General features: G+C 40.8%; 7 protein-coding genes, 2 long non-coding RNA genes and 1 pseudogene across 13 annotated transcripts; 8 read left to right on the top strand and 2 right to left on the bottom strand.

Annotated features, from left to right (window-relative positions):
• The first annotated feature begins 1,444 nt into the window (after positions 1 to 1,444).
• On the top strand, positions 1,445 to 5,267 carry LOC139783616 (uncharacterized). The gene is made up of 2 exons (XM_071722770.1): positions 1,445 to 2,586; positions 2,678 to 5,267. The coding sequence occupies exons 1-2, from the start codon at positions 1,445 to 1,447 to the stop codon at positions 5,265 to 5,267; spliced, it is 3,732 nt and encodes a 1,243-aa protein (XP_071578871.1).
• A 7,065-nt stretch (positions 5,268 to 12,332) lies between these two features.
• LOC139783615 (uncharacterized) lies at positions 12,333 to 12,980 on the top strand. Its single transcript, XM_071722769.1, has one exon. The coding sequence runs from the start codon at positions 12,333 to 12,335 to the stop codon at positions 12,978 to 12,980; it is 648 nt and encodes a 215-aa protein (XP_071578870.1).
• A 3-nt stretch (positions 12,981 to 12,983) lies between these two features.
• Positions 12,984 to 13,598, top strand: LOC139783614 (uncharacterized). The gene has a single exon (XM_071722768.1). It carries the CDS (start codon positions 12,984 to 12,986, stop codon positions 13,596 to 13,598), a length of 615 nt encoding a protein of 204 aa, XP_071578869.1.
• A 4,428-nt stretch (positions 13,599 to 18,026) lies between these two features.
• Positions 18,027 to 19,664, top strand: LOC139783613 (stromelysin-1-like). Its single transcript, XM_071722767.1, has one exon. The coding sequence runs from the start codon at positions 18,027 to 18,029 to the stop codon at positions 19,662 to 19,664; it is 1,638 nt and encodes a 545-aa protein (XP_071578868.1).
• A 4,995-nt stretch (positions 19,665 to 24,659) lies between these two features.
• LOC139783622 (bifunctional polynucleotide phosphatase/kinase-like) lies at positions 24,660 to 29,083 on the top strand. Of its 3 annotated transcripts, XM_071722774.1 has the most exons (6): positions 24,660 to 24,856; positions 24,976 to 25,134; positions 27,500 to 27,781; positions 27,875 to 27,936; positions 28,027 to 28,172; positions 28,254 to 29,083. In XM_071722774.1, exons 2-5 carry the CDS (start codon positions 25,069 to 25,071, stop codon positions 28,028 to 28,030), a joined length of 414 nt encoding a protein of 137 aa, XP_071578875.1. In that variant the 5' UTR covers positions 24,660 to 24,856; positions 24,976 to 25,068; the 3' UTR covers positions 28,031 to 28,172; positions 28,254 to 29,083. The 3 variants fall into 3 exon arrangements, with proteins under 3 accessions (XP_071578875.1, XP_071578874.1, XP_071578876.1); XM_071722773.1 differs by having other exon boundaries at positions 24,660 to 25,134; XM_071722775.1 differs by having other exon boundaries at positions 24,660 to 25,134; positions 27,486 to 27,781.
• Positions 29,084 to 43,752: 14,669 nt separating this feature from the next.
• On the top strand, positions 43,753 to 45,148 carry LOC139783611 (putative nuclease HARBI1). The gene is made up of 4 exons (XM_071722764.1): positions 43,753 to 44,058; positions 44,153 to 44,449; positions 44,550 to 44,758; positions 44,854 to 45,148. Exons 1-4 carry the CDS (start codon positions 43,753 to 43,755, stop codon positions 45,146 to 45,148), a joined length of 1,107 nt encoding a protein of 368 aa, XP_071578865.1.
• Positions 45,149 to 45,362: 214 nt separating this feature from the next.
• On the bottom strand, positions 45,363 to 46,053 carry LOC139783612 (myb/SANT-like DNA-binding domain-containing protein 3; the record flags this gene model as incomplete). The annotated part of the gene is made up of 3 exons (XM_071722765.1): positions 45,847 to 46,053; positions 45,548 to 45,761; positions 45,363 to 45,448 (listed from the first exon to the last, which is right to left on the bottom strand). Coding segments are annotated over exons 1-3 (507 nt in total), but the record flags the coding sequence as incomplete, so codon positions are not given.
• A 506-nt stretch (positions 46,054 to 46,559) lies between these two features.
• Positions 46,560 to 54,995, top strand: LOC139783618 (uncharacterized; annotated as a pseudogene).
• LOC139783620 (uncharacterized) lies at positions 47,960 to 49,656 on the top strand. 2 transcript variants are annotated; one of them, XR_011721329.1, is made up of 3 exons: positions 47,960 to 48,300; positions 48,372 to 48,721; positions 48,790 to 49,656. It is a non-coding gene; the product is annotated as an uncharacterized lncRNA (long non-coding RNA). The 2 variants fall into 2 exon arrangements; XR_011721328.1 differs by having other exon boundaries at positions 48,372 to 49,656.
• LOC139783619 (uncharacterized) lies at positions 52,759 to 54,455 on the bottom strand. Of its 2 annotated transcripts, XR_011721327.1 has the most exons (3): positions 54,115 to 54,455; positions 53,694 to 54,043; positions 52,759 to 53,625 (listed from the first exon to the last, which is right to left on the bottom strand). It is a non-coding gene; the product is annotated as an uncharacterized lncRNA (long non-coding RNA). The 2 variants fall into 2 exon arrangements; XR_011721326.1 differs by having other exon boundaries at positions 52,759 to 54,043.
• Positions 54,996 to 71,602: the final 16,607 nt, after the last annotated feature.

Here is a 71,602-nt window from a genome sequence, read left to right as displayed (position 1 = left end):
GGGGGGTGGGGGGGATCGTCGTTCCCGGACGCTCCGAGAGGGCGCTCGGATCGGCGTCATCGACCGCGTTATCGACCGCGTTATCGGCCGCGTTATCGGCCGCGAGCGGAAATCCGCCCCGATTCGCGCGTCATCGCAAATAATGTTATCATCGCGCACGTTCGAACTCGTTCGAGGTCGCTCTTGTCAGTTCCTCCTTTTGTTTTTTTCGCAGGATGCGGCGAGCGGATGTCCCCTTCCCGGAAGGGTGTATCCTGTAGGTACATCCTCCGTTGAGATAACAGCGGATGTCCCCTTCCCGGAAGGGTGTATCCCGTAGATACAACGAGTATAAAATGAATTGGCGCGACGGCGTAAAGCGCATCGGAACGGATAAACGTGGTATTAGCGACGAGTACGTAGAACTTTGCAAACCGGTGCGCGTGAAAATCGGGAAACCGATCGCGAAAATCAACGACCCGTTCGCGAGGAAGTGTTGCGGATCGGATTTGTGGAGAGTCAACGTAACGAGATATCTGATCGATCGCGAAATCGGAATTCCCGATCGTCGATCGAACCGGAGGTCTCTTCAATACCAAATAGTTTGGAGAAGAGTGGCGGAGAATGGAATCTGTTACTATTGACTGAGACGCGTTAGCGGCGCTATTGCAGCATTATCTAGAGAGAGTGGTGCGACGTAAAGCGCACCGGGACTGGGATAAGTTACTGTTGTTTTTCTCTAAAATGAGGTATGAGTGACGAGTACGCAGAACTTTGCAAACCGGTGTCCAATTCTAAAATCGGAAAACCGATCGTAAAAGTTAGCGAACCGTTCGGGAGGAATGGGGATCCGCGGCGCGTCGACGTAACGAGATATCTGATCCGTCGCGAAACCGGAATCGTCGATCACCGATCGCACCGTACGTATCTCTATAACGAGATACTTGATGAAAGACTAGACATACGCGACGATGCCGGGGATGTAGTTGGTTTTAATTTCGACGTGTTAGCGTTGCTGATGTAACATTAGCGATGCGTACTCGCGAATGTACGATCGCCGTTATCCCTCGTCCGAGGAATCGGACGGCGAACTGTGCTGTTACGAGTCCATGCCCAGGTTCTCGTCCGATTCGGACGACGAATCGGCGAGAGTCGACGCGTCGTTGCCGTCAAACGTATGCGCGTCGGTGGCGAAGGAGGACGCGCGATGGAATCTAGCGACTCATCATCTGCGAAGGGAGACCGGGGCGCGAACTGCGCGCGAGCGAGCGTGGATAGAGACGACAATGGCAAACTCCGTTAGGGCGAAGGATTATATGCGTTGCCTGCCGCTCGAGTATTATTTTTACTATCAGACGGTGGACGGAGGAGAGAAGATACGTAGGATTCACACCTACAAGTCTCGTCGTCTGTTCGATCGAGTGAAATTCAGCGTTCCCGAGGGTGAAAGGCCCTTCTGGATGGGATGTGGGAACAGTGCGACGAGTTGCTCGCCGCGGACGTCCGCGACGCGGACGGGTACCGCGCGTGGGGACGACGATGCGACGAGTGTCTCCGGCTCTTGCGGGAGAGTTGTCGAGTCAGACAATCTGGGGGGCGAGGAAACACTGGAGCCGTGAACGCTCTGGTGGCTCGAATAGCGCGATTAGAAGGTTCGAGGGAGGATCTGCGCCGACGATTCGAGCGCGTCGTAGGTGCCGGTTTGGACGGTGGTAGCAGCAGCGGCGGATTTTCGTGGGTCGAGATCGATACAGCGTTCCAAAGTCGCGTACTCACCGGCGCTGTGACGAACTCTACGTACATCGAACCAGCGCGATTTCTCGAGGATGCGAAGGGCACCGTGCTCGAAAAAGTGCAGGATAATTTGAACAGACACGTGTGTCTGAAGGTTAATGTCATATTCAATGGGGAATTCGTAGCGGACGTTAAGACCGATGTGAAGAGTATCGCTACGCGGAACGAACAGCTCCTCCAAGGGTCCGATCTGGGCGAGTGGTACGAAAAGCACGTGCGCGACGCGATTCTAGCGGCGTTGGACGAATTTCAGGAACGCGACAGCGGATGGGCGTTGTCGCGAATACTCAACCTAACGGTGAACGTGAACAAGTGTAATCCCATGCGTGTGGGATGTTGGATGAAGATACCGCTAGGTATAAGACTTAAACAGGCGGTGGTCAACGTGCTGTCGGAGAACGACACGTGTTTCGCGCGCGCGGTGGTCGCGGCTCTGTATCCCGCCAAGTGGCACGCGGAACGATGCGGCTCGTATCCCGATTACGCGACGGTGCTGAATCTCGACGGGATCAAGTTTCCCATAGATTTGAAACAGATCGGAAAGTTCGAACGTCAAAACGACGTATCGATCAACGTATTTACAACTCGGGAAGGAATCGAAAAAAAAGATAAGTTCGGACGGGGCGCCGACCACAACGCGATCGTGCCTCTGCGGTTAACCGACGATAAGAGGGATAGACATGTAAATCTCCTGTATCTGCGCGATACGCTACGCGGCGTCAACAGGGGCCATTTCGCTTGGATAAAGAATCTGTCGCGATTGGTGAATTCGCAATTGACCGTGAAACGGTGCGCGAAGCACGTTTGCGATCGGTAAGTAAAAAAAAACCTGAGGAATAAGGAAACGACGCGGTGTTATTTTATGTACGCATAGTAATTGCACGCATGTTATTGTACTTCGCAGATGTCTACACTATTTCTATACGCGCGAAAAGTTGGCCGCTCACAGCGTCGACTGCGGTCGAATGAACGACTGCGCCATCGTTCTTCCGAACGAGGACGATAAGTGGCTGTCGTTCGACAATCACGACAGAAAGGAGCGACTCCCCTTCGTGGTGTACGCGGATCTGGAGTGTCTTCTCGAACAGCGGGAGAGGGAGAATGCCGAAGGAGGCGCGAGAACGAAAAGATACGCTTATCAGCGTCACGTACCGTTCAGCCTGGGCTACTATCTGTGCTGCACCTACGACGATACCGTATCCACGTACAGATATCGTCGCGGCGACGACTGCGTTTCGTGGTTCGTGAACGAGCTTCGCGTTCTCGCACGTCACGCAAAGAATAAATTCTCCACCAACATATCGATGGTAGAACTTACTGAGGACGAGAAACTCGAATTTTGGCGCGCGACGCATTGTCACGTGTGTCGGAAAGCGTTCCAACCGGAGGACAAGCGCGTGCGAGATCACTGTCATCTAAACGGACGGTACAGAGGTCCGGCGCATTCTCGTTGCAATCTGAATTACAGAAACGTGTACGTGATTCCCGTGTTCTTCCACAATCTGTCGGGTTACGACGCGCACTTTATCATCGAGAAAATCGCGAACGATTTCGAGGGTGGGGTCGAACTCCTGCCGCTTACGAAGGAAAATTACATATCTTTCTCGAAGACCGTTAAGGAGACGCAAACGGATGGGATGTGGAATCGACTCGTGAAGCTTCGATTCGTAGACTCGTACAAATTTTTAGCCGCGAGTCTCGTAACCCTGGCGTCCTATCTGGACAAGGACAAGCTGAGAATAACGCGCTCGGAGAACGCGGAATTGAGCACGGAGGATCTCGATCTGCTCACTCGCAAGGGAGTATTTCCGTACGAGTACGTCGACAGCGAAGACAAACTGCGGGAGACCGAGCTTCCGCCGCGCGAGGTCTTTTACAGCTCCCTGACCGACGAGACCGCGAGCGAGAGCGATTACGAGCACGCGACGAGGGTCTGGCGACGTTTTCGCGTGCGGGATCTCGGCGAGTACAGCGATCTGTATCTCAAGACCGACGTGCTTCTTCTGGCGGATATCTTTGAAAATTTTCGGGACACGTGTTTAGCGAGTTATGGGCTGGATCCCGCGTATTATTATACATTGCCGGGGTACACGTGGGACGCCATGTTGAGGTATACCGGCGTGCGTTTCGAGCTGCTTACCGACATCGACATGGCGATGTTCGTGGAACGCGGAATACGCGGTGGCCTCAGTCAATGTTCGCTCAGGTACGCGCGAGCCAACAACAGGCACGTACCGACGTACGACTCGTCCCAGCCCACTACGTATCTCATGTATTACGACGTGAACAATCTGTACGGTTGGGCTATGGGCGAATCACTGCCGTACGCGAATTTCCAGTGGCTCGACGACCCCGAGAATTTCGACGTGACGACCGTGCCGACGGACAGCGAGGTCGGTTACATTCTGGAGGTGGATCTCGAGTATCCGCCGGAACTGCACGACGCCCACGCGGACCTGCCGTTGTGCCCGACGCGCGATAAACCGCCCGGTAAGCGGCAGGAGAAACTGCTCGCTACTCTCTACGACAAATCGCGCTACGTGACGCACTATCGAAACCTGCAGCAATGTCTGCGACTCGGTTTGCGGCTGACGCGCGTTCGTCGAGTGCTGCGATTCGCCCAGTCACCGTGGCTTCGCGGCTACATCGAGCTGAACACGACGTTCAGGACGCGCGCGAGCAACGAGTTCGAACGGAACATGTACAAACTGATGAACAATGCCGTCTTCGGCAAAACGATGGAGAACGTGCGCGCTCACGTGGACGTGCGTCTCGTGACGCGATGGGACGGGAGATACGGCGCGGAGGCGTTGATCGCCAGGCCGAACTTTCACAGCAGAAGCGTCTTCTCGGAGAATCTGGTCGCGATCGAGCTGCGGAAGCTCGAGGTAAAATTCAACAAGCCGGTCTACGTGGGTATGTGCATTCTCGAGATATCCAAGACGCGTCTCTACGAGTTTCACTACGACTACATGGCGCCGCTCTATCGCGACCGGTGTCGAATTCTTTACACGGATACCGATAGTCTGATCTATTCGCTGGAGTGCGAAGACGCGTACGAGCGTATGAGACGCGACATAGACAGGTTCGACACGAGCGATTACGCGGAGAATAACGCGCACGGTATGCCGCGCGTCAACAAGAAGGTGCCCGGTCTGATGAAGGACGAGAACAACGGCGCGATCATGACGGAGTTTGTGGGCCTCAGGGCGAAGATGTACACCTACAGGGTACTCGGACACGACGACACCAAGAGAATAAAGGGTGTTAAAAGAAACGTAGTCGCTAAGAGGATCACGTTCGAGGATTACGTGGCGTGCCTGCGGGACGCGCGCGAGCTGAGGACGCGCCAGTCGTGCATACGCTCGACGTTGCACGAGGTTTACACCGTGTCGGAGCAAAAACTAGCTCTCAGTCCGCACGACGATAAGCGATACGTGACGTTGGACAGCGAGGAAACGCTTCCGTGGGGACATTACGGAATACAGTTGTAAAAAAGAAACAATATCATGCGCTTTCTAAAATTGTTTTATCGTAGAAAAATTAATAGTACGTAAGAAACAAACCAATAAATGTGTAAATTTTTTATTAACAATAAAATACACGTTGCGCGTATTTACGAATGTCTAATTATTTGTGTTACACTACAGACGCCTTATCTATCCAGGAATTGTGCGAACTGTCCATCCCCAGCCACTTCACGTACGCTCGATTGCCGCGCTTACGCAGGACTTTTTCCACGAGATAGACGTCGGGATCGGAGACGCGCAGCAACTCGTGTTCGTAGAATCCTCCGGCTATCGCTTCTCCGCGAACGTCTTTCAGCAGATACGTAACGGGATTGGTCTTTTGTACTTTGGCTACGCGAAATATCTCGGTGGTCCAATTGGGAGTGTAGCCCTTTTTGAAGATCGTTTTGAATTTGCTCACGCGCACCGGATCGTCGACTCGAAATCTCGCCGGCGCGGCGATCTTCGCGCGACTGTACACCGTGCGCAACAGTTTTTCGGCGACGGTGGGCGTCACGTCCGCCGGACGCATTCCGATCGTTCTGTGTCTGCGACGATTGTAATTCGACAAGAGGCGCGGCAGCGAGTCTATCCATCTGTACGATCCCTGGAGCGTGAAGAGCTTCCACATGTCGTTTTTCAACGTGCGATTGAATCTCTCCACCACCGACGCTTTCATCACCGAATACGTGGAGTAGTGATTCACCTTGCGCGCGTCGAAGATTTTGCGCGCGTCGGCGTTGTAGAATTCCTTTCCTTTGTCCGTTTGCAGATTCCTAGGGTGTCGCGCGTCCTCGCGAAAGATCTTTTCGAGAGCCGTCGCGACCTCCTTTCCGCTCTTAGTCTTGAGCGGGATCGCCCAGGCGTACTTGCTCAGCACATCGATGACCGTCAGAATGTAATTGTGACCCGCGTTTTCGCGCGAATAGGGACGCATCTCGACCACGTCGGCCTGCCACAGGTCGTCGTAACCGCGCACCACGACGCGGCGGCGAGGAAAGTTTTTTCGCGCCGGCGCGTGCAATTCCTCCACGAGTCTCCGTTTTTCCACACTCATTGCTCAAGAAGGTTCAATATACTCAGAATTCTGGCGATCTGGATTTCGTGCTTATCCATGGTATTCCTCACAGTTACGAACTGGCTTCTAAATTCTCTTATCAGATCTTTGAAGTTCTTTCTGAGCTCCGCGATCGCTCCCTCGACGTAGCCCATGTTCGTCGCGTCGGTGCCGACCTCCGGCGCGGCCACGCGTCGTATCTTGCGCTCCGACGCGTCGTACGAATCTTCGCGCAAGAGAAGCGCGTCGTTTCGAAACCTCGCGATTTCGTCTCTCAAACCCTGGTTCGCGTTTGTCACGATGACGCCCGTGAACTCTCGATCGACGGTGTTCTTCTTCTCGATCTCTTCGATCACGGCGCTCTTGAACCGTTCGATCGCGTCCTCCACGTAACTCCTGTTCGTCGCGTCGGTGTCGAACTCCGGCGCGGCCACGCGTCGTATCTTGCGCTCCGACGCGTCGTAGGAATCCTCGTTCAAACGGAGCGCGTCGTTCTTCAGCGTCGCGATTCCGCCTCTCAATTCTTCCGTCGCGTCGTTCTTCTTGATCTCTTCGATCACGACGCTCTTGAGTCGCCCGATCGCGCCCTCTACGTAGCTCTTGTTCGTCGCGTCGGTGTCGACCTCCGGCGCGGCTACTCCTCGTATCTTGCGCTCTCTCGCGTGGTAAGAGCCCTGACTCAAGCGGAGCGCGTCGTTCCTCAGCGTCGCGTCGTTCTTCTTGATCTCTTCGATCACGACGCTCTTGAGCCGCCCGATCGCGCCCTCTACGTAGCTCTTGTTCGTCGCGTCGGTGCCGACCTCCGGCGCGGCTACCCGCCGTATCTTGCGATCCCGCGCGTCGTAAGAGTTTCGATTCGAGAGAAGCGCGTCGTTCCTCACCGCCGCTATTTCGCCTGTCAATTCTTCGGTCGCGCCTCTCTTCGATCGTCCGATCGCGTCCTCGACGTAGCTCTTGTTCGTCGCGTCGGTGTCGATCTCCGGCGCGGCTACCCGCCGTATCTTGCGCTCCCTCGCGTCGTAGGAACCCTCGCTCATAAAGAGCGCGTTGTTGCGCGTGTAGTTACGCAGGGATTCGATCGAGGAGCGTAATCGCACCGTGGACGCACCGTCGATTCCGTCACCGTTGCTCCGATTTGTCAGAGACATGCCGAATTTGTTCACGGACATCGCGCGCGCGCGGGGGAGGCGCTGGAGAGCGCGCGATACGTACTGCCGTCGCGATCGACGCGACCGATCAATTTACGACGAAACCGGCCTCGCGAAGTTCCTCGATTATCGACAGAATTTCGTTGTCGTGAGCGTTGTTGCCGGCCCGACGAGAAGCGTCTAGCAGTCGAAGTCGATCGACCAGCTCGTTGGGATCGTCCCAGTGAACGTAATCGATCGCGTTGTCGGTCAGTCGCATGGCCGACGGTAGTCCGGCGCCCTTCGTAGTCCCAACTGTGTGAGACGGGTGTACGAGCGGCGCTATTATTTTTGTGTACTTGTGTCCCCTGTTACCCTTGACGGGCATGCCGGCGCTGCGACCGCGTTTGTGAGCGCTGGTGGCGAAAAGTATACTCCTGTACGTTCGTTTGTCCTTCTCCGTGTAGACGCGAGCGTTGGGAATTCGCATGAAGATCAACTCGTACAGACCGCGCGTGCCCTTGTACCGTACACCGTCGATGATCACGGAGTCATCCGGGGCCACGTCAAATCGCTTGTTACCCAGCATCGTGCCGTGCTCGCCGAGATACACTCCGTAGACGTGGTCGATCTCCTTTTTACTGTCGCCGCTCAGAAGAGCGCCCACGTACTCCCGCCCTAACGGTCCTAGTTGGCTATTCAGAGCGTCGCGACCTTCCGCCGTGCTCAAAGACTCCCTGACGGACGTCTCTAGCGCGGGGGGTGGAGTCGTAGTCTCCGAGACGATCTCGTGTTCTCTGGGTAAAAACCGGACCGAATCGGCGTGGATCGGCATGGAGCTCGCGATAGTCGTCGTCGTCGCGGGAGCCGAACTCAACCGTGCTGGACGCGACTCTCCTTTTTTTCCCGCGGTCGTCGTTGTCCTTATTGGCGTGAATACGTCGTCGTCCTCCCCGTAATCGCGCTCAAGGTCGGCGCCTGCATCGTCGTCGTCATCACCGTAGTCACTATCCTTCTTTGCTCTCTTCGTCGTTTTCATCTTTCTCGCGAGCGTAAAGCTGCCGTCGTCGTCGTCGTCGTCGTCGTCGTCAATTTTGCCCGGTCCTTTACCCCTGCGGTCCGCGTCATCGGCGAGCCGTTTCAGAGGTTTGACGATGGGCTCGTACCTCTTTTCCAGAGCGATCTCGCTCTCCATTTTTCCGACCCTGAGAGCTGCGTACTTCCTGCGAATCGAGGCGCGCGTTTTGGCTATCTCTCGCGCGGTCCTCTCTTCCGCGATCGCGCTCATACTCGCGTCGTTCGGCGAAGCGCACTGATCGGCTCTACAGCACGGCGAAGTCGTGGAACCCCCGTCTGTACCGTCCGCCTCGCAACGCGCTGTCCTTGTCTATCACGGCGAAACCGTAGGTGCGTCGCCAACACTCGCGACAGAAGGCGCGAAACTCGTCGTACGACATGTCGATGTTCACGTGATCGTCGTACACGTGCCGCAGATTGGTGCCGTCCTGCCTGAACAGGATCAACAAATTTGCGTTATCGCGCACGAGATGTTTCGGTATTTTGGCGTACGTCTGACAGAGATAGAAGCAATCGATATTCGAATGTCGACCCATAGAAAAGTACTCCCTCATTCTGTCCTGCTTGTCGCAGGCCACGTCGTCGAAGACGAAGACCGAGTCGGGAAGCGCCTCGTCGGGCGGAACGACGTCGCGATTGTCGGAGAACGCGCGATAGCTGATCTCCTCCATAGGCTCGAACAATCGTTCGAGATATCGATACTTCGGTTGTTGCAGAGATTTCGAGTACACGTATACGTTCTCGAAACGAAGACCGTGCGCTTGTTCCAGCAGACTCACCAGAACGTTCGTCTTACCGCAGTTAGAGGGACCGCAGATGATGCAACGTACGACGTTCGGCAGGAGAGGACCGTGTCTGCGCGATTCTCCGTTTCCTCCCTCGGTCGCGCCCGAGCCTGCCTGCGTTTTGCGATCCACATTCGAGACTCCTATCGTCACCGACTGTCGCACGAATCGCATTGCGCCCTCTCTCTTTCGCTCTCTCTCTCGGTCTTTTCTGCAAGCGCGCGCTCGTTCGCGCGACGAACGCGCCCGAGCGCCGGGGCGGGGAGGGCAGCACGGACGTCGTTTTGTTTCGTCGCGCGTGCGCAAACGCCTCGCGCGCAAGTATAAGTAGCGCAAGCGCGTCGTCGTATCCGTAGAAATTCGATCTCAAAAGCAACGAATCGTTTGCGCGCGCGTCGGTGATCGAGATGTTTCCCATCCTACTGACGGACTGGCGCGATATTCTCGATCTAACGGCCGAGGAGCTGGAATTCGTTCCGAAGATCGTTCTGTTGCGTAAATTTGAAAAATACGTGCAACTGCTGTGGGACCGTTTGCCCGAACATATAAAAGCGGATCCCGAGGTGCAGAGATATCGCTCGTGTATGGAACATTACAATCGTCCGTGGCAGCGAACGCACATAGACGGTCCACCGCCGCTCGTCAAGGACTGCTACGAGTGCAACCGCGCGCTCGCTCTGAACGGTGAGTCGTCGAAACGTTTCCGTTCGAATTGAGAAGAAGAAAAAACCCTCCCGCAACCGCGACCGAATGCGCGGCGCCGGTCTACTCGATCGCGCGATAAACGCTCTTCCCTTCGAGCTGCATATACCCGGCTATCAGTTTTGCGGACCGGTACGCGTCTAGCGAAGAGACTAGCGCGCGGCGACAAAGGCATCAATCCGTTGGACGCGGCGTGTCGCGAGCACGACATAGCGTATTCGCGAAGCGGCGAGCTCGCCGAACGACACGTCGCCGATCGACTGCTCGCCGAGAGGGCGCGCGAGCGCGTCACCGCGAAGGACTCGCCGGTCAGTGAGAGACTCGCCGCGGCGGCCGTATGGGCGGCTATGAAAGCGAAGACGAAACTGGGCATGGGTATGGAAAGGAAAAAAGGAAGAAAGAGGAAAGGAACGGGGAGAAACGCAAAGACGAGGAGGAAGAGGCGGAGGATACTTCCGACGGCGAAACGCGGCGGCTTCTTGCCTTTTCTACCGATGTTGGGTGCGCTCGGTTCCTTGATCGGTGGCGCGGCCGGCGTGGCCAAGGCGGTGAGCGCCGGCAAAGCGGCGCGACGGGAACTCGAGGAACTGCAGCGACACAATCGCGCGATGGAGGGTCGCGGGCTGTACCTCACGCCGTATAAGAAGCGCGGAGGTGGCGCGAGGAGAATCGCCGAAAAAAAAAAAATTTCGCGGAAGAAGGCGACGTTAGCGGCGACGTCGGATCTGCCGCCGTACGGCGTCACGACGAACGAGCAGCTCGATCGATCGGCGCGTCGCCTACGCATACCGTTCTTCCGTGGGGTGTTCATGCGCGACGCTCTGCCGACGAGGGTGCGACACGCGGAGTGCGGCATCGTGAATCTCGACGACGCGGCGGGTCCGGGCACGCATTGGGTCGCTTACGCGAAGAAAGGGAACGCGGCGATCTACTTCGACGCGTTCGGAAATCTCCGTCCGCCGAGGGATCTCGCGCGATATCTCGGCGGTGGCGGCGAGAGCGCGATCGTGACGTACAATCGTCGCGCGTTCCAGACGTTCGAGCAGAGAATCTGCGGACAGCTGTGCCTGCGATTTCTTCGCGAGATCGATTGGGGGAGCGGTGGCTAACGATCGACGTTCTCCCGCGATGTCGCTGACGCTCACGTTGACCGGAACCAGCAGCGTTCTCACGGCGAGTCGCTTTCCCGCTTTGGATCTGAGCGACGGCGTGTACGAGCTGGGTTTGGCGACTTTTGAGACGTACAATTCGATACCGAACGTTACGCCGGCGAACAATCGATTCTACTTCGGCGAGGACGACCGGAAGATCGTCGTTCCGGAAGGGTCGTACGAGCTGCAAGCCGTGAGCAGATATCTGCGCGCCGCTCTTCTTCATCGCGAACGGCGCGCCCGCGAGAGAGAGAAAGAGAAAGAGAAGAGAGAAAAACTGCAGGCCGATGGCGCTGGACGGGTAAAAGAAAATAAACGAACGGAGAAGAACGACGACGACGATAACGACGACGCTTATCGCATATACGAGGACGAAGACGACGACGACGGTTATGGCATATACGGGGACAACGACGGCAAGAACGACGACGATGACGGCGGCGATAGAACGATACTCGCTCTTCGCGCCAACGAGAATACCATGAGGAGCGAGATAAAGTGCGCCTACAGAGTGAATTTTACAAAACCGAACAACATCGTTCTCTTTTGGGTTTCTCGCGCGATCGTATCCTAAAACCGAACAAATGGTACGTTTCCGACGGACCCGTTGACGTCATGAGCGTGAACATAATTCGCATCGAATGCAGCATCACCACGGGAGCGTACAGCAACGGACGCTCGGTGCACGCGATACACGAATTCGCGCCGAAAGTTCCACCGGGATATAAACTGTCGGAGACTCCGACGCAGATCATTTACCTCCAGATCGTCGCGCGAAACGTCACCGATATCACGGTGCGAATCGTGGACCAGAACGATCGATTGATCGACTTTCGCGGCGAGGAGATAACGATTAGACTGCACGTACGTCGTCGCCGCAGTTAGTGTGTGTGTGTGCGCGCGTATCTCAGCGACCTGAAGAGAGAGAGAGCGAGAGGGATGCTCGTTCTGAACGGATCGAGCGCGGATTGTACGAACGAGCGAGCTAGCCCGTTCTACGACGTAATCGAAAGCGTAAGGAAGATAAGAGGTGGCGGTGGTGGTGGTCGAGGAGGAAAGAGAACCGTTCTCAGCAACGCCAACGTCAGGTTCCTACGATCGCTGGGTCTCGCCGTGAGAAACGCGTCGTTTCTACTTTGAAAGGAAAGACCATGGCCGACATCCTGAGTATCGGCGGTGAGCCGATCTTCGACGAGCGCATCGTCGGAATCGAGACTCACACGTATAACCCGTACGTGAACACGACGTTCGGGCACAACGACGAGATACGAATACCCATACAGCAACAGGATCTGTATACGCTGCCGTGCGACAGTTTTCTGTACGTCGAGGGACGACTCTATGACGACGGCGTGGGCGCGACGACGTCGGAAGCGACGGATGCTCAAAGGCAATACGCGAAATTGGTCAACAACTGCGTGGCGTTTATGTTCGACGAGATTCGATACGAACTCGACGGCGTGGAGATCGACCGGTGTAGAAACGTCGGCATAACCAGCACGATAAAGAACTACGCGTCGCTGACCGCCGAACGAGCCAGGAGACTGCAGAACGCCGGATGGAGTTATCCGACGAACGAATCGAATCTGAACGACGCGTCCCATCAATTCAACTTTTGCGTACCTTTGAATATTTTTTTGGGTTTCTGCGAGGACTACAGACGCGTGGTGATAAACGCGCGACACGAACTTATCCTGATACGCGCTCGGAACGACGTCAACTGCGTCGTAGATCTGAAAAAAACCGTGCCGAGAGATCCCGCCAAGGATCCTAAAATTACGCTACTGAAGGTGCAATGACGTATGCCGCACGTGGCGTTAAACGACGTGACTAAATTGTCGCTTTTGCGAACGTTGGAGAGCGGACGATTTTTGAGCGTGGGCTTTCGCTCTTGGGACTTGTACGAATTTCCTCTGCTGCAGAGCACGACCAAGCATTCGTGGGCCGTGAAAGCCGCGCCGCAGTTGGAGAATCCGCGATACGTCATATTCGCGCTGCAGACCGGACGGCGAAACGAATTCACGGAGGACTCCTCGAGGTTCGATCATTGCGCGCTCGCCAACGTGAAATTGTATCTCAACTCGGAATTCTATCCCTACGACGACGTGAACGCGGATTTCGAAAGCGACAAGTTCGCCGTGCTGTACGAGATGTACGCGAAATTTCGAGGAGCGTACTACGGGGAAAGTCGCGACGACGCGCTCTTTTCCCCGCGCGACTTCGCGCGAGTAGCGCCGCTCGTGGTGATCGATTGTTCCCGGCAGAACGAAGCGGTGAAGAGCGCCACCGTGGACGTGCGCATCGAATTCGAATGCAAGGAAAACGTTCCGCCGAAGACCACCGTCTTTTGTCTCATTGTTCACGATCGCGTCATCGAGTACGGTCCGCTGACCAATGTGGTGCGCAAAATCATCTAGCGGAAATGGCGATTGTAGGATACCACACCCCGGAAACGGGAGATATATATATAAAGACGGAGATCCTTCGATCGTTCCTCAGATCCCGTTAAGAACGAGCAGTTTGAGCGTGAATTGTTCGACGCGCACCGACTCGATGGCCGCAGCGGCAACGACGATCTTCGTCGACCTGCAAGGATTCGTGGTGAGCGACAGATTCGTCGCGAAGGAGGTGGCCGTGCTCCGAAGCGAGACGCGCGAACTCGCGCATCACGTGTTTCGCGCGCCGATGAAGTGGGACCTGCTCACGAACGCCGAAAAAGCAAGGGCCAACTGGCTGATGGCGAACCATCACGGCCTCCGTTGGAAAGACGGGGACGTGGACTATCGCCTAGCCAGGTCGATTATTCGACGCGCGGTGTGCGACGACCTGGGCGAGGGAGAAGAGACGCCCGGCGCGCGAATATACGTGAAAGGCCTCGAGAAGAAGAGGTGGCTGGAGGAGATTCTCGGCGACGTCGACGCGACGATCGAGACCATCGACGCCGAGTACGACGACATCGATCGGCTGGAGTTTCTTCGCGTCGATCGCACGTTTCGCTGCGGACGCCATCAACGGTGCTGCGCGATGGTGAACGTGATGAAGTTGCGCGACTGATGGAACGAGCGACGCGAGTGTCTCTCCAGCATCGACTCCACGGATCAAATATAAATGTGTATCCATCCATCCATCTATATATGTATATATTGTAATCATTAACAAAAAGATCTATCTATCTATCTATACTTTATTCAATAAAAAAAGATCTATCTATCTATCTATATTTTATTCAATAAAAAAACTGATGCAAAATCAACGAGGAAAGTTATTCATTATTCGCATACCTACACCATACGTATAATCGTACTCGATAACGCCGAGCGCGATAGCGTCGAGCGCGCGAGCGACGAGCGTGATGCGTAAGCGAACGAGAGCGTCGAACTCCGAAGAAGAACGGTAACGATAACGCCGAGCGCGCGAAACTGTCAATGAGCGCGGAGTCGGGAGCGTCGAGCGGAAGCGCGATATCGGCGGCGGGAGCGTCTAATCTCGTTGCTGTTCACGCGTATTTATCTTTATATAATAGTTATTTAATATTATATTCATCCAATATTATATTTATTCTTGTATATTATATACTACTTATTTACTACTTTATACTTATTGCTTCCTCATAGAGGAGGTTTTGTTTTCGTAAATTCGTATATGAATCTTTGATTGCGTATAAAGTTTGCTCTATTCAACCGAATTAAAAAAAATTATATATATATAAAATAGGAGTAGAAGAAACCAAAGAAAGGATATTTGACATATAGTGTTGTAACATAATCTTTTTCTATCTATAATAATATAAATGACATTAAAATCTTTATTGTTTGATATAATTATATACATAACAATATAATTTTATCCAATTTATTATGAAGAGAGCTAACCCCTTTATATTATGTTATATTTTTATTTTATAGTAGGGGAGACCGGGGCTAAAAGGTCAACGGGGTTGAAGTGTCAAATCAAATATCTCGGAACCTGTATATTGTGCGAACTCGCTATTAACATTGTAAACGCTGCTTATGGTACCCATGTGACCAACGGAGTTTTGGCAGGTTACCTGCCGTATTATGATTTTTACGAGGGCAAACGTGTTTTCGGAAGGTGAAAGTGAAATTTTCTGCGCGTGGAAATTTTGTAATATCTGCAATAATATTTGCTCTCCAAATCTCGAGGTACGTGATTATAAAGAGTAATGCATGCTGAACACGATCCAGTGTATTTCATTATCGTGATGTCTAATATTTCGTGGGCGATCAAACCTGAAACTTGTGTTTGGGGCTAATCAGTTCAGTAAGCACCCGGGGCTGGTCAGTCACTGTGGCGCGCCGGGCGCACGACTTCAGCTCACGGCGAATTCGCCAATTTCAGGTTAGGTTTCCTTGAGCGTGATTCTGTCTTCCCTTGCACGTGCGTCAGTTGTATAGGAGGGAATAGTACGCACGTATCGTCGCAAAACGGGTGTTTGGCCGACCGAAAAGATGGCGGACCGTTGTTTTTGAGATCGCTCAGCAGCTCACGGCACGTCGGCGAGGTACGGCGAGGCACGGCACGGCTCTGAGATCCCGCGATTTCCGCGCGAGAGTTGACATGCCGCGCGCGCGGTAGATCGTCGTTGTTGGTCGTTGTGTCAGTGACAGTCGCGCGTGCGACCGCATCGGTCCAGCGGTTCGCCGCATCGTCTCGGCGTCATTGTCGCCGGCGTTGTAGTGGTGGTGGTGTCGGTGGTGGTCATCGTCGTCGTCGTCGTCGTCGTCGTGGTGGTCATCGTCGTCGTCGTCGTCGTCGTCGTCGTCGTCGTCGTCATCGTCGTCGTCGTCGTGGTGGTCGTGGCCGTCGTCGTCGTCGTCGTCGTCGTCGGCGCGTCGAGGAATCGGCGCGCGGACGCCGTCGAGTCGGTAAATGGTCGCGCTCCCCGCTAGCTTTTTCTAACCCCCTGTCGCTATTTATCGCTCCCCGCGAGAAACGCGGCTTGGTTAGGTTGCTCGAGGGTCCGCGCTGATCCTATGGCACCGGAACTCCGTCACGCGTGTTCCCCGTGGTTGCCCGCGTTGACAATATGACGTGCCGTTGGGGAGTTTACGATTTGGTTAACCTCTGTATTCACGTGCCTAAATTGTTTTATGGAATAGGTAAAACAATTATTTTTTAATGTTTCGCATAAAAATTTTAAATAAATTTTTATATTTTTCTCTTAAAAAACAATTATTAAAATGTATCCTATCATTTTTCAGGATTAGCTGTACGTATATGTATTGAAAATGCAGTGTGACTGATCAGCCCCGGGGGGGTGACGCTTAAACCCCGGCATTTTTGAGATTTCAATTTTTGCACCGTTGTCGTTTTTGCTCTATACCGGTTAAACAAAGCGACGTAGATAAAAATTTCCTTAATAAATTTTGTAGCTAAAGGTTCACTCTTTACAGTGGTATACCACATTTAACTTCAATTATTTATTTTGTTGTTAAAAATCGGCTCCGAAAAAAAACTGACCTTTTAGCCCCGGTCTCCCCTATATTATGTTATATTATATTATGTTATATTATATTATAGTATATTATGTTATATTATATACTACTTATTTACTATTTTTTATTTTTTTACATATTATTTCTTGTTAGAAACGGAGGGCCAGCCCTCGACGACGTCGTCCTCGAAGTCGACGTCAATCAAGTTGATATCAATATTGCCGCGACCGCTCTCATCCTCCTCGTCGTCGTCGTCGTCGTCGTTGTTGTCTTCGTTGTCGTTGTCATCGTTGCCGTCGCAGCACGTATCGGGACGCTTCGCCGATGAATCGAGTCGCGCCGCGTCCCGATACATGCTGCGAATCCTCGCAGCGTACAAACGCATGTGGTTCCTGGATTTTTTTAACACCGCTCCGATGAGTCCTCTTCACAAAAAATACATATTATTAAAATTATATATAAATGAATATATATAAGTGAATTTATAAATAAATATATAACTGAATATATAAGTAAATTTATAAATAAATAAATAAATATATAAATGAATATATAACAATATAATTTTACATTTGCATACTCACATTCGATCGAACATCCGTGCGTCCTCGTCGACGCGGATCGTGACTTGCAGACAGGGCGGCGCTCCATCGACGATATTTCTAAGGCGATGCTGCAGCTGCAGCACCGCCTCGTGTAAGTCGTCCGTAGCCCTAGCTACGGACGTTGCCTGGATTTGCGCCAATTCGCACACTCCTTTCAGTTTGGATATTTTGTCCATTACGTGTTCTTAGGAATAATTCACGTCACTAGCTCGAAAAACTGTAAACGAACTACACCCGAGTCTAGCCTCGAGTCCTTATATATATCGAGGATGCGCAATCGAAGAAGGATGCGGAATCAAAGAAGGGATGCGCAATCATAAAGGATATTGCGTGTGTAATTAAAACTATGTAAAAAATTGACCTTTTGCACACAGGAAGAGATGCATTTTTCTAATCAAACCGACTCATCCACCGGAATCGTCAACGCATTTCTTCCACCCCGAGACCCCCGCCGCCACCTGTCCGCGCTATCGGTAGCGAGCATGCCCGTGTAAGTCGCTCGTATCGCGACGCATCGTCATCGTCCATAAAAAAAGCAGGATATTGTGCAATAAAAAAACTATTTTTAGAAACTTTGCACAGAGGAAAAAATGCATTTTTTTAATCAAACCGGACTCATCCGCCGGAATCGACGCATTTTTTCTACCGCGAGACCCCGCCGCCACCTGTCCGCGCTATCGGCAACGAGCGTCACCGCGTAAACCGCGCGTCGCGATCGCGCTCATATCGCGAAACGCCGTTATCGCAGTTCCGCCGTTTCTCTCGCTCTCTCTCGCCCTCGACGATGTGGCTCTCGCGCGTAATCGCGTTAACCGCGTGTTTTATCGCCGCGAGGTGCGTCAATCCCACGGATGAGAATTACGCACATACGATCGATTACCTGCGGAAATACGGATATCTGACCGAAGATGTGGACGCGTTTCCGGCTCAGAGACGAAACGACGTTCTTCGTAACGCCATCGAGGAATTTCAACGATACTACGGTCTACCCGGCGATGGAACGCTCGACGACGAAACGCTGCAATTTATGCGTAAACCGCGATGTGGTTTCCAAGATATCCTGAAGCACGGAACGGCGGCGAGTCTATCCAAATGGCCGAGGACTCACCTGACGTGGGATTTTTACGTAGCCGCCAAAGAGGAGCTGAATACCGCGCGGGCCGCGTTCGACCTGTGGTCGCAACATTCGGCGTTGACGTTCGAACGCTCCGAAACGAATCCTGACATTATAATATCTTGGCGAACCCGACGTCACGGTAACACGAATATCAACGTAAACGGCCCAAATTGCTCGGCCAAATTCGACGGTCCCGGTAACGTGCTGGCCCACGCGTATCTCCCGACGAACGAAGCGGGATTCGTCTCCGAGGTGCACGTCGACGGGGACGAGCCGTGGCATATTCACGTCGGTAAAAATCCCCCGAGTACGTTTTCTCTGCATTTCACGCTGACGCACGAGATCGGTCACTCTCTCGGATTGGGGCACAATGAGCGCAAGACTTCGGTGATGTTCGCGTACTCGCCCGACAAGCAGTATCCGGTTAAGCTCGACAGATTCGACATTCTCGACATTCAACGTTTGTACGGTGAAAAACGGACGAACGCGCCCTCACAGACGCCGCCGCCGCCGCCGCCGCCACCGCCGCCGCCACCGCGGTCACGGCCGCCGCAACCATCGCCGGACCTGTGCGCCCTTGGTCGCGTAAACGCGATATTGGTTTTGGAAAATCGAATGTACATCTCGTACGGGCGTTACGTTTGGTCGATCGATCTGGACGGTAGGACGTACAATGGACCGTTAGCCCTGTCGAATCACATGAGCTTTCTTCACGACAATTACACGCGCATAGCTGCCGCCTATCAATCTCCGTCCGGTGATCTCATGGTGTTCGTAGATAATTTGGTATACATGGTTCAATATCCGGAATTTTCTCTGAGGCCAAATTGGCCGAAGACCTTGCGAGAACTCGGATTTCCCGCAGATGCGAAACTCAACGGAGCGGTAAACACCCATAGAGGCCGTTCCTTCGTGATGTACAACGGTAACTCGGTGGGCGAGATAGACGAATGTACGAAGAAAGTCGTCAGACGTACGCCTCTCGAGGCGACGTTTCCCGGAATACCGACCGGAGTGACGTCGATCTTCCGATACGTCGACGGCAATCTGTACTTCACCACTCGGACGCAGTTCTACAGATTCAACGAATTTACGAAAACCGTCACGGCCGCCGGTAAATTCGATCTACGGATGCTGAATATCGTCTGCCCTAAGACCGAACTGTTGCAGCAGTTGCGCGATCTTCTCGATCGAATCGTACGCGTCGGCGATTTAACGTCACCGGCGAGCGATTCGGACGACGACGACGACGACGACGGCGGCGGCGTTCAGCTTTACGATCGTCGTGTCCGCCGAAGGAAGTAGAGGACTGCGCAAATCCCCACACCACACCGCACATCGCGCGATATAAGTGAGAACTTTTCTACTTATACCGATGTGTTCCCGCCAAAGCATCAGTATCGCATCGTCAGCTGAATACGACGCGTCGAAACAGAAATCAGAAACGAACGATACTGCAACGCGCGTGCGAAATGTTCTCGACGTTGGCCGATCGACCCGCGCTGAGGGATCTTTCCCCTCGCGAGACGGATTCGGAGGTGAACGACAACGGCAAAAGACGAAGGATCGAATCGACGGACGATCATCATCAGCATCATCATCGGGAATCGCGTTCCAGCTCTCATCCCCCCAACGTTCGCAACCCCGTCGTCGCGCCTGCGGTGCGCATCCTGGCGACCCGTTATCCGCTGACGACGACTGGCTACAAATACCTAGCCATCGGTGTCACGGTTAAGTCACCGTGGTACGGTATACCCGCACCTTCGTACGTGGATATCGCCCTGGGAGATAAGCAAGGCAAGGAGATCTCTCTGACGCTCGATATGTGGAAAGGACTACTCGAGCGCAAACACGACATATTGGCGTGTCTGCGATCCAACCTCGTCGATGGAACCCGTCCCCCCTCGCCGATATCGATCGGAGACCTGACGCTGCGATTCGGATTGATCAACAACCTGTCGATCTTGCGTATGGAACTACCCAACGCGGCTCGCCTGGCAATGTCGCTCCCCACCCTGCTCTCGCTGTACGATTTCCAATTTTGCGTCGATCGCATCGTCTCGGCGCTGAGCGCGGTCATCGAGGAAGTCGACGCGAAGTATTCGCGCTATCAGGAGATAGCCGCCAACGCGATTAAGACGGGAACTTCGGCCAAGACTGCGATACTGAAAAGCGAGTTTTTCGATCCTAACAAGATCGTCGACTGTGAGATTACCGCGCTTTGTTTCAAATCCTGAACGGCACGACGCACGTTTACATATTTATATATATATATATATATTTATACACACAGAAACAATGTAAACGAGTATCGACGTATGTAAATACATATTTTATTTTTCAAAATAAAAAACTAACGCTCGTACGCGGATATCTCATATATGTGTTCTCTCTCTTTCTTTTCCGTATCTATCTCGATACGATCCCGCGCTCCGTAGGTCCCCCGACTCCGCTTACTCCACGATCGCCGCGATTGCGTCATCTACGATGCGTAGGGAAGGATCGAAACAACTTTCGAACCGAGACGAACAAGAACGAAGAACGGTTATCGGGACCCGCGAAAAAAGAACGGCCTTGAACACGTTCGAACGTGTTTTTGCGCGCTCACCAATCCCACCGCGCGGGGACGTCGAGAAGAGCGACCTTGAACAAGTTGCAACGAGTTTGGACGCGTTCGAACGCGCGCGATGAAAAAAAATTATTCGCGATGACGCGCGAATCGGGGCGGATTTCCGCTCGCGGCCGATAACGCGGTCGATAACGCCGATCCGAGCGCCCTCTCGGAGCGTCCGGGAACGACGATCCCCCCCACCCCCCGGTGGCAACCCTGCGGCGCGAAATTCCCCATCACCCGCCTAGGGAATTTACGTCTTTCAGGTTACCGCAAGGTGGCAACACTGCGGTGCGAACTTCCCCATCACCCCACCTAGGGACAGGTGTTCCCACAGAATACTCGCATCTGATTGGACAGCCTCGAGTCTTCGTACCGCGATCTGATTGGACAGCGATACACCTTTGTCCAGTTCCAGGGGAATGTTTGTCCGGTTACAGGGGAAATTCCCCCCGCACACCTGTCCCCCTCACCCCCCCCTGTTACCCCTTGCACCTGTCCACCCTTCGCCCCCCCTCGCCCATCCCCACCCCATGCTCCCCCCTCGTCCCCCTCGCCCATCTCTTATGGCGTTCCCCCCGCGTGCGCGCGTCCCCCCCCGCTTCCCCTCGGTTGTACCCGGCAGTGGAGGGTACTGTTATTGGTCTACTTCAGCGAACCGCGCATGAGAAATTGTTGCAGATTGAAATTGTGGAGAGTCGACGTAGCGCGATATTTGATCCGTCGCGAATTGGGAATCGCCGATCTCCGATCGAACCGAAAGTTTTTCAACAGCGAATTTGATTGGAAAAGAAACTTCGGATATTTTCCAAAGTTTATATTTTAGCGCGTGAGTGGAACAGAGTGTATATAAAATGGATTTCGAAGAATTGCAGTTTAAAGGAGAAGAAAGAATGGAAGTTGAAGCAAACGATGAAGAAATGGAAGTGCCTGAAGAAATAGAAGTGAATGAAGAGGAAGGAATGGAAGTTGATGATGATGCTATATTGTCAGACGATTCATGTTATGATAGTGAAATGGCTGATGAGGATATTCCGGATGAAATTTTCAGAGTGTTGAATCAAGCTGAAATTAATGCGTTAAATCCTCTGACAAAGATGTGCTGCACATACTGTTATTTCACTCCAGGACAGGTGAAGTTTTGTGCGTCATGCATTGTGAGAATCAGTGGATTATTCTCAATGCTGTACGTTTATCGTAAACATGACACCAGGCCTTATATACTAATGGACTGTCTCTTCTGTTCGTCATGTGGAGACCCATTATATTTAATTTTACCATGTAATCTGTGTCCTATGTGTGTTTTTGTGTAAATTTTAACTGCTTTGAAATAGTATTTTTTAACTATTTTAAGTGTATATATTATTGTCTAAAATTAAGAGACTATGGCCTATACTGCTAAGAGACTCTACTGCTAACAATAACTGTAACATATATAGACAATACAAAACGTATTCATCAATATTGTGTCACACAGTGCGGGATGTGACTGACTCACGAGCCGGGGGTTTCTGATTCAAATCCAGCGGTGGTAAGCAAATTTTCTATGTATAATATAAATTTATTTAATTCCACGTACCGGCGCGGCGAAAACGCGAACGCGGCCGCCCCTCTCCGCGGCGCGGCGAAAACGCGAACGCGGTCGCCCCTCACCCCGCGGCGCGGCGAAAACGCGGTTCCCCCTCCCCCTCCTCGCGGCGCGGCGAAAACGCGAACGCGATCGCCCCTCGCCCCGCGAACCCCTCTCCCGCGGCGCCCGAAAACGCGAACGCGGGTCCCCTCACCCCGCGGACCCCTCTCCCGCGGCGCCCGAAAACGCGGTTCCCCCCTCCCCCGCCCGCGGCGCGGCAAACAACGCGGTTCCCCCCTCCCCCTCCTTGCGGCGCCCAAAAACGCGGTACCCCCTCCCCCGCCCGCGGCGCGGCAGACAACGCGGTTCCCCCCTCCCCCTCCTCGCGGCGCCCGAAAACGCGGTACCCCCCTCCCCCGCCCGCGGCGCGGCAGACAACGCGTTTCCCCCTTCCCCCTCCTCGCGGCGCCCGAAAACGCGGTACCCCCCCCCCCCGCCCCTCACCCCCCTCGCTCACATTTTATTTAGAATCGGCCTAGCTTACCTACTGTTCATCAAAGCGCATAAGGATGACCTCCCCAAAACCAAGCATAGCAACATCGTGTATAGAATTAACTGCAATAATTGTGACGCCTCATATGTAGGCCAAACAGGTAGACAGTTGCAAACTAGAATAAAAGAACATGAGAGCCATATCAGACGGAAAGCGGCGGGCCATTCTGTTATTACGGATCAAGAGACACGGTAGTGTCTCGCGCCAAGTACACGCGGAGCGAGACCGATCGTGACTCTTTTACGCGACGCGACGAGTTGCGAGTACTCGAGATGTTGAGATCTCGATAACGAGTGAACGGATCAAGTTCTAAGTAGGCTTGATCGATAGCTTGGGGTCGAATTAGTGGGGGGTTTCTCTTATAATATTTCCGCTACGTGCCCTACGAGCGGAGATATAGCGACGCAAAGTCCAAATGTGAAAATTTATTTTTAAGATACTTCTACTTCTACTTCTACGTCGACCGTCTCTCATGCCATGCCATCATTTCATTGGCTGGAGTCGCGTCACTTTCACTTTTTCGACACTGGCGGTGCTGCTAGTATCGCCAGTTTCGATGTATACGTGTGTGTACTGCGCGCAGTGCAGATAGTGCGTTTAGCGCGCTGTCACACAGTCAGTTAACCTATAACACGGTAGTGTCCCACGTCAAATACGCGCGGAGCGAGACCGATCGTGACTCTTTACGCGACGCGACGTTAATATTTGTTCTGATTCAAGGTAATTGCTTTATTTACATGTAATTATCCTATTATTATACGACGCGAAGCGAAACCGCACCGTGACTCTTTTACGCGACTAAGTGCATGTGACAGGAATTATAATAGTTTACGTTTACGTGAGTATTTACTTCTGTAGTAACTTATACGAACGATTTCTCATCGTAGTTACTATAAAATCTCCCGTTTATGCGGAGGAATTATCGTATCGTTCGTAAGTTACTACAGAATTAAGTAACGTTCGCGTAAACGTAGTATAGGTTAGATTACCGATTTCTTACAAAATTTTACATAAAACGCGAGATTCACTTATGGGAGCTTTCCAGCAAGCGACACAAGTCGACACAGGTATCGTTTTGTCTTTGTTACTCATTGCCAAAAAAGAAAGATAGAACGACGTTTGTGTCGGCTTGTGTCACTTGCTGGAAAGCTCCCTATGTATGCAAGTTTAACGCCTATTGAGTTAATATGAAATAATTTTCCTAAATGTAATAAAAATAACACGATGTTATATATGTTGTTTGCCGTGAATATGATTCGATCAATCCTAGTATTCCGGTTTATTCGCAGATCGATTCGCAGATCGTTAGCAGCATTTTTTACTCGTACCTCCTCATTACTTCAATTTTTAACAATATTAAACGAATTTTGTTAGGTTTTGCCCAGTGCTCTGAATGTCATCTAGTCATACATATCATGCTTTGATACAAGGAACGTGAAAAAGAGCAGGAAAAGAAAAGAACAAACAGAAGAGACAGATTCAAGCTTTGTCTTTTAATCTGGACGAAGACAATGCCGAAAAATCCCCGCAGTCAGAAAATGAGCAATCTGATGGTTTCGCGATTAAGAAGATTAAGAAAAATCCAGATGTAGATACAAGTTTATTGCCAGATAGGGAAAGGGAGGAGGAGGAAAATAAACTTAAGGAAGAATTGAGGCAAGAATGGGCTAGAAAGCAGAACGCGTTGAAGGAAGAAGAAATTGAGATCACATTCAGTTATTGGGATGGATCTGGCTATCGTCGGAGTGTTATAATGAAGAAAGGTGAATGTCTCAGTAATTTAGAGAATTTTTAAGTTATTAAAATACTCCAGTGTCACTTTTGGAGTAACATTGGCGTGATATATAATGTTCTACTGCATAAATTAAATTTTCACATACAGGTAATTCTATCTATCAGCTTCTTCAGAGATGTTTAGAAGTTCTGAAGCGTGAATTCAACAAGCTTAAAACAGTAATGGCAGATCAGTTAATGTATGTCAAGAAGGATCTTTCTTATATTACCGCACCATTATACGTTTTACGATTTTATTGTAACTAAGGTAAAGATACTAAATGATAAAACTTATGAAGCAATATCACAATGTTGGCATGTTATTTTAATGTATGTAATATTGCAATTAGGCACGAGGAAAAAGCGAACCTCTGTTCACATTTGACGTTCACGGTGATATTCGTGTTATGCACGATGCTTCTGTCGAAACCGAGGAATCACATGCCGAAAAAATTTTACTTAGGTATTTATCATTAAAAGAATACTTTGTACTAGGTGCGCAACTAAGTTTCCGGGTTTCACACATAGATGGCACCAATAACACATGTACTCGACTTACATGTCTGAAGTTGTCTGAAGTTATAGCTTGGACATCTGTTAACAATAACCAGTCGTTATATAAACACATATCGCAACGCAAAAATATTTTTTCTAACAACGGAGATGTCGAGTTTTGTGCCAAATAAACAGCATTTGCGGGAAGCTTTGCTTTTCTGCTTTAACTTGAAAAAAAATGCAGCTGAAGCACGTCGTTTGCTTGAGGAGGCCTACGGCGAACATGCACCATCGAAAACTACCTGTGAAGATTGGTTTAAACGCTTCAGAAGTGGCGATTTCGACACTGAGGACAAGGAGCGCTCCGGAAGACCAAAAACAATTGAGGACGCCGATCTGCAAGCGTTATTGGATGAAGATGATACGCAAACACAAGATCAACTTGCGGAGGCATTAAACATGACTCACCAAGGTATTTCCAAACGTTTACATGCCATGGGAAAAATTCAAAAGGAAGGAAAATGGGTGCCGCATAAGTTGACTGAGAGACAGATGGAAAATCGAAGAGCCACTTCCGAAATTTTGCTTTTGCGGCATGAAAGAAAGAGTTTTCTTCATCGAATTGTTACTGGCGATGAGAAGTGGATATATTTAGAGAATCCCAAACGCAAAAAATCGTGGCTTTCACCTGGTGAAGAATCAACATCGACGGCACGGCCAAATCGTTTTGGAAAGAAGACAATGCTCTGCGTTTGGTGGGACCAGAAAGGAATCGTGTACTATGAGCTGCTGAAACCGGGAGAAACTGTCAATGGGCATCGCTACCGACAACAACTGATCAATTTAAACCATACATTGCTCGAAAAACGGCCAGAATGGGACACGAGACACGAACGAGTGATATTGCAGCACGACAACGCTCCGTGCCATCGCAGTTCCATCGTCCAGGACACCATCAAAACGCTGAAATGGGATCTGCTACCGCACCCGCCGTATTCGCCAGACCTGGCGCCTTCCGATTATCACTTGTTCCGGTCGATGGCGCATGGCTTGGCTGGGCTACACTTGACCAATTTCGAAGAAGTGCAAAATTGGTTGGATGAATGGTTTCGGTCCAAAGACGCGTCGTTTTATTGTCGCGGTATTCATGTATTGCCAGAGAGATGGCGAAAATGTATAGCTAGCGAGGGACAATACTTTGAATAAACCATTTTTTGTATTTTTCTTGAAATTTTCCATTTTTTATTGATCAAAAAAACCCGGAAACTTAGTTGCGCACCTAGTATAATTCTCTTTTATGTTATTTCTCATTAGATCATGGTACGAGAGGAACAAACACATTTTTCCAGCGAGTAGATGGGAACCTTTTGATCCAACGAAAAGTTTTGACAAGTATACAGTGTCGGATAAAAATGGGAAGAAAGATAAAATCTGATAAACTTAGATTCAACGAATTGTCCAATTTCGTTTAAAGGATTCAGATTCAAAGGACTGTAATTTAGTAGAGCTACATAATCGAGTAAATGAATTAAATATTATCACATAACTGAATGAATTAAAATCACAGTCCTTAAAAATACAATGTAGCTACAATATATATACATATATATATATATATATATATATATATATATATATATATATTATAATATATATACATATATATATATGTATATATATTGTAATATATTACAATCTGTTGTATAATGAATCAATTGTACGATGAAACAAAGTTATTTATCTGGTTATAATATTTACAGTCCTTTGAATCTGAATCCTTTAAACGAATTTGGACAATTCGTTGAATCTAAGTTTATCAGATTTTATCTTTCTTCCTATTTTTATCCGACACTGTATACTTGTCGTAACTTTTCGTTGGATCAAAAGGTTCCCATCTACTCGCTGGAAAAATGTGCTCGTTCCTCTTGTACCATGATCTAATGAGAAAAAATAAAAAAATAACATAAAAGAGAATTATACAAAGTATTCTTTTAATGATAAATACCTAAGTAAAACTTTGCCGGCATGTCATTCCTCGATTTCGACAGAAGCATCGTGCATAACACGAATATCATCGTGAACGTCAAATGTGAACAGAGGCCCGCTCTTTCCTCGTGCTTATAGATATCCATTAACAGGTGGTACTTATGGTCGGCAGTCCAGACTCCGGAAAATCGCATTTTGCAAAGAATTATCTGAAGGAATACGGATACGTCAACAGAGACACTTTAGGCAGCTGGCAGAAGTGCATTGCCGCAGTCCAACAATACTTGAATCAAAGAAAAAGTATACGTATAGACAATACCAATCCCGATCCAGCTTCGAGAAAGAGATACATTGAGGTAGCCAAGAAGCGCAATGTCTCGGTCAGATGTTTCGTCATGACGACAAGTATAGAAAACGCGAAACATAATAATAAGGTAATCGGAAATTAACATTAACCGTCATCGTGTGAAAGAATCGTATGAAGTGATGTATCCGAAAATTCTAATCGATTTATTATTACATTACAGTTTCGCGAGTTGACTGATCCAAGCCACATTCCAATCAACGAGATTATTATCAACTCCTACGTGTAAGTAGATTTTAGATATATACATCTCTACTCAAAATTATTAGTCTTTGGATATGTATGTAATTATACTTTGATGTTACTCTTTTGCAGGTAAATGGTCGACAGAAGCTTACAATGTGGTACAAAATTGTTCCTCAAAGGGAGTTGCTGCCCAAACTCAGATTGAAGGTCGCATTCAAACTAATATTTATGAAAATATTTATGAAAATATTTATTTTATGATATAAAATTATGAGGTAAGTAGTTATTATTATTTAATCTTCGAGAATCTCTTTGCAGATGCGCAAATTAATTGAAATTAATTGATTTTTTTAAAGCTAATTTTTTTTACTAAAGAACTGGTAATGAACGGACATGCTGAACAAGTAGCATGGGACCAGATGAATGAAGCCAGAAACACTTGAATCCATTTGTACATAAGAGTTGTCAAGAAACTCTACAATTTTCACGCATAATCCGCGATTCTTAGTATGGACTAGAGTTTAATACAATCGCCATTGATGATCCCCTTTAATCGCGTCAAAATTGATTATTTCGCTTTTTGACTTCGTTCTTTACTCATGTTGTAAAATAGTTTTCCGATTGTGTAGAACATTTTTATTTAGAAAGAAAGAAATTAATAAAGATTGCTATATTGATCGTAGAGTAGAGAAAACAATAAAACTTAACATTTTACAAAGTAGTGTCACATTTAAACTAGAACATTGTATCGAATAACTCAGACGAATTAGGAAATTCGTTTTTACGTGACATATCTATTTCTGATTGGGGACGATTCGAGAACTCATTGAAAAAATTTAATTTCTTTTCACGTTTAAATTTAGGTCACCGTAGATTAAACTTGTTACCTTAGAAGTTATTGTTAAATGGCGCATTTTATTTAATATTCCGCACTTTACTGTTGTGGCATAAAATTATTTTATGTTTCAAAAGATGGAGACTAAGCTTTCGGATTAATCCAGATGTACGCATATATACTGTATATATTTAATTAATTGTTTACTTAGATATTGATGATTCTTGCGCGATATGTTAATACATTTTTTTCTATGCAAGATTTCAATACAGCAGAAACTAGTTAACTGAGAAAAAGAGTCTATAAATGATTCGTAACTCGTGCAATTGCACTCAATTGGAAACGTTTGGCAGTTATGAAATGTTAATATTTAATATTGTTGTTAAACATAATATAGAAATATTAAGGTTACAATCATTAAATCGCTCACAGTGCTCACGTACATAACTGTGTCGCGCGCTGCGATTAACTCAATTTATTATAACTTATTATAATTTTTTAACAAAGCGAAAATATAGCGATAATATGGCGCAATGAACATCGTTACGTAATAATCATTCGTAATTCATTTTCGTGTATATAATATGTAGCTGACCGCAATCTTTGACTCTATTCAAATTTTGTACAACACTTCATTTAGCATTGTATTAATCATTAAGTAGCTTTGAGTACATTTAGTAGGTTTTGTATATTCGTCAGTTTAATCCTTGAAGTTATTAAGACTTGCATCAATTTTTACCGCAAGTCCTCTTACATCTTTTATACGCCTTCTGTAAAATATATAAAAATATATCATAACTGAATTAACTCGCATATCTTGGTCTGTCTTTTTTTTCTCCATTGTTTAACTTCTATTCGCCTCCCGACTTGACGTACGTATATGCTACTATACTCGTCCAAGACGTTATTCGCGACATTTACAAGCTCTCTGTCTTTCTCTTCAATCGCTCTAAAAAAATGTGTCGTCTTGAAGTGATTGATCTTCCTAAAGGATTTAAAAGTTACGCTTTGCGAAGACATAAGATATACGTTAGCTGGAAAATTGATTCACAAAGGGATTAGAAAAAGACGGAATGTTATGCGGTCGGTTCTTCAACAGTATAACGGGTGAACGTTTCGCGACTAGGTTAATCCACTTGCATATCGGTCATTGCGATCTCGCTCTTGTACTTGACTCATCGTCATGAGACTAGCTCCATTGTTCGCGAAGATACTTTTCTCTTGTTCTCTTTTCGGCTACCCTAAGGCGCATGTGTGTGTGTGTGTGTGTGTGTGTGTGTGTGTGTGTGTGTGTGTGTGTGTGTGTGTGTGTGTGTGTGTGTGTGTGTGTGTGTGTGTGTGTGTGTGTGTGTCAAACGTTTTACCTATTATTAACAACTTCAGACACAATACATTTTTATTTTTAATATACATATGTTTAGTATTAACATTAATCATGCTATATTGCGATTATGTTTTATGTTGAAATTGAAAAATATATACAAGGTGTACAACTAAAAGAGTTACAGATTATTATTTTTAAAAAACTAAGCAAAATATTAAATTGTTGTTTTCTTTAGAAATAGTAGTCCGTAACACCTTTAGCTTCACACCTTGTACATACTGTTTATAAAATGCGTAATACTACAAAAAGGCGTGATATCCGTACAAAATTACCTTTCTTAAAAAAAAGGTAAAGAAAGGCGCCAAGTACACGTATAGTAGTGTATATATTGTTACCTCGAAAAAAAAGAAAGTGGTAGTATTATACTTCGAAAAAACCTAAGTAACAAGTGGTAGACGTACTCTTTGTATCTCGAAAAATCTCGAAAAAATCTAAGCAGTAGTATCTTTATTTCCAAAAACTTGGCGCTGCTAGACCTCGAAATTTTAATTAAATAAGGATAACAATAAATAAAAATAATTCAGAGAAGAATGCGACGGGAATAACAAAATGATTATCAGCGTGGTGTGTATGTGCGAGTGATATGGGTGTGCGTGACGACGGCGAATAATGCGGCTTATAATTAAGTATAGGATAAGTTTTCGATGCTTTATTTATTTATTTAAAATTTCGAGGTCTAGCAGCGCCAAGTTTTTTTACAAGAAAAATTTATGTATTTTAATAAAATATTTTTATTTTGTACTGTTACCTCTGTAATTCTTTGTGATTAAATCTTTTATTCTATTGAAAAATACATATATATGAACTTTGTATTTAAATACCTTGTATTCCCTCGTTGGATTAAATATTTTAATAAAATATTTTTATTTTGTACTGTTCCTCTGTAATTCTTTGTGACCACTAGAAAATACACATGTAAACTTTGTATTTAAATATCTTGTATTCCCTTGTTAAATTTAAATAAAATTTTTTAATCTTATAAAATTGTTATCATACATTCTTTTTCTAATTGACACCATGTAAAGATTTTTCAAAGTAGTGCAACAATTATTTTTTGAGGCAATATATATGTTCTCTCTGTAATTGGCGCTGTAATTTAAAGAGATATCATTTCTTTTTTGTAATTGTAATAGATCACTTGAAGCGCGACTCTTCTTTGATAAGGTAACATAATTTTGTGATGTGTATCACTTGGGTTATAATTTTTTGGAAATAAAGATACTACTGCTTAGATTTTTTCGAGATTTTTCCAGATACAAAGAGTACGTCTACCACTTGTTACTTAGTTTTTTTCGAAGTATAATACTACCACTTTCTTTTTTTTCGAGGTAACAACATATACACTACTATACGTGTACTTGGCGCCTTTCTTTACCTTTTTTTTAAGAAAGGTAATTTTGTACGGATATCACGCCTTTTTGTAGTATTACGCATTTTATAAACAGTATGTACAGGGTAAAGCTATTTGGAGGTATAATACTACCACTTTGTTTTTTTCGAGGTAACAACATAATACATATACACTACTATGCGTGTACTTGGCGCCTTTTTTTACGTTTTTTTTTAAATAGGTAATTTTGTACGGTCATAGAAAAACCTTGAATCATGACTTTAAATGGGATAACGTGCAAATCCTAGATAGTGAACAATATTATCACAAACGCTTAATATCTGAGATGTTACAGATAAAGAGGCAAAAAAACGGCTTGAATTTGCAGACGGACACGGAATGCCTTCCGGACATTTACTTGAATGTTATTGATAAGCTCCGCAAAATTTAACTCTCCGCGGATAAATAAACATACAGCTCCGTTATTGTGTATAACCAACGTACAGCGACAACGTTCACCTTTGTTTCGGGTCGCTCAGTAACCTTCCGAATTCGACAGTCACGGCAGTGTCTCAAGTAACATCTCCGAGATAGAACAGCTGTGCTGTGGAATTACATTTTGCGGAATAATTGTAGCCTCGAGATGGAATGCATTCGAATTTCCGTGAGTTCGACTTATTTCTTTTTACTCGTTGGTTTTATCTGTGTATTGACGTCGGGTGGTTGACTCCGAACTTGTAGATACTAAGAAACGTTCGTGCATGAAATCTCTGTCACTTCTTGGCCATCCAACCGGGGAGTCGAACGGTGAGATGCTGTATACGGTCGGAGCTCGGACACACCGGGGATCATCTGGGGGGACTGTATTTGCGGACTACACCTCGGGAGTCTTGTGACTGCGCCAATGTCTGACACGTTATGCTGCGCTTGAAAATCGACCGAGGTCGACCATCTTGACTGCGTTTAAATGGTTTGTCGACCGTCTTAACTGCGTTTAAAGTTCGAATTGAGGTAGGATTTGCAAAATGTGTTGCGCCGAATTTATTGTTATTGTTATTGTTTTACGCTGAAGAGGACCAAAAAAAGGGTCGAAACGTCCGTTTCATATGTATTTGACGATTTAATATACTTTTCGTTTCACATGTATTATACTTGTTAAATTTATTTCGCATTGAGTACCGCGCTTGGGTCCAATTGCCTCTCTCACACTTATTGTTGATTTATTCAAGTGAGCCTTGTTACTCCAGTATTAAAAAATATTTATTTGGTTCTTTATAGAAGAAGCTTAGTTATGGGATCAAAAATTTAGTTTCGAGTTTTCACGGGCAACGTGTTCAGAATATTCTAAAACATCTAAAAAAAAACATATTTTAACGTGTGGAGATTTGCGTATTCATTTTATATTGATCTGTTTATCTACGTTACAATTATTCACTGTATTTTATTTTAAGCTCATGTAAACGAACTTTAGTCTTTCTTGTGTACGCACTGCGCATCTGTTAAAGGTGGCGAGCCTGATCTTTTCTCCTCGTGTATATTCTACTCTATGTCACGCCATCTCTATGTTCTTTTATGTTCAACCAAGATGTCGGCGTTCGGTCGTAAGAGAAACGACACGATATTATAATAAAGGATTATTTTGTGTCAATCCTGCTTTCAATAAATTTCATCCAACATAACGAAATATCTGTGTGTATATGTATGTATGGTAGGTATGTGTGTATGTATATATGTATGTATGTACACACTTATAACTCGAAAAGTACTTTTTTATAGTGTTTTGAAAAGCTCTCGAAGTAAGCTGTAAAAATATGCAATGAAAAATAGAGGTTTCAATGTTTTAAAAGTGTGTGCGTGTGCACGTGTGCGCGTTTGCGTACGTGCGTGCGTGCGTGCGTGCGTGTATAGTAGGGGAGACCGGGGCTAAAACGTCAACGGGGTTGAACCGTCAAATCAAATATCTCGGAACCTGTATATTGTGCGAACTGGCTATTAACATTGTAAACGCTGCTTATGGTACCCATATGACCAACGGAGTTTCGGCAGGTTACCTGCCGTGTTATGATTTTTACGAGGGCAAACGTGTTTTCGTGGTGAAAAGTGAAATTTTCTGCGCGTGGAAATTTTGTAATATCTGCAGTAATATTTGCTCTCCAAATCTCGAGGTACGTGATTATAAATGCATGCTGATTATAAAGAGTAATGCATGCTAAACACGAATCCAGTGTAGATGTCTAATATTTCATGGGCGATCAAACCTGAAACTGATTTACCCCGGGGGGGGGGGGCTGACGGTTAAACCCCGGCATTTTTTAGATTTCAATTTTTCCACCGTTGTCGTTTTTGCTCTATACCGGTTAAACAAAGCGACGTAGATAAAAATTTCCTATATAAATTTTGTAGCTAAAGGTTTACTCTTTACAGTGGTATACCACATTTAACTAAAATTATTTATTTTGTTGTTAAAAATCGGCACCGAAACAAAAACTGACGGTTTAGCCCCGGTCTCTCCTATTAGAAATGTTGTGAAAGCACTAACTTTCGTAATTTTTGAGATATCGGGCTTAATTTTTTTTTTAAATGTAGAGTAGGGGAGACCGGGGAAAACTCGACACCGGAGCAAACTTGACACTAAGCTCTTTGCCAATTTAAATCTATTGTAGAAACTTGCCTTTCCTACTGTAAATTCGTCTTTATGTGCCAGTATTATCAACGGAATTTAGTGACATTCTGAGTTATGGTGTAATTTTTAACACGACATAAGTGTTTTTAAGGCTCCTGGGTACTCGTCGCGGCCATGTTGGAATGTGACGTCAGAAGCGAAAAATGACACGTTGAAAATTCTTGCGTAGTATTTCCAAATAACAATATATTTGCTTAAAATAACACTACAGATCACTTCAGAACACTTCGAAAATACTCCAAGTTGAGGTTAAGTCTACCCCTTTCCCTTGACAGTTAATAAACAGTCGTAAAACGAATGTGATACGATGCAGGCTTGTTCGCAGGCGCATGACTAGATTTCGTTTTACATTCATTTTACAGCTGTTTATTAACTGTCAAGGGAAAGGGGTAGACTTAACTTCAACTCGGAGTATTTTCAAAGTGTGCTGAAGTGATATGTAGTGTTATTTTAAGCAAATATCTTTTTATTTGGAAATACTACGCAAGAATTCTCAACGTGTCAATTCTCAACATTTCTCGCTTCTGACGTCACATCTCATGAGATGTCAGGAAAGAGCCCAGGAGCCTTAATGGTGAAAAGTAATTTTTCTGATCTCTGGAACATTTTTTTCATCGAGCTTTACTCTTGCGAACCTATATGTAAGTGATTTTGATAGGAAATTTGATGCTCTATACGAATCCGATAATAGTTTTTGCATATTTTTAAAATTTTTATGTTTTTGGAGTGAAAAAAAATGAAAAACGAGGTTCGGGGCAAAGTCGACACCACGCCGTTTCATCAGCTCCTAATAACAAACGATGCTTGTCATGCAACCATATGGCTCATGACAAATGTGTGTGCACGTCCGATCGCGAATTTACTTGCATAAATTAGTTTTTTAAACATGAGTTTAGATGAAAATAATTGAAAGTTCAACAAGTTTTGTTCTCATTATTTCCAATGATTGCTTTACTTAATTCCGATTTTTTGTACTTTCCAAATACACGATAAACAATGTGTTTTCAGTTTCAGACAAAAAAAATGAGTTTCAGATTAAATTGTGTCGATCAGGCAAAGTGTCGTGTTTGCCCCGGCATTTTTCAATTTAAAAATTTGTCTTTGCATCACTTTTCCTTTCCTGGGAGCAAAACTAAGCGACATACAGCAAAACTTCTTTAAGCAATTTTGTACCTGAAGGAACACTTTAAATGTGTACTTTTGAATTTGTTTGAAAATTTTAATTAATTGTTGAAAATTGCCTTTGAAAAAATCGTGTCGAGTTTGCCCCGATCTCCCCTATCATTAAAGAAAAGTTGGTATTTAATTGGGCGAGAATCGGTAAAGGGATTCATTTTTTTAAATAAAATTTTGAATTTTTTGAGAAATATCTGTGGTAGATCTAATTTTCGCTTTTAAGATATCGGGCTATTTATAATTCTATTAGATTCTTCAGTTTTTTCTACTCCTATTTCATATATAATTCTTTAAGATTTGGTTAATTAAACTCAGTTTTATACGCGACTAGCTGGTTACCCGGGCTTCGCCCGTGAGTCGTTTTTCTTCAAACGACTTCATTTGTGTTTCAATATCCTTATTGTGGACAAACATAAGGAGTGTGTCGGGTGGTTGATTTAAAGACGGTAGTTTAACTTTTCCGCATGAATAACACATTCTAGGTGCTTAAGTTTTAAACTTGTTTGCTTGACAATGATCACATATTGCATCCATTTTCCCAATTATTACTTTCGGATGAAATTGATATTCGTAATTTGAATCATAACTAAATAAATGCCTCTAATTTCAAATCGGACCGCATAAATGTTTTCATGGATTAAACATGTCGTAACCGGTCTTTTTCTACTCGAGTTTCACACTATTGAGTCATTTCCGCTTTTCCGATATTTCACTTACCGATCAGCGACATCATCCCTTGGTTTACCCGGGCGTTTTTTCGGGAATTTTGAGATTGCTTGCTCGCGATGTACACCAAATTCAATACCAACCTTCCTTTAATGATACTCTATATAAAATTATATGTATAACTTATACACTTTTCAAGCAGAAATCGGTAAGGCAAAAATTAGAAATCGGTAAGTCAAAAATCGGAAACCCTTTCACCGATTCTCGCCAAATACATGTATAACTTATACACTTTTCGTGCAGAAATCGGTAAGGAAAAAATTAGAAATCGGTAAGACAAAAATCGGAAACCCTTTCACCGATTCTCGCCAAATTCAATACCAACCTACCTTTAATATACTCTATCCATAAAAAAAATTGCGGAAATCAGAGCAATCACATAGATTTTTTTAAACAGAAATCGGTAACTCCTTTATTATTAGCAATTGGGAGGGCCATGTGAGGGGGCAGAGCGGACGGTTGGCTCCGAGCGTGAGTGGAGAGAGATAAGGGTTTAGAGAGGAGATAAGGGCACGTAAAGTGAACAGTGTGGAGGGGATGGTGGAGGAGGCCCAGAGGAGAGCGAGGAAGTGGAGGAGGAGTCGAGGATGGCGTGGTTTGAGAGTGGTGACAGGAGTTAGTTGGAGCAAGTTTGGAGGTTAGAACGAGGAGCAGGAAGAGAAGGGGGCAGAGACGGAAGAGGAGAGAGAATCGAGAGAGGGAGAGGTGGCAAGGAGCAGGGTCTAACCGGCGGAGTGGTGACGCGTGGCACGTTGGTTGGCTGGCGAGGAGAACGGTGGAAGCGGACATCACTGGCGGTCCGGCCCGGAGCGGGGTGCCGACTGCCCCAAAAGGGTAGGTTGGCACCACAGCAGGGCGGCGGGACTGGTGGCGGGACTAACGTGTGGAGCGGGGCGGTAAGGAAGAGAGAGGGGATACCGGTGAAGGAGGAGATGGCGCGAGAGACGATGGGCGAACGCGCAATGCGCGTCAGCACGCCAACGATAGAGGGTTGATTGTTGGAGATCGAGAGATCGAGAGAGGCGGGGTCGACGGAGCGTAGCGAGCGCGCGGCGATGCACGTGGTGACAGCAGAGAGAGGAGAAAGTGTGAAACGGCAGCGAGAAAAGTAGGAAAGCAGTGAAGCAATAAAGAGGGTAAAGAAAAGCGGGAGAAAGGAAGAGAAGGAGCGGGCAAAGGTGAAAGGTGAACAAGAGGAGGAGGTACTTGAAGGGAGATAGAAGAGCGGACGGAGGGAAGAGAGGAGAGCGGAGGGACGAGGCAAAAGACTGAAGAGGTGAGGCAGGAGAGGGGAAAGGAGAGGGGGCGCAGTTGAGAAGAAGGCAGGAGGGTGAAGAGAAGGCGGCAGAGGGGAGAGCGGGGAAATGGAGGAGTCGGAGGGTCTGATGAGGGTGCTGAGCACGATTGCAGAGGAGTTAGGGAGAATCAAAAGAGTGCTAGAGAGAAGGGAAGGGGGGCAGAAGGAGCGGGGAGTACCGAGGAGAGAAGGCAGGAGAGCACGGGTGAAAGGAGCGAGCCGGGAAGCAAGACGGAAGAGGGAAGGAGTAGTGAGGCGGAGTGGTGGAAGGAGGAGAGGAGAAGAGAGGTCGCAGGATGGAGAGGTGAAAAGGCGGAGGAAGCTGCAGCAGAAGAAAGAAAGGCGTTGAAGGGGGTTAACGAAGGCGGAGAAGAAGAGAGGAGGATAGTATGAAACAGAGGGGAGATGATCGGAAGATGGGTGAAGGAGGCAAGAAGAAGAGTATGGGCGGTAAGGGCGAGAGGAGGAGCTGACCTGGGGGAGGAACAGAGATGGAGGAGGTGGAGAGGGTAGAATGTTTGAGGAAAGGGGGAGGGACGCAGAAGGAGGCAGAGAGAAGAGAGAGCGAAGAGAGTGAGACGACAAGGAGGCTGAAAGAGGTTGGAGGAGGAGAGGGAGCAAAGAGAGAGAAGGAAGAGGAATGTGGTTTGGAGGGGTTTGGATGGGAGGGACGCAGAAGAAAGGAGGGGTCTGATGGAAAGGGTGGCGGAGAAGGTGCTGGGCAAGGTACCAAAGATCAGAAGGGTTTGGAAAAGGAGAGGGGAGGGAGGGAGAGAGGTGTTGATTGTGGAGATGGAGGATGAGAAAGAGAGAGTGGAGCTGTTATAACAGCTGTTATAACCTCCCTATAGGGAGGTATGGAGAATTTAGGCAGAGGTGGGGATAGGAGTAGACGAGGACCTGTCCATGAAGGAGAGAAAAGCGAGGTGGAGGTTGCTGGAGAAGGCAAAGGAGGAGAGAGAAAGGGGTAGGAGGACAAGGGTGGAAAACAGGAGAATTTGGGTGGAAGGAAAGGAGATTGTGTGGAATGAGGATGAAGGAAAATGGGAGGAGAAATAAGAGTAGGGAGGGCTGGGTAGGGTAGGGGGTCGAGAGGGGGGAGAGGGGAAGGAAGAAGGCGAGGAAGAGAGGGAGGGAAAAAATGTAAAAGGCCGCAATGGTCAAGTCGGGGCAAGAAGGAGCTTTTTAAAGGGTTGGGTACGTCCCTGAAAAACGCTACGTGTTTATGCGGATAAGTCTGTGTTAAATGTGATGTTAATTTGTATGTATGCGGATAAGAGAGGAGTTGGCTAATTGTAAAAGGTTTGGGACCGTTCCTTGGAAAAACGCCTTTCAAACCCTGCGGGGATAAGAAATAAACCACTACATACATACATACATATTATTAGTAATTTTTTGAATTTTATTATATTCTACAGTTTCTTCTACCCCTATTTCATATATAATACTTTAAGATTTGGTTGATTAGGAAAATCTAAACAGGAAAAGTCATTGGGTATGACTCTTTTAAAGAATTTAAAATTTTAGATATCCCGAATTTTTTTTTCAAATTGGGTTGTAGCACAATGGCACATAGCCTATGTTACTCAGGAGGACATAAGCTATCCACTAGTGTAAAAATTTTTGAAATCGATTCAGTAGTTTCTAAGATTACCCCGAACAATGGTACAAACTTTTCCCCTTTATATAATAAACAGCTTCTTGCTGTACAGATACGTTTAGGGGTAATTTGAAAGTGGAATGTACCGTTTTTCCACCACTTAGTAACGTTGCTGCTATGCCTGATGAAGCAACAGCTAGAGCCATTTTGCCAGAAGATCTAACTTTAGCTAATATAAGGTTAGTGAGGAATGTCTTTCCTGTACCTCCAGGTGCGTCTATGAAAAATATCTTTCCCTCATTTTGCTCGACGCTATCTAGTATCTTGTTAAATGCTTGACGTTGATCCGGCACTAACTTAGGATAATTTTCTTCGATATATGCATTTAACTGTTTACTGTCATATGGTTGTTTCAGTATTGTTTCAAAAGGATTATGGTTTAAACGATTTGTTGACGGTAAACCAAATTCAGTCAAGTTTTTCTCATTCAATTCTAAAAATTTATCTTCAATTTGAATCATACCTTTATTGTAAATATTTTCATTGAATTGCAAAGTAAAATCGTATTTTTGATGACGTATCCTATTTAGTATGTCTTCACAAAGATCTTTTTTGAAAGTTTCCCATAGTTTAAGTGGTTCTGATGGCTGGCAAAATAATAATATAATTACAAATAACTCTCTTAATTTAAAGGCAGATTGAGAAATTGCTGCATCTCTTAGGGCCGTATTCATAGTCGGAACTTATTCTTAAGACCACCTTAAATTTGGTCTTAAGACGCCCTCTAGATTCATAATCAAAAAAGAAGGCGGGATTTAAGAAAATTCTCAAGGCGTACCTTGATCAAGATGATCTCATTTGAAAACGTCTTAATGTGATTCATGAACACATTTAAGCATGGGATTAAGATTACCTTATTAGTCATGAATTCACAGTGATTTAGAACCGTCTTATTTCACGCATACATAAGATGTGTCATGTGCCTTTAATTTTTTTAAATATAATTATTGCTTATATGTGCCATATTTTTAAACATAATTATTAATTTTGTAAATAGGATTGTCTGACCTATATTCCTCCATTACACTCACACCGCTCTATTTAAAGTTAACTAGTTAATTTAACCTAACTTAACCTCTGTATGGATTACAGAGCAATTGTATAGATTTTCACCAAAATTCTATTGTAAAAATATTATAGGAAAGGGATCGATAGCGCGTAAGTATAAAGTATTCTATTTCTAAAAGTTAAGCTTTATATATTTATCGTAGTCAAATTATATAAAATAATATATCCTGTAAATTACACACAATCTCATGGAAATATATTATTTTTTCTTTCTTCAGGGTAAACTTACATCACTGGTTATCGAGATTTCAAATTCTCGGGTACTCGCAACTCGTCGCGTCACTCGCGTAAAAGATCTATGGTGCAGTCTCGCTTCGCGTATATTCTTGGCGCGAGACATTACCGTGTCTCTTGATTTCCAGAGAGGCTCAGTACTCACAACTTTAATGATTTGTAAAAACATTTAAAACATGTAAAACATTTTATAGTAGTGTTATAGAGAAATCTTTTAAAACTTGAAAATTTAACAATGTAAAACTCATATTTTACACAATGGTTTTTACAAATCATTAAAGTTGTGAGTACTAAGCCTTTCTGGAAATGTAACGTCTACCCTGAAAAAAGAAAAAAATAATATATTTCCATGAAATTGTAATTTACAAAATATATTATTTCATATATCTTGACTACGATAAATATATAAAGCTTAACTTTCAGAAATAGAATACTTGATATACTTACGCTCTATCCCTCTCTTATATTTTTACAATAGAACTTTGGTGAAAATCTATGCAATTGTTCGGTAAATGACATGTATTTCAATTTCAATGCTCAAATAGTATCTAAATTAAAACATTTTATAGGATATATATATACAACATATATATACAATATATTTTAATTTAGATACTATTATATATATACACACACACACACACACACACACACACACACACACACACACACACAACACACACACACACACACACACACACAAAGATTGATATATTCGTATATGTATTTGATAAATCTATATTTGTATTGTTACGTCCAACCCCAGGATTAGGGTAAGAAAAACTGGGAGGCAAAGGAAAGGCTAACCAGGGTGGTCGGGGTAAGGAAGGACGCAACTAAAAGCTTAAGAATATCGCTCGCAGGTACACGCTCTGAGGCGCGTGGCGCGAGCCCGAACGCACTTTCGATGGCTCAGGAAGGGTCAACGTCCGTAAGGACGGTAGGACGCCTTCCGTGAGCGGTGCGATCGTTGGTCCTCTTTCGAGTCAGGGAATTCAATCCCTTTAACTCAGGATCGGACCTCGTGTGATTTCGAGAGGATGATGGTACAGGGTTAGGTCTTATTTAAAATAAAAGGAACATTTAATTAAATCTTAAAACAAATTAACATTTATTACTAATAAATAGTACGTGTTGCTGACATAGAACTAACTAACATTTGTTACAATTAAATGATGTTTGTTACTGATTAAGATTACATGAATCTAACTGTGTGTGTGTGTGTGTGTGTGTGTGTGTGTGTGTGTGTGTGTGTGTGTGTGTGTGTGTGTGTGTGTGATGTATATATGTAATTATAATTTTATGGTATGAGGGTGTTAATTACTAATCGAGGGTAACTACTACGGGATCGTCTTCTTGGTCGGGAATGTCAACCGTGGAGGCGGTCGAGGGGGTCGGGGACGAGGTTCGGGAAGAGGAGGGGGAATCGGGAGGTTCTAACAAAGAGGCTGGGTCGGGGTTGACGGGAACCACGCGATAAGGAGGGACCCGACAAACTGGGCGAGAAAGTGCGGGAACATGGCGAGATGGTAGGATGATAGGGCGAGGTGGGACGACGGGGCGATCCTCCTGTGAGGAACAGGGTTCCTCCAAAAAGGCTGGTAGAGGCGGTGGAGTGGCGAGACACGAGGGACCGGGGCTAATTTGTTGCTTTTCTAATTTCCTTCGCTCTTGGTGCTTCCGACGATCATGCTCGTGTTTTACGGCCCTTCGAGATTTCTTAAAGGGGGGACCGCGGGAATCCACTACAAGTTAATAGCTTGTTAATTGTTTAAAACCGTTAACCGCGGGGAAGTCGACTCGGTTTGGAGGGATTAGAATTAAAGAGAGGGGATCTGGTGAGGTTCCCAGCAGCGAAAGGAAAGGAGATTACTCCGAGCCCGCCGATGTATCAGCTAACTCAGGAATAATACAGAAAAAGATTACTCCGAGCCCGCCGATGAATCAGCTAACTTAGGAATAATATAGAAAAAGATTACTCCGAGCCCGCCGATGAATCAGCTAACTCAGGAATAATATAAAAAGGGGATTACTCCGAGCCCGCCGATGAATCAGCTAACTCAGGAATAATATAAAAAAGGGATTACTCCGAGCCCGCCGATGAATCAGCTAACTCAGGAATAATATAAAAAAGGGATTACTCCGAGCCCGCCGATGAATCAGCTAACTCAGGAATAATATAAAAAAGGGATTACTCCGAGCCCGCCGATGAATCAGCTAACTCAGGAATAATATATAAAAAAAAAGGAACCAAAAGGGGCTAGAGGATTTGAAGGATCATGTACCCGAGAGACTTTCCGAACACAAAAATAAAGGGGAAATAAGAGGAAGTGTGTATACGACTTACTACTTGGTGAATTTGGAGGGGGCCTCCTCGTCGATGAGCCTTGGTTGAGGGATGAGACGGAGTAGATCGTGTGCGGTTTGATGTCCGGCACTGACTTTACAATAAATGCTGAATTGTGACTCAAAACGGAGGAGATCGTGTGCGGTTTGATGTCTGGCACTGACTTTACAATAAATGCTGAATCGTGACTCAAAACGGAGGAGATCACGATTATAATGCCGAGAAACCACGAGACTAAACTTGGGAGGCTTGAGGAGACTCGGAAGATTTTGAGAGGGAGTGCCGCAATGTCAGGGTTTATATAGGAAAATGTAAGGAATGGAAGGGGTGGATTTCATGTGGGGTGTGTCTGGTTTTCATTTTTGGGATTTTTGGTTGGTGGGATTCTTCTAATTCTGTTTAGAAAATTTCTTATTGGGCGAGATGTTTCTCGCCCAAGAGGTAGATTTTAAGTTTTTCACCTATCCTAGAGAGCTAGAGACGGTTATCGGTTTTCACGGCCGTTTATTGGTGAGTAAGGCCCCCACTGCCTTATTGGGGGTGCAACTCATCGCTTCTCCCAGTGTCGCATGACGCATTTGTTTTCGACTATCGCCGATTTTCCTTTTATTAGGGGTCCTTATTTATCTCGCGACCCTGTTCTTATGTTAGCAGACGATCCATACCTCTCGATCTTAAGTGCAAACAGAAACTTCCACCATGTGTATTTTAGAACACGTGTTAGGCTTTGTTTCTGTTTGTCGGAAACATCGTACGAGCAAACCTCGCTCGATGCAATAAAGATCTTTACCAATTTTATCTGCGACTAAGGCCTCTTTCGCGCGTCATGTCGCCGGGTGGTCCAGACAACTGATAGAATTCGTCTGGGAGGTCGCTTTTAGTTCCTCAAGCAAATAGGCAGTTTGATCGTAAAAAAAAAGGAATGCGAGGAGATCAAACCTCGCTCGCCGATCGATAACCGTCTGCGCTTAGTTTACTTATCTTAAACCTAAGGGCTATCTTAGGTACCTAAGAATTCTCGCGAAAAAGGGGAATCGTGGAGTCTCCAGGACGTAACGGTATTCAGAGGTGTGTAAGAGTGTCCAACTGTGATAATTGAGTCCTCCTAGTTAACAATGGATTTGGAAAATCCAAATAATCTGGCAATGCATGAATTAAATTTTTCGAGTGATGAGGAGGAAGTAGAAGAGATGCTGATGCGTGCTCTTAAGCGATATTTTCGTGATTATCAAAATCCTTTTGAATTCTACAGTGAATGGGAATTTAAACGAAGATTTCGATTTTCCAAAAATTCAGTAATGTTTGGCATCTTACCTTTAGTAGAAGAAGGACTTGCCAAAATAAACAATCGAGGCTTGCCAATATCTCCTGTTGTACAATTATTAATATGTTTAAGATTTTATTCAACGGCAAGTTTTCAGGTATGTAAATTATATATATATATACACACATATATATACGTGTGTTTGTATGTGTATTAATAATATAAGAATAAATTAAAGAATTTTTTTGTAGTTTGTTTTAGGGGAGATAATAACAATATCACAACCAACAATTTCACGAATTGTGTTCAGAGTGTCCACTTTATTAGCTAGCCACATTAACCGATATATCAAAATACCATCGTCAGATGAATCACGTTTTGAGAATAAACGACTATTTAAGGAACTTGGACGTGGTTATGGAGGCATAGGTTTTCCTAATATTGATGGCGCAATAGATTGCACACATATTCGTTTAGTACACACTAGACTTCAAAATGTTAATGAAATTTTTAGAAATAGAAAAGGATACTTCTCTTTGAATGTTCAGGTACATATATACTTGTTTGAGTAATTTAAGAAAATATTTGTATAAATACAAAAGGATATATACAAAAAAGACTATCTCATCTCATTTTTTCTCTTTCTAGGTTATTGTTGGACCACGCACCGAAATTTTAGATATTGTTCCTGAATGGCCAGGAAGTGAACACGATAACCGAATCTTTCAAAATTCTCGCATATATATGCGATATAGACAAGGCGAACCAGATGGAATGCTTGTTGGAGATGCTGGATATCCCGCATTGCCTTTTTTACTTACGCCGATTGGTAATCCTATAACGGATGAAGAAATAAGGTTCAAGAAATGTATTTTATAACTGCAATTTTAAAATTCTTGTATAATTGTATTATGTTCATGATATATATATATATATATATATTTTGTTTCAGTTATAATACAATTCATGGGAGAACAAGAAGAATTGTCGAGAGGACATTCGGTATTTGGAAACGTAGATTTCCTTGTCTGTCAAAGGGGCTTACTACAAAATTGTTAACGTCTACATCAATCGTTGTGGCATGTGCTGTTCTTCATAATCTCTCATTGATTTTAAATGATTACTTAGAAGACGATGATGAAGAAATAGTAGATATGAATAATGAAGTCCCGGTGGTCGAGCCTCGCTGGCAGCCTGGAGACGGCATTCTCGTACGAAATGCTCTCATTGAACGACTGTTCAGGTAAAATTTCTATTATGACACACACACACACACACACACACACACACACACACACACACACACACACACACACACACACGCACACGCACACGCACACGCACACGCACACGCACACGCACACGCACACGCACACGCACACGCACACGCACACGCACACGCACAAATACATACAACACAACTACATAACACAAATATATTATAAAATAAATATACATACTTTCCAAAGTACAATCTTCCTTGTCCGATTCTGATATTTCTATAGTTCGATTTGCAGATATCAGGTCAAATACAATCTCTCGTTTTTCTAAAATATATTTTATTATACAAGTAACACAATTGTGTTAATATTAGAAACCTCTCGTTTAATGCATACATTATTGTCATAGAATACATCAATACATACCATTAATTTGGGTGTCAGACATATTGGATGTAAATGAAACAGGCGCAGTCTTCATAAGATGTGGTGCTATATTGGCAACATCAGGGTCTATATCAATTTTTATTTGTGGTGGTCCTCCACCAGTTGCAAAATGTGATTGTTTTTCCTTCGTTAATGCTTCTCTCTGAGCTTGCTTTAAATTAGTCCACAGTTTCTTTAATTGAGCGACATTTCTCTGTAATAACAAAATTTTAATGTAAAAATTTTCGTAATAATTTTTTATGTTTAAATGTACATTTGTAACTAGATATTATTTTTACTTCTTGAGAAATTAAGGTGGATGTATTATAATTATTGCATATCTCATTCCATGCAATCTCCTTATCTTTCAGTGTTACACTATCGCTTTTTTTATTTTCAATTATATTTTTGTAATTATTAAGTATCTGCAGAAATACTTTCCGTTCCATTAATGTGTAATGCTTATTTTTACTTGGGAGGAGGTTTGCTTTTGCCTTGCATGACATTCTATATAAAATTATATGTCATTAAAAATTTTTTTCGAATAAATAATTATATACAATAAAATTATCTTTTAAATAATCTTTTACTTACTTGGTTATCTTTAAAAAATAAACAGTGGATTAGATAAATCGAATCCTATATTATTTAAGAAAAGAGTGCCTTCCTTTCTTCCAATTAATATGGACGAGAATGTTTGACTAGTTTTCCATGAAGTTGCATTAAAATCTTTTACAAAACAAATATGTGTTAAAAACACATGAGATATGCATATTTGTTTTGTAAAAGATTTTAATGCAACTTCATGGAAAACTAGTCAAACATTCTCGTCCATATTAATTGGAAGAAAGGAAGGCACTCTTTTCTTAAATAATATAGGATTCGATTTATCTAATCCACTGTTTATTTTTTAAAGATAACCAAGTAAGTAAAAGATTATTTAAAAGATAATTTTATTGTATATAATTATTTATTCGAAAAAAATTTTTAATGACATACAAATTTATATAGAATGTCATGCAAGGCAAAAGCAAACCTCCTCCCAAGTAAAAATAAGCATTACACATTAATGGAACGGAAAGTATTTCTGCAGATACTTAATAATTACAAAAATATAATTGAAAATAAAAAAAGCGATAGTGTAACACTGAAAGATAAGGAGATTGCATGGAATGAGATATGCAATAATTATAATACATCCACCTTAATTTCTCAAGAAGTAAAAATAATATCTAGTTACAAATGTACATTTAAACATGAAAAATTATTACGAAAATTTTTACATTAAAATTTTGTTATTACAGAGAAATGTCGCTCAATTAAAGAAACTGTGGACTAATTTAAAGCAAGCTCAGAGAGAAGCATTAACGAAGGAAAAACAATCATATTTGGCAACTGGTGGAGGACCACCACAAATAAAAATTGATATAGACCCTGATGTTGCCAATATAGCACCACATCTTATGAAGACTGCGCCTGTTTCATTTACATCCAATATGTCTGACACCCAAATTAATGGTATGTATTGATGTATTCTATGACAATAATGTATGCATTAAACGGGAGGTTTCTAATATTAACACAATTGTGTTATTTGTATAATAAAATATATTTTAGAAAAACGAGAGATTGTATTTGACCTGATATCTGCAAATCAAACTATAGAAATATCAGAATCGGACAAGAAAGATTGTACTTTGGAAAGTATGTATATTTATTTTATAATATATTTGTGTTATGTAGTTGTGTTGTATGTATTTGTGTGTGTGTGTGTGTGTGTGTGTGTGCGTGCGCGCGCGCGCGCACACACACACACGTATTTATTTACTTTACAGACTCATTTATTATTATTTCACCGGAGAAGGATGATAAATCAACAACTGTATGTAGTGGAGAAGAACAACAAAAAGATAATATATGAAAAGAACTTTCGTTAAATATATCAGATAAAACTGAAAAACTAAAACAGACACGTGCTCTGAAACGAAAGAGGAACACAGTAGGTGAAAGTCAATTGTCGAACACGGAAGAAACATTACGTATTGAACGCATAAAGGCCCGTCTACATAGGTCGCAGCACGCCAAACGCAGTTCGCAGACGCAGTTCGCAGACATATTCGCACGACGCAAATGACGTCGCGAGTCGAATGTCTACATGTACCGGGAGGTCCCGTTTGACCACGTTACAATTGACCACAATGATTGAATGTTTTTTTCGTTATAATTTCATGGTCGATTGTAATTTCACCAATTACGAAATTTTTTTATTATTTTATTATTATTATTAAAATTAATTCAATTAATGACATGGCAATTGAGCGTCATTCACCATAGGACACCACGTGATCGAAACAAATTCAATTGAATCAACAAATCTCGTTTAATATTCGTTATTAATTGCTGTCATAAATATTTGAAATGGATCAAAGGTGTCAAGATCCAAATAATTTGCTATTATTCTTATTCTTAACATTAAATGCAACAGCATTGAGTTTGTGCCAGCTTCTACTAAAGAAAAAACAAAGACGATGGTGGATCCGACCAATAAATCGAACCCGGCGAACGGAAGGACATTACGATACAATATTCGAGTATATGAAAAATAATGACCATGAAGAATTTTACGAATTTACCCGTATGTGGCCACAAAAATTTGAACAGTTATTGGAACTCGTATCACCATTCCTTCCAAATGCTAATAATTGCATAAGAAAACCATTACCTGCTGGTTTACGTCTTGCATTAACATTATCGTAAATATTTTTATAATATTTTACAAAATTTTATGTATACATTATATATATCAAATGCAATTTTTACATAGTTATCTTGCTCATGGGAATGCTGTGCGAACACAGTCATGGAATTATCGGATAGGAAGATCTACAGCATATAAAATTATTCCAGAAGTATGTGAAGCAATATGGGCCGCGCTTCATGCAACATATCTAGCGGAAAAAAATCAAGAGCAATGGGCTAAAGTAGCTGAAGATTTTTATGTAAAGTGGCAATTTCCCAACTGTGTTGGAGCAGTAGATGGGAAGCACATAAAAATACGTTGTCCTCCCAACTCTGGATCAGAATGCTTCAATTATAAACAATATTTTAGTATCGTTCTTATGGCAACTTGTGATGCTCATTGCAAATTTACGTGGGTTGACATTGGCCAATACGGTATGTAGGGATTTCTTTCAATTAAATGCTGGGCAATTCTTCACTTTATTTTCGATCTTTATTGCTAGGCTCTATTAGTGATGGTGGTGTGTGGAGTAGGTCCCAATTTGGAATGGATCTTGAACGAGGATATATCGATCTTCCTCCACCAAAAAATTTACCACGAACAAATATTCCGATGCATCATGTATTTGTAGGAGATGAAGCGTTTCCGTTAAAAATGTATTTGTTACGACCGTACAACAGAAAAGATTTGGGAGATGCAGAAAGAATATTCAATTATCGCCTATCCAGAGCAAGAAGAGTAATAGAAAATGCATTTGGAATATTAGTTTCTCGTTGGCAAATTTTAACAAGAACTTTATGTTGCTCTCCTGACAACGTTGTAAATATAGTAAAAGCAATAGTTTGCTTGCATAATTATATTATGACTGCAGAGGAGCAACAAGTAATGCCAAATGCAAGATCGTATTGCCCACCGGATTTAATTAATAATGACACTCCTGACCATGAAGAAATTGCAGATACATGGCGTAATCAGACAGGATTAAATATTTTTAGAGATTTAACTCGAATAGGTGCTAATAACGCTCGTACAAATGCAACACAACAACGTAACATATTACGAGATTATTTTGTGTCTCCACTCGGTGAACAAGAAGCTCCTTGGCAATACAGATCTGCATTTAGAGGCTTGATTGCTAACTGTGAATTTTGATGACCACATACGGACAAATTCGTAAAATCCTTCAGGGTTATAATTCTTGATATACGCGAATATTATGTTGTAAATGTCCTTTTGTTCGCCGGATTCGATTTATCTATCGGATCCACCATTGTCTTTGTTTTTCACATACTCGCACACTAGCCTACACACATGCTCTTATGATTTATTGTATTATTTGTCAATAAAATTTGAAACTTTTGTTGTAAAATTAAGATTTTATTATGAAAAACATAGTGATAACAATACATAATAACAAACAACTTAAACGAACAATTTAAAATGAATTAAACAATTTAAAGTGAACTTAAACGAACTTAAACTTAAAACAAAAATATATTTATAACAAAATAAAAAAATTGCAAATAATATAATTTAACAAGTTTAATATATAAATATATATTGTTAGATTTCTGTTATATGAGGACTTTTACCTTTTCTGTGTATTTCAGCAATTCTAAAAAAGTCTGAAATACACAGAATTTTTTTGTCCTCTGGCACGTGTCTCAATAAATATTGCAGAAACTGTAATTCTTCTGTATTTTTTGGAATTACACTTTCTTCAGGACACGTAATTTTTGTTGCAACTTTTGTTGCACTCGTTGCCAATTGCTGTAAGCAATTTTTAAGAAAGTCTTCGTTCCTTTCCTTCTTTTTTATATTTGAATTGGGTATTTTGGCATCCAATATTGACTGTACCGCTTTTCCTCGAATACTAGTTATAGTTTTATTTGTAGTCATTTTTCCACTTGTGCTGGGCTCGTTGGTAAGTACTGAAAGTATCATATAATCATACATGTGTATATACAATAGATATACAAATATATATATATATATATATATATATATATATAACAATAAACATAAAATTTCTTACTGGATTCATCACTTGAAGAAGCTTGAATTAAAACGGGTGCAACGTCCTCGTACACAATATTTTTATCTTGTATTTCTTCGATTTCTTCTACGAACGACTGACTCGCTTTTCTTTTTAATAAGTTTTGATTTGGCTCAAGATTCTCATCCGATTGAATTTCCGATGATTGAGTGAGAAATGGAGAGGGAGATGCAGAAAGTCCTACATAATTACTTATGGTTCTGTAAAAGTAAAACAGAGAATTGAAGAATTTGGAGAACTTTCAACAGAAATATTAAGATTACTTACTTTCTACTATTTATGTGTTCTGAAAGGAACAACAAGTCGTTATAGTACTCCCAAGAAGAATGGTATCTTGTATCTCCATCTTGTACTCCAGCTCCTGATGAAGGAATACTGCATAGAATTTTCTTCTTTTCTCTCTGGAACGTATCTCTTAAATGTTTAAATCTTCTCGCAACTACATCTCCTAAAAAATAGTAAATATAAATTAGTAAGCAAAGTATATTATTTATAGTATATTAATATAGCATTAATAAATATATATACTGATACATTTAATTAATTACAATTTCTTACCTACACAAGGAGGATCCAACGTAGCACCAATAGATTGCCATGCTAAATCTTTCGCTTGCTTATCTTTGAACATTTTTGTACCCTTGGCATATAAAATAATATTATTACGAACAAGAGAAATAATTTTTCTTGTTCTTTCAACGTTCCAGTATGAACTTGATACATTCAATGAATTATCCATCATCACAAATTTATTTTTACAATTTTTGAATAAATATTTTGATCGACTGTTTATTTTTTTGACAATTTTTGGTTAAACTTTGAATTGTATTGACATGCACGTATTCGCAACGCAACCACGCCACGCAGACAGTTGAACTTGGTTCAACTCATTGCGTTGCGTGGCTGCGTTGCGAATACGTGCACGCTACTAATATTAAAATATTTATTCAAAAATTATTCAAAAATTGTAAAAATAAATTTGTGATGATGGATAATTCATTGAATGTATCAAGTTCATACTGGAACGTTGAAAGAACAAGAAAAATTATTTCTCTTGTTCGTAATAATATTATTTTATATGCCAAGGGTACAAAAATGTTCAAAGATAAGCAAGCGAAAGATTTAGCATGGCAATCTATTGGTGCTACGTTGGATCCTCCTTGTGTAGGTAAGAAATTGTAATTAATTAAATGTATCAGTATATATATTTATTAATGCTATATTAATATACTATAAATAATATACTTTGCTTACTAATTTATATTTACTATTTTTTAGGAGATGTAGTTGCGAGAAGATTTAAACATTTAAGAGATACGTTCCAGAGAGAAAAGAAGAAAATTCTATGCAGTATTCCTTCATCAGGAGCTGGAGTACAAGATGGAGATACAAGATACCATTCTTCTTGGGAGTACTATAACGACTTGTTGTTCCTTTCAGAACACATAAATAGTAGAAAGTAAGTAATCTTAATATTTCTGTTGAAAGTTCTCCAAATTCTTCAATTCTCTGTTTTACTTTTACAGAACCATAAGTAATTATGTAGGACTTTCTGCATCTCCCTCTCCATTTCTCACTCAATCATCGGAAATTCAATCGGATGAGAATCTTGAGCCAAATCAAAACTTATTAAAAAGAAAAGCGAGTCAGTCGTTCGTAGAAGAAATCGAAGAAATACAAGATAAAAATATTGTGTACGAGGACGTTGCACCCGTTTTAATTCAAGCTTCTTCAAGTGATGAATCCAGTAAGAAATTTTATGTTTATTGTTATATATATATATATATATATATATATATATATATTTGTATATCTATTGTATATACACATGTATGATTATATGATACTTTCAGTACTTACCAACGAGCCCAGCACAAGTGGAAAAATGACTACAAATAAAACTATAACTAGTATTCGAGGAAAAGCGGTACAGTCAATATTGGATGCCAAAATACCCAATTCAAATATAAAAAAGAAGGAAAGGAACGAAGACTTTCTTAAAAATTGCTTACAGCAATTGGCAACGAGTGCAACAAAAGTTGCAACAAAAATTACGTGTCCTGAAGAAAGTGTAATTCCAAAAAATACAGAAGAATTACAGTTTCTGCAATATTTATTGAGACACGTGCCAGAGGACAAAAAAATTCTGTGTATTTCAGACTTTTTTAGAATTGCTGAAATACACAGAAAAGGTAAAAGTCCTCATATAACAGAAATCTAACAATATATATTTATATATTAAACTTGTTAAATTATATTATTTGCAATTTTTTTATTTTGTTATAAATATATTTTTGTTTTAAGTTTAAGTTCGTTTAAGTTCACTTTAAATTGTTTAATTCATTTTAAATTGTTCGTTTAAGTTGTTTGTTATTATGTATTGTTATCACTATGTTTTTCATAATAAAATCTTAATTTTACAACAAAAGTTTCAAATTTTATTGACAAATAATACAATAAATCATAAGAGCATGTGTGTAGGCTAGTGTGCGAGTATGTGAAAAACAAAGACAATGGTGGATCCGATAGATAAATCGAATCCGGCGAACAAAAGGACATTTACAACATAATATTCGCGTATATCAAGAATTATAACCCTGAAGGATTTTACGAATTTGTCCGTATGTGGTCATCAAAATTCACAGTTAGCAATCAAGCCTCTAAATGCAGATCTGTATTGCCAAGGAGCTTCTTGTTCACCGAGTGGAGACACAAAATAATCTCGTAATATGTTACGTTGTTGTGTTGCATTTGTACGAGCGTTATTAGCACCTATTCGAGTTAAATCTCTAAAAATATTTAATCCTGTCTGATTACGCCATGTATCTGCAATTTCTTCATGGTCAGGAGTGTCATTATTAATTAAATCCGGTGGGCAATACGATCTTGCATTTGGCATTACTTGTTGCTCCTCTGCAGTCATAATATAATTATGCAAGCAAACTATTGCTTTTACTATATTTACAACGTTGTCAGGAGAGCAACATAAAGTTCTTGTTAAAATTTGCCAACGAGAAACTAATATTCCAAATGCATTTTCTATTACTCTTCTTGCTCTGGATAGGCGATAATTGAATATTCTTTCTGCATCTCCCAAATCTTTTCTGTTGTACGGTCGTAACAAATACATTTTTAACGGAAACGCTTCATCTCCTACAAATACATGATGCATCGGAATATTTGTTCGTGGTAAATTTTTTGGTGGAGGAAGATCGATATATCCTCGTTCAAGATCCATTCCAAATTGGGACCTACTCCACACACCACCATCACTAATAGAGCCTAGCAATAAAGATCGAAAATAAAGTGAAGAATTGCCCAGCATTTAATTGAAAGAAATCCCTACATACCGTATTGGCCAATGTCAACCCACGTAAATTTGCAATGAGCATCACAAGTTGCCATAAGAACGATACTAAAATATTGTTTATAATTGAAGCATTCTGATCCAGAGTTGGGAGGACAACGTATTTTTATGTGCTTCCCATCTACTGCTCCAACACAGTTGGGAAATTGCCACTTTACATAAAAATCTTCAGCTACTTTAGCCCATTGCTCTTGATTTTTTTCCGCTAGATATGTTGCATGAAGCGCGGCCCATATTGCTTCACATACTTCTGGAATAATTTTATATGCTGTAGATCTTCCTATCCGATAATTCCATGACTGTGTTCGCACAGCATTCCCATGAGCAAGATAACTATGTAAAAATTGCATTTGATATATATAATGTATACATAAAATTTTGTAAAATATTATAAAAATATTTACGATAATGTTAATGCAAGACGTAAACCAGCAGGTAATGGTTTTCTTATGCAATTATTAGCATTTGGAAGGAATGGTGATACGAGTTCCAATAACTGTTCAAATTTTTGTGGCCACATACGGGTAAATTCGTAAAATTCTTCATGGTCATTATTTTTCATATACTCGAATATTGTATCGTAATGTCCTTCCGTTCGCCGGGTTCGATTTATTGGTCGGATCCACCATCGTCTTTGTTTTTTCTTTAGTAGAAGCTGGCACAAACTCAATGCTGTTGCATTTAATGTTAAGAATAAGAATAATAGCAAATTATTTGGATCTTGACACCTTTGATCCATTTCAAATATTTATGACAGCAATTAATAACGAATATTAAACGAGATTTGTTGATTCAATTGAATTTGTTTCGATCACGTGGTGTCCTATGGTGAATGACGCTCAATTGCCATGTCATTAATTGAATTAATTTTAATAATAATAATAAAATAATAAAAAAATTTCGTAATTGGTGAAATTACAATCGACCATGAAATTATAACGAAAAAAACATTCAATCATTGTGGTCAATTGTAACGTGGTCAAACGGGACCTCCCGGTACATGTAGACATTCGACTCGCGACGTCATTTGCGTCGTGCGAATATGTCTGCGAACTGCGTCTGCGAACTGCGTTTGGCGTGCTGCGACCTATGTAGACGGGCCTTTAAGCAAGTGATGGAGCAAGAACAACAACTGGCACGTATTAAACAAAAACATGAAGAGAATATGAGTAATATAAAAGAAAATCATTTAAAAGAAATTTACAGTTTAGAGTTGCAACACTTGAAAAAAATTCAAATTTTGGAAATAGAAATAAAAACAGCACAACTTAAAGCAATTAAATAAGAAAGATTTTTTAGTTATGTAAGCTTTTTCATTTGACAGTTATATTTTGACAGTTTATGTTCATTACAATTCATGTATATACTATTACAATTACTATTACTATTACAATATACTATTACAATTCATGTATAAATAACAGTTTATGTTTACATACAATAAAAGTTATTTAACGGCATCTCTTAGATGTATATAGGTTTCAGCTCGTAACTTTTGTTGATTTCTTCTAATACGAATATAGTCCAATCTTTCCGTAATCATTTTAGCCTTCATATCGACACAATACTGACTAAATAAATTTCCAAAATAATGCAGGGTATTAAAACTCTTTTGTCTGATCATTAATCTGTATGCGTAGAACTGCATACATGATACAGTTTTATTTCGCGCTTTTTGCTGAGAAATTGTAAGATAGTAACCATCTTCTCCTCTAATAAACATCAAAGGATATTGTAGAGGATCGTAAGCGCGATGTAGTTCTGAAACTCTTTTTAGTTGTCCATCCCTTTAATGCAACACAACATCTCTTGGACCTTTGTCTTCATCTACTAATAACACAGCAACTTCGTTCGCAGTAGGTAAATTGTAACGTCCCCTATGTTCATTTTGTGGAATGCGATCTGCGCGAATTATTATTCGTAAGTTATCAGTTGTAGACTTATTTTCTAAATTGTATTTAAAGCTGCGTATATATATGTTGTTTTCATGTAATATTCTTTGCAATTGATTAATTAATTTGATTTTCAAATTTGAAGCAATATTTAATCTCATTGAAAGTTGATCAGCTTCTGAAATAAAATATATTTGTAGATATTGCGGTTTGTTGTTTTGAGCCGGTAGTAAACTACCAATTAAATGATACACCTGCCCTTGAAACTTGAAAGTGGGCATGAAGTTACTCTCACATACTTGTTTTGCGCCAAAAGACGTCATCTGGAATACCATGTTATATTGTCTAATGTTTTTTAAAAAGTCTTTTGATAATGGGTGTAAACCTAATAAAAGGTCTTTAATCGGTTGAGGTGGTTCTGAAATTTCTGGAAGCATTATCTTCCCACCGTCACAACAAAGACCGTTTCGTTCTTCAAGCCATTTTTTCGCATGGCAGTTTGCACATACTTTATCCATTTTGCCTATTTGTATATCCGTTTCGTTTGCATAATCAATGTTCGGATCATATAAAAACGCGGATCTTGATTTGCTTAAATTAATGCAATTTCGTTTTCTGTACTTAGCGGCACGTTCACGTTGTTCATTAAGTCGCTGCACCCTTTCTTCACTCAACTCACGTTTTCTTTTTGTAAATATACGTATACTTAACTGTTGTAAACGTTTTTCTCTCTCATCAAAATTTTGTCCACAGCTTGTCGAGAAGAATATACTAATCTCTTTTGAGACAACCGAGCTTCTCGTGCTTCTTCTGTTTCATTAATCCTATTTAAATGTATACGTCTGGCATCGGAATTTTTTCTAGACAGCTGTGATTTTTCTTTAGGCATTTCGAATTTTAAAGAATGATTTCAAGTAATTATAAAAATTAATAATTTAAATTATACGAAATAATAATCTAAGAGGGAGACTGAAATATATTAATTTTGCTTATCTACCTTTATGAACAACGGTTCCAAGAATACTGAAGACTTCAACAGATCACGGATACATTATTATATCCCTGACTTACCGTACCTCCTATTAATGACAATTTTGTAGACAAAAATCCTAATACCAAAATGAGTGGCTGCTATAATTTTTTAACTAAAAAGATTCAAAATTCACCAATCTGCTTGTCACAATTTCGCCTTCTCAGGAACATCACATGTCGAAAGAGCTTTACCACAACACTTTACTCAGTTCGAATAGAAATACTTGAACTTATTATTCACTTTATTTCTTTCTATACTGTTCGCATAGCCGACAAATATTCATAATAATTTCTAAATTGTATTACGAAAACACGAAATGTCTCGAAATGCAAATCATTCATATAAAACGTGTCGCCGACAAATGACGTTTCTCATGTACTAAGAAAATCAATACAATCAGTACGAAGTTTGATGTATTGATTTTTCATAAAAACTGTTTGTGAAATTACTAAGCTGACCTGCTATCAATTCACTCTCTTCTCATTATAAGCTGCTGGTTTCACATATACTCTATATAAAATTACATGTATAACTTATACACTTTTCAAGCAGAAATCGGTAACCCCTTCACCGATCCTCGCCAAATTCAATAACAATCTTCCTTAAATAATACTGTATCCATCAAATAACTTATACATTTTTTAAGCAGAAATCGGTAACCCCTCCACCGATCCTCGCCAAATTCGAAACAACCTTTCTTTAATGGTACTCTATATAAGATGACAAATATGACATGTATAACTTACACACTTTTTAAGCAAAAATCGGCAACCTTTTCACCGATTCTCGCCAAATTCAATATAATAATATTCTATCCATAAAAAAAAAATTAGCTCGATATCTCAAAATTTGCAGAAATCAGAACAATTACGTAGATTATTTCCCGAAAAATGAACCGGTTCCAATAAAGATCGCTAACGAAAAACTATACAGTTTATAGCACTTCCCGGGAAATTCTACCCCTGTTTTATATACAATTCTTTAAGATTCGGTCTATTTCCCGAAAAATTGGAAAAATTTCGGATACCGGTTCCAAAAAAGATCGGTAACGAAAAATTATACACTTTATATCACTCCCCGGAAAATTCTACCCCTGTTTCATATATAATTCTTTGAGATTCCGTCAATTATTTCCCGAAAAATTGAAGAAATTAGAAAAATTGGTTTCCAGAAGATCGGTAACGAAAAACTATACACCCTATAGCACTCCCCGGGAAATTCTACCCCTACTTCATATACAAAACTTTCAAAATCGGTCCAATAGTTTCTAAGATTACCCCGAACAACAGTACAAACTTTTCCCCTTTATATAGTAGTAGAGACTAGCTGGTTACCCGGGCTTCGCCCGGGAGTCGTCTTTCTTCAAACGACTTCATTTGTGTTTCAATATCCTTAATCAAAAAAATTCCTTTATCAGGCAATGGCTTATCGGGCAATTGCAAAGAATCTTTTATATTCATTTGTAAAGAATCCTTTATATCCTCGAAAAATTAATTAAATTTTTGAACTGGTTTAAAAAAAAATAAATTGTTATCGAAAAATAATACACATCATGGCAATTAAACTCATCCTCGAAAAATTAATAAAATTTTTAAACCGGTTTTAATTAAATCGATAAATCGGTAGATTAATGTAAAAGCATTCCCCGGAAAATTCTACCCCTATTTCATATATACCACTTTAAAATTTGGTCCACTAACGAATAAGTAGTTAAGCAAACACACCAATCCACAAAAATGCTATAAATTGAAAAATATCACTTTTTTATCGACTGAAGTTCAATTCCGTCGTATACAATTCTTTAAGATTCACTCAATTATTTCCTAAAAAATTGGAAAAATTTCGTAACCGATTTCCAAAAAGATCGGTAACAAAAAATTATACACTTTATGGCACTTCCCGGGAAATTCCTCTATTTTATATACCTCTATTTTATATACAATTCTTTAAGATTCGGTCAATTATTTCCCGAAAAATTGAAAAAATTTCGGATACCGGTTCCCAAAAAGATCGGTAACGAAAAACTATACACTCTATAACACGCCCCGGCAAATTCTACCCCTATTTTATATATTTTTGGTAAAAATTCGGTCGAATGGTTTTCGAGATCATAGCGAACAAAAAAAAGGCTACAAACTCTGTCTCTTTATTATAATAGTAAAGATAAAGATAGTAAAGACTAGTAAAGATAGTAGAGATAGTAGAGATAGTAGAGAAGTAGAGAAGTAGAGAAGTAGAGATAGAGAAGTAGAGATAGTAGAGATAGAGATTAAAGGGAATCTACACACACACACACACACACACACACACACACACACACACACACACACACACACACACACACACACACACACACACACACGCGCGCGCGCGCGCGCGCGCGCGCTCCCACACTCACGCACGCACGCACGCACGCACGCACGCACGCACGCACGCGCACGCACACATTTAAAAAAAATGCGATTCTTTGACGTTTTAGAACATTCTGAACACATTAACATCGAAAACTAAAAAAACTTTTTTTTTTGTCTTTTCTATCCCTATTTTATATATAACTAGAACAATACATGCGCGCGCTACGCGCGCGCCATTTATTCAATTTATTCAATATATACATATATATATGAAGTATAAGCACATACAAGGTGAGGCATTTAAATTGAAATGCTAAAATATATAAAAAATAAAGCAAAATAAGAAAATAACCTTTAGTGGGTGCCCTGCACTAAATTCATCATAAGAGGAGCTACAAACGTAGGTGTTTAAAAAAATAGGATCTTATTAAAAAATATAAAGTTAACCTTTATTTCACTTAAATAACCTCATCTAAAGGTCAAACCAATAATACCATCATACATCCCCTTTAAAACCCTACAACTTTTGTCTGAACATACTGTACATTTCTTTCTATTTTGTTTTGTTTTTTACATAATCAGGTATCTCAATTAAAATGTCGCACTCTGTTATCCTAGCATGTCATGGGAAGAAGCTGTCTCCTCTCTACTGGCAGAAAGTCAAATTTTTGTCTCTTTTTTAAATTATTTTACGGAGTGGATGCTAAGATTGCCCACTCCAACTCTCCTCCTTTCTTAGGCTTGGGACCATCCAAGGCGGAGTTAAAAAAAATAAATAAAACAACAAAAAATAAACAAAATATGAAATTTAAATCATCAAATATTATCAAATTTTTTTGTTTAATTTACTCCCTTTATATACCTTTAATTCTTATGTAAACTAATTCTTTTGTTATATGCATATATAATGTACATTAAATATATATTTCTTTATATACATAGTTCTTAACGTTTCTGTTATCTCGTTGATTACCTAGATAAACTTTTAATGCCTGCCAGGAACGAACTCGCGAAAAAGCGACATAAAGTTGTCCGTGGTTAAAAACATCTTTGCGAAGATCTATTCCTACTCTGTCAAACGTCTGTCCCTGTGACTTGTTAATTGTCATAGCGAAAGCTATCTTGACTGGAAATTGTCTTCTTTTAAATGTAAAAGGATATACATTTTCACAATACAACGTTATACGATTTAAAAATACAATATCTCCCGTTTTGTCACCCGTTAAAATTTTGCATTTTAGTAAATGATCTGCAAGTTCTGTAATCATTAATGTAGTACCATTGCAAAGTCCTTCATTGATACTAAGATTTCTTATTAACATAATGATACAATTTGGCCTTAAACGTAATTCATGAGGAGGTAGAGATGATGGAGACAAACTATTTAAATATTCTGGTAATAATGATTCCTCAATGTCATCATTATCACCGCAATTTACAGCGCTATCTATACTTGTATAAATTCGTTCTTCAGATATATTTAATAATTCGACAACTCGTTTATTAATTTCATCTACATCAATATTCCTTGCAGAAAGTATTGCACATTTAGCTACTTTATCAAAATCCTTTTTTCGTATTAAGTCGCCGTATATATCTGTGACAATATCTGCGTCAGATGGTGCTATACAACATTCAGGAATTTGTATATTATCATTAGAATCATTTAACTTTCCATCCCCCATATCTAATAAAAATTTTGCAAATTCAATTTCTTCTGGAAGGACTCGCATATTTTGCGTTAAAGAAAAATTTAAAAAATATTTCCAACTAGAACTAAACTTAATGGAAAGATTTACAATTTCACTTCGAGTACCTCGTATTTTAATCGGAAGAAGTTGTCTAAAATCACCGCCCAATATAACAATTTTTCCTCCAAATGGTAAATCATTACTCATAATATCACGTAGCGTTCGATCCATAATATCTAGAGCATATCGTGGTGTCATCGGTGCTTCGTCCCAAATAAAGATGTCTATTTCTTTCAAATATTGAGCTTCCTTGGACTGAATTTTAATGGCAGATGATGAATCAGCAAATAATGGAACTGGTAATCCGAAAGTTTTATGAACTGTTTTTCCAGCGGGAAGTAACGTTGCTGCTATGCCTGTGAAAGCCATAGTACATACGCATTTATTTAGAATTTTGGCTAAGTAATAAATAGTTGTGTATATAAACGTTTTACCTGACCCACCTGGACCATCAATATAAAAACAATGGTTGTTATGACTATTATTACCTAATCTGTTTAATATTAAATTAACTATTTCTTTTTGCTTCTCATTTAATTGATTATATTGCCTAGTTCCAATTTCTATAGTTTGTTCAAGTGTCACATAATCCTCCTCCTCGTTATATTCTATCATTTGCTCCATTTGTGGAAAATCAGTGAAACTTTTACCTTCTGCAGAAAGCATAGCGCCGATTTGTTCATAAGCTTTTTTTTGTCCTTGTAATATACTAAAACATCGTGTATAATCTTCCGACATTGCCACTTTAAAGCTCTCCCAAAGTTCTTCAGGATGTAACGGCTGACAATGTAATAAAATACGTACAAATAATTTACGAAGCTGTCGTGGCATCATCCACCTGGCAGCTTCAGTCATAGCTCGTATCCATTCATCATCATCTTCAATTAGACCTAAAGCCAAACATGTTTCTGAAAACGATTGATAAACTTCCCCATTTAGAGTTCTTAAATCGTTAAAACTCGTAGCTCCTTTAACAGTAAGTAACAATAATCGTAAATGAAATAATTCTGTTTGTGTTGGACTAACAGAATACATTCGGCCTATGCAATTATAATAATTACTTCGTTTGACCCAGTGTGATATATTTCTGCCATTGATTTTTTCTTTCTTAAAAGTATAATAGTGTGGAATTTCTGTATATAAATATTTTCTCGCTTCAACATCGCGTAAGTTTAATGCAAAATAATCTATTAACATAGTAACTTGATTTAAAGCGGAAGTCATTGCATCTGCAATATATTCATTTTCGATGATTACAGTTTGTTCATTAGGTAGGTGAACGGGCAAACGTATTATAGCGTGACTTTTATCTTGTAATTTCTTACCGAGTATACGCCAGCTAGCTTCTACAGGTCCAACATAACGTGCTTCAATATAATCACGTATCTCATCATGATCAATAATTACATTTTCTGTTATTGGTTCAATTGTTATAGCCGCAGCATCATGACCTTTATAAATATATTTATACAGATATTTAACCGATTTAATACTGGAAACTATTTCGACGTTAATATGACAATTAAATATAGTTAATAATGTAGGACAGTATGGAACAACATGTCGATTATCAACTATATATCCGCCGGGTCTTTCAAAAGTCTTTCCAGTAGCTCGTCGACGATAATATGGATAAGCATCTTCATCCATTCTGGTCTCTTCATGATACGGTTTAGGGTAATGTTTCGAACATTTTCCATCTACCAAACACCAATCGCCACAAGGCCCGTGAATCATATGTCTCATGACTATATCATGCAAATTACGATTCTCACATGGATCAGGAATTTCTGCAGATATATATTTATCAATAATTTTTGGAGTTGTTATTTAAAAATTGTGTTTTAAAGTAACCAACATATGGATATGTGGCAAACCACGTTTTTGGAATTCAATAACATATACATATGCTGCAACTTCACCAAAAAATTTTTGCTTAGTAATCAAATCTATTAAATAGTCTTTTTTAATATTAAAAACACGAGCGCAAATATCAGGTCTATCGAAAGCTTGTTGACCAGGCAAAAGATTTTCCTCAATTTCACGCCATTTTGGATTAGAGGTCATTGTGATAAAAAGATCTGGTAACCAAATTTAGCAACAATTGCTATTGCATCTTGATAATTTTGTAACATGTTTCGCCGTGATCCGATAAACGTAGAAGGAAGTATAACCATTTTTCCAATACGTCCATTTAAGTTATTCGCCATATTTTCTATATAATCTATTAAGCCTTGATATGATTCAGAGCGCAATTCTTTCTGATGAGTTTTGCAATAATCCGTTCTGTCTTTTTCAATTTTTACATAATTGTCTACAAGCCATTGTTGAAATAAGCGTCGTCCTAATAAGAAAACATTAAAGTCATCGCGAATAGCCATGCGATACTTAATGTATTGTCCTCTAGTTATTCGTTTATCACTATTCAATTTCGTTAAATTACGATGCCAACCTCGAGTACCGTATGGATAAAATGACGGATATATCCACGGTTCTACATTAGGATCCATAGTACTAACTTTTTGTAGAATTTTGGTATGTCTATCACGTATTATAACATAAGACTCTGGAATTTCCCCATCAGCAGATGTAGGAAAAACAGCAGCAACTTCGTTTGTTCTTTGAGCATTATAACGACGTCGATCCATTCCCGGTCTTAACGTAAATAATAATTGTAATTCTGGTGATGATTCACCAAATTCTATTTCTAACTGCCGTTGATTTTTTAATTCTTCACCCATCATTTGATAAGATTGAGCAAATACATTACATTCTCGCATCAAATGTTCAAGACCTTGTACGATTTCCAAATCCAAGTGCGAGTTCTGATTAAGACGATGATCTACTGCTTCGTTTGTATCCACAATAAAAAGCTGGCCATAAGTTGGATTTTCGTTTTGCGCAGCATACAACGCAGTATTAATTTGATAGTAAATTTGTCCCTGTATTTTGAAGCAATAAGGACCAGGTCGCCTTTCTCGAAAATTAATCAAATTAGCATTAAATGACGCAAACGAAAATGAACTATTGTAACTACGAATATGTTGGAAAAAATCTTTAGATTTTGCATGACTGCCATTATATAAACTAAAAAGAAAATGTGGAATTTGAGGCAATGGTTCCAAATACACTGCACCGTGATTACAACAATCGTGAAATGAATTTCCCTTATTAGATATTTTTACAGCTGCGAAATGCTTTGCATTGCAATGAATACAAGACACATCCATAGGACCAATATAATATTCAATTATTTCATTAAATGATGTATTATTAACATTTAAACGAGGCTGATTTCTCATGCGTGATCGATAACGAGATTGATACTCTGCACGTTTTTGTTTCCACAATAAAATATTTTGTTCCAACACTATTTCTGGCAAATTATTATCAGAACTACTGCTGGCTACTGCTCTTGCAGCCTGCCGTCGACGACGTTGATTCTCTGCCTGTCTTTCACGACGTTGTTGTTGAAACTCTACTTCTTCCTCTGTATTACGTTCTATTTTACGTCTCGGCATTTTATTAAAATAAAAGAATAATTATTATTTAAAATTAATATATATTATTATATATGTTATATGTTAGGTATATTGTATACTACATATATTATTATGTTTATCTTAATTTATTTTTATAATTTTTTAATTTTAATATTATTGATTAATAATTTGAAGAAACAATTAATATAATATTTAGTAAGTAATATTATTCATTAATATAATTTAGTAATTTAATTAAGAAATTAATTAAGAAATATAATTAATGATTAGTAACAATTAACGATAATAAATAATTATGTTTTAATAATATTATAAATTAATAACAATTAAAATAATTAAAATTTTTAATATTTTTTTCATTATCATCATCCCTATCAATATAATCATCAGAATCATCACAATATCATCAGAATCATCACAATATCATCAATATCATCAATATCATCAATATCATCAATATCATCAATATCATCAATATCATCAATATCATCAATATCATCAATATCATCAATATCATCAATATCGTCAATATCATCAATATCGTCAATATCATCAATATCATCAATATCATCAATATCATCAATATCATCAATATCATCAATATCAACAATATCAGTATTATTATCGTATAATCTGTATCATATTTTATTTAATTTATACATATATATGTATATATACATGCAATTATTACAATTTTTTCACAATTCTTTTTTTTAACTTCTATTCCGTAAGACAAAGCTCAGTTTTTTCGCACGAGAATCCTCTTGTCATGCGGAAAGGTGCAGTTTGGAATATTAAAATTCCTGTGATCAGGTAGACTCGAACCCGGTTCTTCGTAATACGAGTCCGACGCTTTACCACGAGATCACACTGCTACCTAGAAATGAGATATAAAGAAAAAGAAATAACGCAGTCATAATTACAGTTACAGTTTATGTTCATATATACAGAATATCCCATTTTAAAAGACAATCGCAAATATTTCTTAAACAACACGTTTTAGAGAAAAATGTTTCAGACACAAGTTGGAGGATTTCAAAAGAGACATAAGACACGTAAAGGTCATCTTCAATTTCTTACATGGAAATCCCCTATATTGTAGTATATTGTTTGAAAGGGCATAAAATAAGAAAAATTTTGGCGCAAACCAGAGGTCGATACGTTGACCCGTTCGGGAGTTATTTAGGGCCAAATATTGGCTTTTTCGAAATTTGACCCTAAATAACTCATAAACGGATCAACGTATCGACCTCTGGTTTGCGTCAAAATTTTTCTTATTTTATGCCCTTTCAAACAATATACTATAATATAAATGGTTTTACTTAAAATTTTTTAGTTGGTCCCCCTTGGACACTGAAAAATTTTAAGTAAAACCCCTCATATTGTAGCACATTGTTTAAAAGGACATAAAATAAGAAACATTTTGGCGCAAACCAGAGGTCGATACGTTGATTCGTTTGAGTTATTTAGTGTCAGTTTGAAAAAGCGAATATTTGATCCTAAATGACTCCCGAACGGGTCAACGTATCGACCTCTAGTTTGCGCCAAAATTTTTCTTATTTTATGCCCTTTCAAACGATATACTACTATATAGGGGGTTTTATATAAGAAATTGAAGATGACCACGTGATGTTCAAACCACCATCCAGGGTCAAATCATTGCCACCATCTTATGTCCTTCTTGAAATCGTCCAACTTTTGTCTAAAACATTTTTCTCTAAAACGTATTGTTTAAGAGATATTTGTGGTTGTCTTTTAAAATAGGACACCCTGTATATGTGTATATATACAGGGTGTTTTAAGAGGAAAAGTCAATATTTTAGGAGATGATAGTATCGGTCATTTTAAGCAAAAATGTTCATATAAACGAGTGTCCTATTTCGAATGGTTTCCAAGATAGAGCTATTTCAATATACAGTTGCAAAATTACTAATAAGAAAGAGATATCATTGTTTCTAATTTATTGTTCAAGTAATACATTTTTACAGAAGAAGAATGAATACACAAGACAAACTGCTCATTCAAATAATAGATACTATTACCCGCTTAAAGAACGTCACGATATAGTCACTGTCAGACGAGCAATACGCTATGTTCTCACAAGAGTTGCTAAATGCATTGATGTTGACCATGGAATTATAGAAAATTTATTATAAGCTGTAAAAAATGTGTTAGTTGAACAATAAATTAGAAACAGTACGTAGTAGCTAGTATCTCTCTTAGTAATACAACTGTATATTCAAATAGCTCTATCTCAGAAACCATTTGGAATAAGACACTCGTTCATATAAACATTTTTGCTTAAAATGACCGATACTATCACGTCCCAGATTTACCTTTCCTCCTGGAACAACCTGTATATACAGGATAACTTTTATTTCGTGTGCCAAATTCTCCACTAATTAGCTCAAAAAGTATGTACTGCAACAGCATATTCTTGAGATCAAATCAAGTCAAAAAGTTTTGTACCACTTTTTTCTCCAACAAACAATTGTCGAAATAGGTATCGTACGCTAAATATTGAAAAAGTTACTAAGTTTTCCTTGAATATTTCAAAAAGTATTGGGCAAATAAAAAATGTTTTAGACAAAAGTTGTTCAAATTAATTAGTAGAAAAAGATAATACAATAAAAAATAAGGGTTTTTATTTAAAAAATTTAACAAAATTAATTTACTTTTAAATTGACTTAATTGGCAATATTTAACGTCTTTCCGATATGAACATTGAAAAACTATGAGCCGACTTGGTTTGTTAGATTTAACACAGCACCTTTCGAATCAATCGTCAAGACGTTAATTCCAGCCATGAGTTTTGGTCCGTTAATGTAATTTTGAAACGCTTATGTATAAGCATTATATTTAGATAATTTAATTTTTATTACGAAAAATATTACCTCAACCAGGGTTCAAACCTGGAACCTCCCATATACCGTGCGGATGTCGTACCAATTCGACTACTAACAAGGGAACGGTCGGAAGTGTCCCTACCCGATTTGGATGCGCTTTGGATATGTTGTTGAGCATAAAAAAAAACAGACTCGTATTTTTTTTGCGGCGTATCTCGACGTTTAGGGGTTGAAAAAACCCCTAAAAAATAACGACCGATTTGGATGCGCTTTGGATATGTTGTCGAGCATCAAAAAACATTAGACACGGGTTTTATTTTTGCTGCTTATCTTGACGTTTAGGGGTTGAAACAACCCCTAAAAAATAACGACCGATTTGGATGCGCTTTGGATATGTTGTCGAGCATAAAAAAACATTAGACACGGGTTTTTTTTTGCTGGTTATCTCGACGTTTAGGGGTTGAAACAACCCCTAAAAAATAACGGATTTTATAGTTTTTAGCGAATATCTTCGAAAATATAAGGCGTATGAAAAAAAGTTTGGTACAAAAGGTTTATGGCTTTTTGTGCTCTTTACAATGGCGTAATCAGATTTTTCAAATTTGTCACATTTTTTAATTTAACCCCACTCCCACCTATTATTTTTGCCAAATATAACAATTTTTCCAACGCAAATTTAAGAGCGTCAAATGCCAAATACATCTATGTATATTTTTATTATGATACCATTATTAGATTTTTGGCAAGACGAGATGATATGTGGTATAGGCGTCGCGCTGTAGGTAGGTGTTGCGTTATTTCTGTTCAGTTGCGCCGTACGCTTAAAAATTTCCATTACTATATACTACGACATAATATGCGATGAAAGTCCAAGCAGAGGAAAAGATATCACGTCATCCGAAGTTCAAATGGCGCGTGCGCAAAACAGTGTTATAAATACGCGTCGAAGTAAATTGTTGTGAGCGCACAACGGTATAATTATTCATTAATGTGATCTTACAATTCGGCGGTATTTATAATGTCGGAGTCGACATTCCGTTGCTAGTCTAGGACTCTCGAAATAGCGTTAACCTCTCGCTGTCAGTGCCTTGCGCTGGCCTTTGCATCAGCGCTTTCGGTCATCCCGGAGTTGAAATGGAAATTTTTAAGCGTACGGCGCAACTGAACAGAAATAACGCAACTCCTACCTACAGGGCGACGCCTATACCACATATCATCTCGTCTTGCCAAAAATCTAATAATGGTATCATAATAAAAATACACATGGATGTATTTGGCATTTGACGCTCTTAAATTTGCGTTGGAAAAATTGTTATATTTGGCAAAAATAATAGGTGGGAGTGGGGTTAAATTAAAAAATGTGACAAATTTGAAAAATCTGATTACGCCATTGTAAAGAGCACAAAAAGCCATAAACCTTTTGTACCAAACTTTTTTTCATACGCCTTATATTTTCGAAGATATTCGCTAAAAACTATAAAATCCGTTATTTGTTAGGGGTTGTTTCAACCCCTAAACGTCGAGATAACCAGCAAAAAAAAACCCGTGTCTAATGTTTTTTGATGCTCGACAACATATCCAAAGCGCATCCAAATCGGTAGTTATTTTTTAGGGGTTGTTTTAACCCCTAAACGTCGAGATAAGCAGCAAAAATAAAACCCGTGTCTAATGTTTTTTGATGCTCGACAACATATCCAAAGCGCATCCAAATCGGTCGTTATTTTTTAGGGGTTTTTTCAACCCCTAAACGTCGAGATACGCCGCAAAAAAAAAATACGAGTCTGTTTTTTTTTTATGCTCAACAACATATCCAAAGCGCATCCAAATCAGGTAGGGACACTTCCGACCGTTCCCTTGTAAGAGCCAGTTCACCATCTCCGATTAACTTAATCCTCTGATTAAATTCACTCTTCGTCTTTTTCTAAGTGGACAATTAGAAAGAGACGAAGAGTAAGTAATCCTCCGATTAAACTCACTCTTCGTCTCTGTCTAACTGGACAATTAGAAAGAGACGAAGAGTGAGTTTAATCGGGGGATTACATTAATCGGAGATGGTAAAACTGACCCTAAGGCATGTAATGTCTCTAAAAAATTTAACTTGGGCTCTACTGGGCTCCGGACTAAAATCTAATAAGATTTTTTATTGACTCCCTCTAAACCCTTCAACTTTTATCTGAAACATTTTTCCAATAAACAAATACTTTTTGAAATAATTGGCGGAGATAATTGGCACACGAAATAAAACTCACCTGTATATGTATTTACTTTCGGTATAAAGCTCGAATTTTCTACGTGTTGTTTTAATAACCGCCGCGACAAACAATCCACAATATTATATGGTAATATGTAATATGATAAACATTTCTTCATTCACAATAAATGTATAGGCATACATTTTCTTGGATTAAAACTGAAACGTAAAAAAATTTTTTTTACAAAATAGATCTTGCGGAATAATTTTAAAAGTTTTGTTATAATCTCAATAAAAATTAATAATTTATGACCAAATTTTTAGCTGCTATTATATAGGGTGTCTTATTTTAAATAATATAGCATAATATCTCCGAAGCTATTGGTCCTTTAAAAAAATGTTTCAAATAAAAGTTTCTAGGTTCTGAGGAAAAAATGTAATATATATTGCAACTATTTCATAGAAAGCGATGTTGTCAAGATACGGAAGTCATAACAAATTTTTTAAATAAAAATTTTTCTCCCCCTATTTTTTATTGTATGACCTTTTTCTACTAATTAATTTGAACAACTTTTGTCTGAAACTTTTTTGTTTATCTAAATACTTTTGCGATATTCGAGGAAAATTTGATAACTTCTTTAATATTTAGTTTAGATATCTCGACAACTGTTTGTTGGACAAAAAAATGGTACAGGATTTTTTTACTTGATTTGGTCTCAAGAATAAGCAGTTGCAATAATATCCCAACTTTTTAAAATACTTGTGTACACATAAATGAAAGCTCCAAGGAGATATATTTAAACGTATTTAAAAAAGTTGGGTATTATACTATTGTAACAGTATATTCTTGAGACTAAATCAAGATATAATATTCTTTGTCGCGGCGGCTGATAAAACAATAGGGTAAGTCCGGGATAGATGCCTCCTCTGGATAAGACACCCCACCATTGTCATTTTAACCGATATTAACGACATCCAGTGTTTAGTGTTAAAATGACAATGGTAGAGCGTTTTACCCAGAAGGGGCATCTATCCCGGACTTACCCTACATAGAAAATATGAACAAATATACCAAAGGCAAATATATTGTATATCTATATATATCTATATATAACAATACGAATAGACAAAATTATTATTTTACCTTTAAATTTCAAAAGAAACGGAAGAGCAGGAAACAAGGAAAAATCAGAAACAGGAAAAATGTTTACAACAGGAACAGAGTAAAATAGGCTTTTTTGATAATGGAGGATAAAATATCTGTAAAAGAAAAAAATATGATTAGAAATATATATATAAAAAGATATATCATTAAAAATGTGTAACAGTACCAATATAATATATATATATATATATATATATATATATATATATATATATATATATAAAACAATATAAATTTATATAATAAAAATTTATATAATTTTTTTTACGACCCAAAATACACCAAATTTTAAAATTTTAAAGGAATTGGGAAGGAGGGCGTTATATTATAAATTTTAGATAAAATTATTATTTACCTTTAAATCAAGAGAAACGGAAGAACAGGGAACAAGGAAAAATCAAAAACAGGAAAAATATTTAACAGGAACAAAGTAAAACAGGCTTTTTTTATAATATAGAATAAAATATCTGTAAAAAAAAACATGGAGAAATGGTGCAAGTAGAAACTTGCACATTGCTTCCTCATGCAATTGTTTACTTATAGTTCTTAAGCTTTTATTTTATTTGATGCATAATTATTAGTATTTATTTATTTGTTTTAGCTTCCTCATAGAGGAAGCTTTGTGAGCGAAGGTTTCTACTTGCACACTTAAAAACTATGAAACAATGTGCAAATTTATAATTTACATACTTAAAAATTTTAAGAAAGTTTCTACTTGCCCACTTAAAAACTAAATTAATGTGCAGGTTTCTACTTGCACACTTAAGAACTATAAGTAAACAATGTGCAGATTTCTACTTGCACACTTAAAAACTATGAGGAAGCAATGTGCAAGTTTCTACTTGCACCATTTTTTTATTGTGATAAGTTTTACTGTGACTAATATCTGTTATACTAATTTATGATATACTATTACAAAAATCAATTAAATAATTAATGTTTTTAGTAAAATTAATCTCTACTAATTGTAGATATTTTTTATTTCTATTTGGTTCAATCGATTAGTTAATTCTTTTACGGAAGTAATGTACAACTTTCTAATTTACACATTTTAAAATTATTTTTAATATCGCATTGTATTTTTCACTCAAGTAAGTTGATTCGACCCAACTTTATATGCGATTAAAGGTCCATTTGCAAAGTCTATATATGGATCA

The sequence above is a fragment of the Temnothorax nylanderi genome, unplaced genomic scaffold (assembly GCF_030848795.1).
Source record: "Temnothorax nylanderi isolate EJ_2023f unplaced genomic scaffold, tnyl_v1.0 TNYL_tig0522_pilon, whole genome shotgun sequence".
Taxonomy (NCBI): Eukaryota; Metazoa; Arthropoda; class Insecta; order Hymenoptera; family Formicidae; genus Temnothorax; species Temnothorax nylanderi.
This window is presented reverse-complemented; position numbering and strand designations above follow the sequence as displayed.

Bases quoted from the DNA above. Each gene is read 5' to 3' on its own strand.
- LOC139783616 (XM_071722770.1), top strand. From the start codon at position 1,445: ATGTGGGAACAGTGCGACGAGTTGCTCGCCGCGGACGTCCGCGACGCG. The intron at 2,587-2,677 runs GTAAGTAAAAAA...TGTACTTCGCAG, and splicing joins GCGAAGCACGTTTGCGATCG to ATGTCTACACTATTTCTATA.
- LOC139783615 (XM_071722769.1), top strand. From the start codon at position 12,333: ATGGCCGACATCCTGAGTATCGGCGGTGAGCCGATCTTCGACGAGCGC.
- LOC139783614 (XM_071722768.1), top strand. From the start codon at position 12,984: ATGCCGCACGTGGCGTTAAACGACGTGACTAAATTGTCGCTTTTGCGA.
- LOC139783613 (XM_071722767.1), top strand. From the start codon at position 18,027: ATGTGGCTCTCGCGCGTAATCGCGTTAACCGCGTGTTTTATCGCCGCG.
- LOC139783622 (XM_071722774.1), top strand. From the start codon at position 25,069: ATGTCAAGAAGGATCTTTCTTATATTACCGCACCATTATACGTTTTAC. The intron at 25,135-27,499 runs GTAAAGATACTA...ATCCATTAACAG, and splicing joins ACGATTTTATTGTAACTAAG to GTGGTACTTATGGTCGGCAG. The intron at 27,782-27,874 runs GTAATCGGAAAT...ATTACATTACAG, and splicing joins ACGCGAAACATAATAATAAG to TTTCGCGAGTTGACTGATCC.
- LOC139783611 (XM_071722764.1), top strand. From the start codon at position 43,753: ATGGATTTGGAAAATCCAAATAATCTGGCAATGCATGAATTAAATTTT. The intron at 44,059-44,152 runs GTATGTAAATTA...ATTTTTTTGTAG, and splicing joins ATTCAACGGCAAGTTTTCAG to TTTGTTTTAGGGGAGATAAT. The intron at 44,759-44,853 runs GTTCAAGAAATG...ATTTTGTTTCAG, and splicing joins ATAACGGATGAAGAAATAAG to TTATAATACAATTCATGGGA.